This window comes from Patella vulgata, chromosome 5 (genome assembly GCF_932274485.2).
Source record: "Patella vulgata chromosome 5, xgPatVulg1.2, whole genome shotgun sequence".
Classification (NCBI taxonomy): domain Eukaryota; kingdom Metazoa; phylum Mollusca; class Gastropoda; family Patellidae; genus Patella; species Patella vulgata.
In genome coordinates, this window is record NC_065883.2 from 18337774 (window position 1) to 18392927 (window position 55154).

Genomic DNA, 55154 nt, shown 5'->3' on the forward strand with positions numbered 1-55154 from the left:
CAATTTAGACAAGAATGACAGGTTGCTCACTGAACGATAGTTCTTTTTTATAAGTTCAAGATTTTGTTTTTTCAACAAAGGATTTATGATAGCTTGTTTCCAATCATTGTGGAATTCACCAGTCGATAGTGAAACATTTATTACATTTTTTTTTGTAAACAATATTTTATTTCAAGTTTATAAAAAGGGAACAGGCATAGCCTATATTACCCCTCTCCTCGTACAAAGAATTTAAAACATAATAAACAGATCTGCTATGTACATACTATTAAATAATGGCGAAAAACATATAAATTATATACACACTATTTATAACAAGTGAAAAAAAGAGAAAGTGCTATTTTAAAACTTGAATTAAAATTGTTCTGAGTAAATCAGATATTGAATCGTCTGGTGACATCGAAGTATTCATGAACTGATTTAAAGATGTTATTTGATGTAGCCTGATTTTCTATGCCAAAAAGAAGTGGTTTAATGGTTTGCTGGTGAGATGGTAAAAGATTTATAGTGTTTTTCCGTGCATCTGATTACAGTGGGCACCAGCGGAGAAAATGTTCAGTATCTTCAAAGCGATGACCACAGCTGCATGATGGATCCTCGGAGATATGTCGTAAAAATTTATGCCCGTTTAGGTCGCTACAAGAAAGCCGCAATCTACTATGTATAATCTGGTTCTTTCTTTTGCCCTGTAGAAATGAATTTGGAATAATAGGATCGTTTAATTTTAGATTTTGTTTGAAAGTAGTGAGAGACGGAGAAAATCTTATATTGATATCAAGTTTGTTCCATTCTTTTGGTCGAGTGGACGTTAAACCCCATCTCTCTCTCTCTCTCTCTCTCTCTCTCTTTCTCTCTCTCGATTCTTTTGTTGATGAGGGTCCGAAAGAGTTCGAAAATATTTTTGTTCTACATTGGTATTCTGAAAGATTGTCATTGTTACGAAGATGATAATTATTGGGTCGGTACAGTATTAAGTCTTTTAGGTACGCAGGTGTCAGGTCATTAATGATTTTATAAATAAGTGTCAGTTTGTGTAGTTTGCGCCTTTCTTGTAGCGTAATAAACCCGGTTTCGTTATATAAGAGTTTATGGCTGGTACCCCTTACAGCCCAAGATATAGTTCGAAGTGCATCTAATTGTAAGTTTTCTAGTTTGTTAGTAGATCGAAATGGGGTAAAATAAAGGAAGTGTACAGAGTATGCAGGGATTTTCGATTAAGCCTATATTTGAGTGACCTTAAGGAGTTAATTAAACTGCTTGTTTTATTGATAATTGAGTACACGTGAGCGTGCCATTTGCAGTTTGACTGAAGGAATAAACCGAGATGTTTATGTTCGTTGACTTCTTTTATTGGAATTTGATTAAATCTAAGTGCTGGTAGTAGAGGATTTTTCTTGATAGTTAGTGCCAGTGTTTCGGTTTTGAGGGGGTTCAAGGATACCAGTCATATTTAGCCCATCTATTTAGTTTTTCTAAGTCGGTATTCATTGTATCGGCATTTGCAGCTGGATCATCGATTGTTAGATACAGAGTTGTGTCGTCAGCAAATAAACGGATGTTTGAATTTATATTTTCTATCTAGTATGTCATTTATGTAGATTAGAAATAGAAGTGGACCGAGAACAGAGCCCTGCGGAACACCGGATTCACAAAAACTCTTTGTTTGCGGTTAGTTAAATAATTTTTGAACCAGTGAAGGACGTCCCCTCTGACCCCAGCCGCATCAAGCTTATGACAGAGTCCAGCGTGCCAGACTCGTGTCAAAAGCTTTACTTATGTCGCAGAACACTGCTTTCGTATATTTGTCTTGATCGATGGCTTGACAAAACGCGTGAGTTAGGTCAGTAAGTTGATAGACGTACGATTCACCGTGAAGAAAGCCGCTCTGAAGTTTAGTAATAATAGAATTGTCATGGAAGAACAATTGGTTATAATCAAATCAATAAGAGAGTTATTTCCTTTGTTGTCGTATCTTGTAGGTTTGTTTATTAGTTGCTTTAAGTCGAAAAGATTAATGGCGTTAGGTATAAAAGTATTGTGTTTAAGATTCATATCGATATTAAAATCACCTAAGATAAAATATTTATTTATATCATCATATATTGATCTTGAAATTGATTCAGTAATTTTATTATTAATATCATAGGTCGAGTTAGGGGGTCTGTAAAAATTTCCTATAAGTAATTTGGTATTATTTGAATTGATTTCTAGCCATATGCACTCTGTACTGTCGATTTCTAGATTTAATCTTCGTTTAAAACATAAATTTCTTCGAATATATACTAAAACCCCACCCCCTGTCTGCCTGTCCTGTCTTTTCTAATGGGGTCGTGAAATGACGGGATAGTTAGCATATTAGTATTTATCGTTTCGTCAAGCCATGTCTCACTTAGCGATATTATATCAAAATTATTTGAGAGTTCTGCTGTAATGATATCGACTTTATTTGTAAGGCTTCTTACATTCAGGTGCACGAGAGATAGTGTATCAGATGGACCGGGATTTACTTAGATGTCACCAGAAAAAATTAATGTCAACTGTGAAATATTTGGTTGATTAACAATTTGTTTTTTGTCGATGCTACAATTGTTTTTATTGCATAAAACCGCATCATTTGCTAGTGATCGGTGAAAATGGTCGTTTTCCCATTTCACGGAAGTAGTTAACCAGGATGCAGATAGACCAGTTAAACGGGGTTTATTTTAAGGGATTGACACGTGCCTGGCTTTAGTATCGGTGATTATAAAGGCTATAGCTGGCAAGTCACTCGGGCGTATTATTACATATGTTAACGTTTAAAACCGTACCATGGGTGTTTCCAAAGAAATTAATCTACAACACCAATTATTGACAAATAACGATAAGGATAAAACAGATGATCAAGCTACCACATCAAATATAAAGAATGGCGAAAATACCAAAAGAACGAAATGGAAAAGAGGAATAGAGTTTCTGCTTTCACTCGTTGGATACAGTGTTGGGTTGGGCAATATCTGGAGATTTCCGTACCTGTGTGCTAAAAATGGCGGAGGTAAAGAGTCTTGTTAAAATAGATATAGGATTTGATTATTCTTGTAGCTTTTGTAAACTCGTGAATTAGGAGTTGTTTCTTTTTTTCGAAAACATTCACAAGTTTAACCTTTCCATATTAAATGGAACATGCCAACAGTTAATCCCATTTTCCATACTCGTTTTCGTGGCGTTCCCGCGCCTTTTCACGTCTAATGCCCAGAATAAACAAATGGCACTCATCAAATTTGATGTAGAAGCTCGTTGCGTGATTGTCTCAACTACATCCGATGATGAACATTTTCTGCTAAGGTAAACCAGAGGTAAACAAACTAATTGGCCGAGACTTTAAAATACAAGAACTTTGTGTATAGGTTTCATTACATCAAATAATGACTAATATAAGATCGACGATGGGCATTTTCTGCTATGGCAATAAACAGTTTGGTTACTAGATGCCTTAAACAAAGATAAATTTGCAAGTAATTAACTTGGAGCAGACTTGTCGAGTTCCAAAAAGGCGTTAAATGTATCACTTTAAAGTAGCTAAGTCTCTAACTCAATATCATCCAAAATCTCCAACATTCAAAACGTGAATTATTTGCCAATTTAAATCAACATTGATGTTGTGATCTTACCGGGAAAAGATGGGCTTCTGATATCCAATATTTAGGACAAAATAAACATTTTACCAATGGTACACGAATCGTGTACTATAATGCTTTTCAGCGCCATTTGTAACAAGGGACTCGGAAAACCAGGCTAAGCATATTCAACAGGTCTTGTCAAACGTTGACATCATATTCTTATCTGGAGAACATGCGCAATAAATACTATCGGTGTAGACTGAAAAAAACAGACGCTAGAGATTTCCATTCGATTGAGACTTCTGGCGTATTTCGCCGAACATAACTGATTAGAAATTAGAGTAAAAACAGAAACTATTGAATGTAAATCAGTTTATATACATTCATATTACATTATTATATGCATTGCGACCCATTTGTGTCAATGTATAGATCCCAAATATTAGCGATTTAGCTCCTTTAAGTATTAGACATGGACGCACTATAGATTAATATTCAGTTTTGCGTTCTTAAAGGTGTCCATGTCAGTTTCTACATTCAGACATTTATACAAGTAGGCGACCTATTGAAGTACATGAATGAATCACGACAATGAGCTATAAATTGATTTTTTTTTATGAATTGAGTCATACCTAACAGACATAATTATCTGTTACGGTGTTTTTTAAGAGAGTAAGTGTGATTGAATGTTAATGGTATGAATCGGGTATCATATTTATCGGGCAATAAAGTGGACGAAATCTTAGTCAATAATACTTGCTCTGCACAATTTCTAAAAAAAATTAAAAAAAAATACTTAAATTCAGCATTTACAATTGAAATATTTTTTCACTTTAATCTTTGGAGACCCCCAGCCCCAGCTGGCGAAGGCGCCTGCTGCTAATCCTAACGCCCGTGCGTTAATCCAGCCCTGTCCTACGGCCAGGAGTGCTCTCATTACTGTGTATGAAGGTTATTAATTTTGAACGATATCGATACCGAGGCAGTTATCAACATTTTCACAGGTCAGAAAGCTGGAAGGAGACAGGAAACTTCTTAAGTGGGTGATTGACAGTTACACTATCCAGTTAGAATCAGCCTGCTGTATCGTTAAAACCTATTTTGCACAAAAATACTTATAACTACGTAACCGTGACGAAAGCCAAAAAAATCGCATTGTTTGAAAAGGCTTATGCTGATTATCATGTGAATTTCATATAAGATGTTTTAAGTATAATCAAAATGTCGACCTAGTGTTTAAAGTCCTACTGCATGACGCACGCCCGTCTTCATTAGCCCAGTTGGTGCAAACAGACAGGATATGGTATTAAACCCAATTTCGCAGGATTTGAGCATTGAAATCATCGGTTCCAGTTTATAACCAAACCGACCGGAAAGTTCTCTAAATTTAATCAACTGCGATATAACCTTCAAAATCCCCCACCATAACCCCAACCCCGTCATCGAGGGCTTTCGGAACGAGCAGCCTGCGATGACCGAAATGGAAACATTTCTATCAAAATCTCCCACCATAACCCCAACCCCGTCAATGGGACTTTTCGGAAACAGCAGCCTCCGGTGACCGAAATCGATATGTTGCTATAAATCAGGGTGCACCGATGAAACTTTATGGACTGAAAAAAATGCAGAAACATAGTAAATTGATACACAAGATTAAACTCAGTAATTGTGTATCCATTAAATTGTACCTTCTGTTATTATTTTTTTCTCTCCCTTCCCGTCTGCCCTAAAAGTCAGATTGCCCAAGAATTAGGGGACCCATCTGACCTCTGGCCTGTACGCCAATGTAGTCTGTTATTATAGGCTATATTCTTTCATAACTAGTTTCCAGGTGTTTTTTATTACTATTTCATCATTTCTCAATACCCATATTTAGAGACTACCAAATCCTTTCTGTGTATTTCTATTACCCTAGGTCTGTTCAGGCCATGAGAATAAGATCTGAGAAGCATTGTATTTGTACACAACATTGACTAGAAATTTAACATAATTATGGCTGTAAAAATGAAAAAAAAACAGCAATTGAAATAGTCACTGATAAATGTCAAATGTAACAAAGAAAATGCATGTAATTATAGAGCGTATAGCTCCGCTCTGTATAATCTTAAACAAGTCAGAATGGGTCTTAAAGAACGTATTGATGCAATATGAATGTATATAAATATATAAATTTATTTTATGATCAGTAGTGGAATACCGCGTTTTATCAGTGAAATAAAAGTGTTATTCCACTGGCTAGCAGTAGTCCATGTTGTTTTTACCTCAAATGATTGTAAAATCATAAAATAAATAGAACATTTGTCGTTTTGTCGTGAATAAGATATTTTATTTCATCTCTAAGCAAGAAAACATTTATATTTTCACTCATGCTACGCATTCTTTCTTCTCGATGAAATAAAATATGTTATTCACTCTAAAACGACAAATATCCTCTATATATACATTCAATTTTTAAATGTATACAAATATATACATTCGATTTTTAATGAGATATATCCAATGTCAGTTCAGACTCTGCCTCTGGTGTTTTCTTTACAAGGAATGTATTTTCTTCGTATTTGTCAAGTGAACCATTATGTGAGAAGTTTGTGCTTCATTTTTATGTGAACCGGTATTGTTGTTCTCACCTGCTGTTTTGGATGAGGGGAGATGTTATGCGAGTCTGTGCTTTGTTTTAGCATGATGATCTTTGTAATCGGAATCAACGTTTTGTTACACCCTGAACACATGATCTTTTATTTTCGATACGCTCGTGTTCGTTTCTCCGAATCGGGTCTGTCTGCTATCGTAAGACACGACGGCGATGAAGATCAATATAAGTATGTTTTCTGCAATTTCCAATAATGATATCCGATCGATCAAACCGGAAATCGATAGTAGCTAAATACGCCGTTCACTAAAAGCGCAACTAAAATAACAAGACTTGCAGAAAAGGAATATTCGAGAACCTCCGAATCAATAATCAAGGCAGGTACAAATTATCAAAACCACCGAATCAATAATCAAGGCAGGTACAAATTATCAAAACCAAAACACTAATAGAACGTAAAGTGGAACAAGAAAGCGATATCTGTATTCGGAAATTAACACAAATTAAATCTGGAATAAAGAAACAAGAGCACGCGAATCCTTTAAAAATTCTTGTTCGGATCCAAGTAAAATTTCTAAAGAGTACTCGGGCCCGGTTAATTGGTTTAATTTTTTACTCCGATCCCACAAATCCCACAAAACGCTCATCCGACGAAGACACGTTTTAATTAGGTTCCGAGTAAAATACAGAATAAAATGAGACACCGAGAATATGTATAATGATGATGCAGATTGATATGGCCCACGGGCTATGTAAACATTTTAATTCGAGTCCAAGTGAAATTCATTTAAACATGAGAGATCTCGAGAGTAGACTAGTGCTAGTCCAGGCATTTTAACTCAATTCCGCGTCCTTCCGGGCAGTTTTTGGAATAGAAATGCCGAATTGTAAAATTCAAATTTTCACGCCAAAACTGGCCACCATCTTGAATTATTCCCCAATATTGAAACCGCGGTATAATTAATCACCAAAAATGTGTATGGACATGAATTCAGCTACCCCGAAAACATATATTTTAATACCAAACTCGATCATATTATGATAATTGGTTGACAATTGAAATTTTCAAGTCAAAACCGGCAGCCATTTTGGATTTTAGCCAATTTCACCTATTTGGACACAGATTTCGGACTGGGATTTTTTGGGAGGGTGATAATATAAGTCTAAACCGACCATAAACCGTGGTCCGCATTTCTTATTGCACCAACTGCCCACACTAATATTATCTTGCCTAGACTATATGGGATGTTGGGGATTTTAGTGTTAGGTTGGTTTGATTATATGCGATGAAGCAACCTGAACATAATGGACGTTTCTTTATTTTTCTATATTGTCACATATACCCATGTATCTAGTTCCACCAGTAGGCTATAATGCCCGAATAAAGTTATTCCACGCAGTCAGACTTGCTGTTTGATTTTTTAGTCAATAGAAATTTGTTATATCCCGAGATTTCACTTCCCGAAAATTTGATGAAACAAATAATGATGATGATGCAAGACAATGGAAATTGAAACCAGATTAAATGATCTATAGCAGGTATCTTTCGAAACTCGGGAGATCAGGTATCCGTCAAAATGGTCAAATTGTAATATAGTCTCTGATCCAAAAAAAAAAAGAAAAAAAAAAAGGTAACAACAATGATGTCAATAATTATAGAGGGATAACCTTAAGGTGTGTATTTAGCCAAATTTAATTATTTTGTATTGTTATAAATAATCATCTGCTTTCTTTAGCTATATAGAATTATGTTCTCTCAAATACGCAGTTCGGTTTTCAACCCAAAAAGCACAGTTGGTTGCATTTTTGTTTTACAAATGATAGTAAATAAACATCTGTCATCGCAAGAAGTTATATTGTGCTTTTATTGACTACTCAAAAGCCTTTGACAAAATCGACAGAATATTTTTGTTAGATAAACTCTAACTTACTGGTGTAAGCTCAAAATCAATCAGATGTATAAAATCAGGGTATGATAATGCAAATATAGCCTACGTGTAAAATGTTAAATATTCAGAACATTGTTCATCGTTTTCTGGAGTTAAACAAGGTGATGATCTCTCAGCTCTCTTATTTTTACTATATTTGAATGATTTTAATACTTATATTAATAATAATGCCGTGGATTTAGTTAGTTAATCTGATATTCTGATATTAACCTCTATTATGTATGCTGACGATACTGCTGTAATGATAACGCCAGCAAAGGGGTTGCACCATTTACAAGATAAATTACTTTCTTATTGTAATAAATTGTTATATTTCAACGAGGATATTTAAATTCTTAAAACTATATATAACTTCATGTATAATAATAACAGGGTTGAATGTGTAAAAACCTTTACATACTTAGGAATAGAGCTGTCTTCAAACGGTAGATTTAATAATACGCAGAAAGCTCTATCTGTAAAAAGCTCCAAAACGCCTTTATCAATTATTTAATGTTTTTAAAAATGTATACTTTAATTATAAATAAGAATGGTTTTTTTTATTTGATACCCAATCTAATTAAAATATAGATCTATATTTCGTTTCGTTTTTTATACTTTCGATGGCCTACTCTACATGTAGATCTAACAACCAATTAGCGACCACCATGTATTTTTTATCTCCTTTTGCTTTGTTTTGATTTCTATTGCCGCTAATGTCTACCCACAGTTCCGCGCAAAAAAGGTCAAACGCTCGATTCGACTGACCATTTGATTGGCTGACCCCTCATTTAAGCAGAACACGAGTTAAATAACAACGCTTCCAGATCCAAGTGTAGTAAAGACAAGTAAAATCGAAATTTTGAACTATAAAAACGAAACGAAATTGGACCTGTGTTTTAATAAGATTGTTTGATACCTATGCTGGTTCTATTTTATCTTATGCATGCCCTATATGGGGCTTCCATACCTCACCAGACATCGAACGATTGCATCTAAAATTTTGCAAAAGAACTCTATGTGTAAAAGGTCCGCCCCAACACCAACAGTCTTATCTGTGATCTCGGCAGAGTACCACTTCCAATTACACGACTTCGACATATAGTTATATATTGAATACATATTATTTCATTTAAAACAAGTCTATTACATCAGCTGTACAATGCTATTCTTCACGATGTGTCCATGACGAATAAAAACGAAGGTTTTAATTAGGCGAATAATATTAAATGTATATTGGGATCTCTTGGATTTGCCTCAGTTTTCAATGATCAATATGTTGTTTTACCTGTATATAATGAACTTAAACTTAGATTAAACGATCAAAAATTTGAAGACTGGAATCAAGATCGCTCGAAATATTCAAAGCTAAATTATTACAACCTTTTCACCATTGCCCTATCACAAAAAGAATATTTATCAAAATCTTAAATCATAATTACTGTGTATCTTTGTCCAAATTTAGATGTTTATCACATAATTACTTGTTTAGCGAAACGGGAATACACGATTAAATTACCAGAAACGATAGAATTTGTAATTTATGCAATCTGAATGCAATTTAGAAAACGATGAAGAGGAATATCATGTTTATGTGTTGTCCATAAGGAAATTACCCTTCACTTCAAAAATTTATAGATATGTCTTCCACATTGCTAGTTATTTTAATCTCATTAGCAAAATATACACATTTATCATTTATTTAGCGTCAGTCTATTCTAGAAGCTATTATTTTGATAGGTGAATTCAGTTTACCGTGGCTTCATACGGTATGTAAAATATGCCAGCTTACATAATCGGATATTATTATTATATCAAAGCATATGTAAGCATATCTTACAAATAAAATTGATATTTATAGCATTCTATACGGTACATGAACATTGCAATAGGCCTATTGTACACGCAAAACATAAATGTATAGAAAATTGGCAATGCTTGGATGAGATTTGACGTTTAAGTACTGAAATATATTGTCCAATATGGTGTGCAAATAGACTAAAGTCGCCAAAACTGGGCTAATGTAATATGTAAAGAGTGATTTTTTTAAGATTCTGTCTATTATATACCGGTAATTGATTATAATAGGCCTACCTCAAGAATAAAATGGTTGCATGTTATCTTTTTTATCACACATTTTTGGCAGATCAAATATACCAGTAGGCGGAAAAAAATATGAACATTTTTTTGAAATAAAATATTATCATACATTTTTGGGGGGAAAAAATTGAAAGCCAGTGTGAGCCCTGTATTCTTCCCTAGAAATGAATTATGAAATTGGGTTTAACGCCCTACCGTTCTGCTCCGACTGGGCTAATGAAGACGCGTCTTCACTAGAAAAAGTACATACTTTCCTAACTTGTTTTATTCTATTTGCACTTTTAACACCTTTCCACTTTTATTTATTTATTTATTGTACTTGCTATACGTTATGTTACTTAGAGCAATAATAACAAAAAAATAATTACTAACATTTAAACATGCATTATGCAAGAGCTAAATCTGCCTATTGCAGGTCTTTTTTAGGCCTGAAATGTTTTCTAAAGTATTAGACATTAATTAACTGATCCATGCCTTAATCAACTCTCGATGGCATCAGATTTCTCCGATATTAAATAGATTAGAATGGTTCAGCGATACTTTGATTTAATCAAATGTGGAGGACCGAGACTTAGCTTCGATCAACCAGTACGGTAGTTGAAATTATTGCACACGTCTGTCAAACCTTCAAAGGCTAATATCTTCGCTTGCAATAGAGTAATTTGAATGAAATTTTCAAATTATTCATTTTACATCATCTACTTTCATACTATACTATTCAAAAAAAGTAGGGGATATTTGATTTTGGGGGCATAATACTAAAATATGCAAATGACTACGAAAAAAGTCACTATAGAACCTAACAGAAGAAACATTTCCAGTTACATGTGACGCCCAAACGCACCAATAGCTACCGCATGGAATGCAGGTGATGCTTGGGATCATCATGGGGGTCCAACCCAAGATTTGCACGACTCTGACTTTGAATGTTACAGTCATTGTGGCATTGAATTCCAGGGTGGAAACATCAGTTTAATTGTTTTAGTGACCAGAAAACAAATTTTGATATGCGTCGGCTTACCCAAAATGAAAGGTTACGTGCCCTTGGCATGCTACAGATCGGCACAACACAGGCGGTTGTGGCGCGGACGATGAATGTTTCTCAGTCTGTCATAAGCAGGCTATGGTCCAGATACCGTGATACACAATCTGTACAGGACAGACCACGCTCAGGTCGACCAAGGGCGACAACTCAAGCCCAGGATCGATTTATCCGTACCTTGGCCTTGAGAAATCGTGTCATCACAGCAAATCAGATCAGCGCTCGTCTTCAAACAGTCACTGGTGTGAGAGTGAGTGGCCAGACGATTCGGAATCGACTGCATAGGGGTCACCTTCGCGCCCGACGTCCTCGCGTGATCACTTGTTTGAGAGATCATCACATTCAGACAAGACGTCGTTGGTGTAGGGATCGTCAACACTGGGATAATCGACGCTGGAGAAATGTGATGTTTTCAGATGAGTCAAGGTTCACTGTTGATTTTTTGGACAGACGTAGGAGGGTGTGGCGTCGTCGAAACGAGCGCTTCCAAGACGTTAACGTCATCAGACATGATCGATTTGGGGGTGGTTCTGTTATGGTGTGGGGAGGCATCACTGTTGCTGGAAGAACGGCTTTACATGTTGTTGCAGGGCGTGTTACAGGCCAGTACTACCGGGACAACATCTTGGCAGTCCATGTTGTGCCGTTCGCACGACGTCATGGCCGCCGTTTCATCTTCCAGGATGACAACGCAAGATGTCACAGGGCCAGGATCGTTACAGGTTACCTCCAACAACAGAACATCACCACATTACCTTGGCCAGCACTGAGTCCCGACCTCTCCCCCATCGAGCATGTCTGGGACATGCTTGGACAGAGGTAACGTCAACGTCAACAACGTCCTGCCAATGTCTAAGAACTTGCTGCTGCGTTGCAACAGGAATGGGACAATCTGGACCAAAATGACCTTAGACGTCTCATTAGGAGTATGCCACGTCGGATCAATGCTTGTTTGGCAAACAGAGGAGGATTTACCCGTTACTGACTTGGTTGTGATGCTGTGGTAACTTTGCTGTTTGACCCCGAGTATCATTTTACCCTTATAATGGCCAGTCTGTGCCTTACTTAGTCTAACGATCATTTGGAATAAATCGATGAATGTGAACTTCATTTCATTTTGTCATTTGTTTCTTCGTCAGTTTCATTAGGTGACTTTAATAACACTTAAAAATCAAATATCCCCTACTTTTTTTGAATAGTATATTATAGCAAGAATGGCTAGTTCTTTATCTAAATCTAACATAATGTATCTTTAATATCATCGGTATATATGTTTAAATCAGGGATCTTGTAGAGAACGTGTGTTCTTCGGAATATTCAATTACTGTTTTCATTTAACTAACATCTATTTCATTAACTATTGGTCGAGAAAGTAAATGGGTACATCAAAGGGATCTCTGCGGAAAACTCGATTTTGCAGCAGCAGCCAGAAATTTGTGAAACATTTCTGCCTATTTCCTAACCCTCATGTCTTTAAAAGAGCCCCACAGAAGTTGTTGGTAAGAATGCCTGCGATATTTGGAATGAAATAAATATTCCAATTGATCAGTATTTAATTTTATATTTTCAGCCGTTTTCCTAATTCCGTATCTGATTTTTATGATATTGATAGCATTTCCACTGACTTTTATGGAATTGACGCTTGGGCAGTTTTCTGGTAAGAGTGCCTACGATGTTTGGAATATTTGTCCGGCGCTAAGAGGTAATTTCATTCTATTCATAATCTGTTGTTCTATACTACAATTATTGGAACGCAGTTTTAAAAACTCATGTTGTCAATTTTACAAAAATATTAAATCATTATGGATTATACTAAAACGATATCCCCTGTTACGGCGGTCACACGGCTACATTGTTAAAGAAGATCTGACAAGACGCAAACCGTGCTTCCAGTGTACCTCTTGAACTCGACCATCCGTCCATATTCTGCCCATCAACAGCAGACTTTAATCACAAAACGGAGTTGGCTATAGGTATACAAAAATTATTGACAAGAAACAAAGGTCTACTATAGATGAATAAAATTGACATATAAATAGTGCTATGAAATGGGCCCTCAAACGTGAACAGCCAGTTACTTCCCTTTCCTTTTGACTGTATTAAATTTTCAACTATTTGAAATCTGCAAATGAAAGACCATCAAATCATAAACAGTATGATATTTAGTTAGAAATCGAGTGAATTATTAGTAAATCTGTTTTAACTGTCGTCGAGGGGCGGGGGTAATGAATTTCCTGCCAAACTCTAAAAGCAAATGACAATCATCGGCTTATATTAAAATTTCCAGAATAGATGCCATCGAGATGCGGTATACAGTTTTATCTATATGGTTTTATCATTGTCTTATATATTATATTATAGGATTGGGCGTGTCCATGAGCTGTGTGGCTGGGATGTGCAGTCTGTATTATAATACTATTCTTGCATGGATATTATACTACCTGGTCCATTCCTTCATGTCACCTCTACCATGGACAACTTGTGGAAATACTTGGAATAGTGACACCTGCTTTGTACGAAATAAAGAAAATGTATCGGAATCGAACCATACCTATTATACAAATGGAACTGTATCAAATATCCAGAACATGTCAAATAAGTTCCATACTGCCCCAGAAGAATTTTGGAAGTAAGTACTTCTTCACAACCTCGGGATTCACCTTTCTTTGATCTAATCCTCAATAACTAAGTAATGACAGAATCACCCGGCTCTCGATGTAATTATTGAACAATTAATGAGACAACATAATCTTGGTGTATTAGAGATCCATGGGTAAAGGACGGGGGGACTGCACGCTGGTATCATCCTAGCGGCCAGCTGACGTCAAATTACAGAAAACTGCAACAGGAATTTCCCTTCAAACGACTCCTTTAACTTGTGTTAATAAATTTAAGTAGCAATGCTGCACCAAGGGCGCTAATATGTATCTCCAGTTTCCCATTCATATAATCCATTTAGATACCGGATGAAAAAAAACCCTAACTATGGAGTTTCATTGGTCTGAAGGATGGATAGGGACGCTTTTTACGAACCCAGCCCCCAGTAAAATGTCAAATCTCATTTGTTAAAGAATATTAAAGATGTATTTTATAAGAGCGCTAAATCTGCCAATTGCCGTCAAATCTTATATAAATTATTATCTAGCCATTTATTCACTTGACAAACCCGTAATCCTCTCGCTAAATCATTGGATGACTAAGATTTAAACGGATTTGAAAACCCACAAGATTTAACGATAAAATGGATAATCCAGACTTAGTCTCGGTTGTCAAGTACCGTTTCTACGATAATAAACAATCTACGCTACATCTTCAAACAGTCATAATTTCGCCCGAATATAGTAATTTGTCTATTTTTGAATTATTAGAGCAAAAACGGTAACCTCTTTATCTAAATCTTACACAATGCATCTTTAATATGTTCGATTTTAACGAAAATGCAAACGCACACTTACAATTATTTGTTAGCTACAATGAAACATATATTCTTTTATCCAGTAACAACCTACTTGTGATATCGAGTGGATTGGGTGATTTTGGCACCATGCAGTGGCATCTAGTAGTTGCTCTAATTGTAGCTTGGGTTATAATATGGCTCTGTATAATCAAAGGTGTAAAATCAGTTGGGAAGGTAAAATAATACTTGTATCTACACGGTCGTCCCAAAAAATGAAACTACACACCGGGGCGTGTCAAGGAATTTTAGCAGCAGGTGGTCCAAGGTCTGAGACATTATTTCTACTCATTAGTGCACACATGTATAGGATTGGCGTGGCACCAAAACGGCGAAAATGCTTCGAACATTATTTCGAATAATGAAGGGGAAAACCTGCTCTTCATGAACAGGGGAGGATCCGGACTCCCTGCACCCACCTCCGTTGAGACGCACCTGACACGCACGTATAGACTTTCAGTAGATACTCGAAAGTCATGGATAACATTTCTCTTGGACGTCAGTATATGTACTTTGTACGCTAGATGTTTCCTGAGATATAAATAATAAAGCCTTGGGGTATTCCCATATAGCCAAAGAAAATATCGATATTAAATTAACTCCTCCGAATTGACCCCATCGTTTTCCCTGGAACGTCTCTTCTTTCGATATGAATATTATCTGGTAGTACAGAACAGAATCCATCTTGACTTTGTGAGGTTTCATTAATGTAGCAACTGTGTGTATGTCACATTTCATTACCATCATTGCAATAGCCAACAAAACTAAATTGTGCAAGACTACTGTCATCGTTAACTATTGATCAATTATTATTGTTCATATTCCGGCTTAACTACATACTCTGTTAATAATTCTGACTGCCAGTGTTTACATTGTCATACACTCCAAGTCCGGCCAAGTACTGTTTTCTCCAGGCTATTGCGGCCCATGGACCCACGCCTATAAGGACTTAGGATGGAAGCCCCCCCCCCACCCAATCAAGAATTGCTTCCGCTCGCCCTTCACTCAATTGTATCCAAGAGTTTGAATTTTAGAACGTTATAAAAATGTACATTGACCAAAAATTTATTTTTCATTAAAAATATGTTTTGGAATCAAATGAATGACTTAATAAATCCCGAGGCAACATGTGAAATCCGACCGCTTAAAACATTCCAAATATCATGGTTGCACAAATCCATCCAATCATCAGGTTATTTTCATTTATCTGTAGGTTGTGTATGTGACAGCAACCTTCCCATATCTCATCCTACTAATATTATTAGTAAGGGCGCTTACACTACCTGGTGCAATGAAAGGTATACAGTTTTACATGATTCCAGATTTCAGTAAACTTCTATACATTCAGGTATATATAAGATATTCACCGAAAATTTACTGAATGCAAACAACTGGTTATCGACTGGTTAACTTTAAAACTAGTCCATTTGTTGTGGTGTTTTAAGACAGAGATTCGTATACTTTAAAGTATGAGTTGAGCTTGCTTATTTTGAGCATGTCGTGGACAGTAATGTATGCCGCAACGAACGCTTCATATACGTACTTTTTTTTATAAACCTACCTATCCACGATCTTTGAGATCCCTGAAAACTTCATTTCTGCTACATGTTGTAGTCTTAAAATGTGATTATTTATCTCCAAAGATCAGATTTCTTTGCAATAGTTGTTGTTGTTATTCCCTACCCATTAATTACTGCCCTCTTAACACCTTGTTTGTAATTTATTGTTATGAAGAAACTTAAGTCTCGGTGTTTGCATAATGAAGTTTGTGGATAATTGAATTCTTATCTGAATCTGATAACTCTCTGGGATGTATCAAGCATATTAAACGGCCAGCTTCTTCACCTTATTTTAAACACTAAACAGTCTTATTTACTAAATGGAAATTAGAATGCGAATTATTGTTCTCTTACAATCTTTGAGAATTACATTTATGATCATCACTTGTATTAAAAGTCAACGAATTGTTAAATCTATAAATTGCGTCAGTTAATCATCTCAGTAAGTAATTAGTATGTGTTGTACATTGTAGGTATGGACAGAATCCCTACTGCAGATGTTTTTCTCAATGGGAATGGGATGGGGTGTATTCATCACAATGGCCAGTTATAATAAATTTAACCATAATGTCATGAGGTTAGTATATACGTATACTAGATAATTGTTGTTATAGTGATTTCAAAATCTCGAAAATCTATTATTTAGCATAAAAGAATACGACTAAGGAAACTTCAACAGTTATGAAACGCGAAAAGTGAACTGATGCAATGCAAAAAAGGAAGAAAAAAAAACCAAAACAAAGAAGAAATAAAGCGAGGTTCGGGTCCTGCGTTTCTGAAACGATTGGGGTAATGAAGGCCTTTACAGGTGATGCAGCTGAACAAACAAGTTTTGTTGGACTTCTTTAGAATCGCGAGAACCTATAATATAGTAAAATTAATCGAGATAATATTGACTTTATGCTAACTAGACATAGGGGATACACGTCGACATGGATTTAGTTATAGGAAACTACTTTTTCTGAAATATGAAATTGGTAATTTATTTTCCAGGTTATTGCTAAAGATATCCGAATAATTGAACATATAAATCTTTTCATTGAATGATTGTTTTCAGAGATACTATTATATATTGTTTTGCTGGAGAAGGTACAAGTTTCTTGGCTGGATTCGTTGTTTTTTCCGTGCTTGGTTTTATGTCTCATGAAACTGGACTGGACATCGTTGATATTATTAGAACAGGTGATAGTAGTATTTAAATGTAGTATCAATCATTCAAAATGCCGGTATAAATGCGTTCTTTAAGCTTAATCAAAAGTATGTGGTTCTGTTTTTTAAGAGAAATAGGGTTTAACGTCCACTCAACACAAACTAGGTCATTTTGGGACTAACATATGGTTCAATTTTATATCAACAATTCGCTTGTGCGTAGGGGTCTTTAGCAGTGGGAGGAAACCGGAGAACCCGATGAAACCTAAGAGGTTGGACAGGCGACCCTACTCCTTGTCAAGTACAGCCGGGGAATCGAAACCACACCAGTTGACTCAATAACAGACCTTATGATACAGCGCGCACGTGCTAACCATTCAGAGAGTCTTAGAAGTCAAGGATGTCAGAGTATCGGGTACTACATATCTGGTAATAGGTTTTGTAACAACCATGAGACATAAATGTTACTAATCCAATCTGAGCTGTTAGTTATAAATTCAGAAGCGCATTCAAATTCACGAGGACATCATAGAAAATATGCATACAGTGTGACTTGCGCCCTGTCTACTCTGGTTCAGAAATTTGGATTATATATGTATTATAAGATAAACAATTATGTGGGTCGTTTTCTGGGTAATATAAATGTCAATTAATTTCCAATGGTTAACATACAGATTAAAATGTTGATGATGGCGAGATATCTCTTTTGTTTAATGCGTTTTGATTATATCAGGTCCGGGTCTGGTATTTATTGCCTATCCTGAAGCGCTAAGTCAACTTCCAATACCACAGTTATGGGCAGTTCTTTTCTTCTTGATGCTCACACTGGTAGCCTTGGACACAATGGTAAGTTTTAATAATCTCTGCAAGCAAGGTATATATCTTACTCGTCACTATATACCCGGTCGGTCCAATGCATTTTTCTTGTACCTCTAGTGAAATGTTATATTTTTCTGTTGTTCCATTATTGCTGAATATGTTATGTTTTAGGTGTTAATGTATTTATTGTAACCTGTATTATTTCCACGCAGTTTGTTGATGTAGAAGTATGTGTAACAACTATAGTTGATCTGATACCAAAACCCACAGCTAGAATAAGGTTGATAGTGACCAGTTCTACATGCTTCTGTATGTTTCTTGTATGCTTGATATATACCACACAGGTATAGTTAACGAAGTTTAACCTTTTGATCTCTTAATTACTTGAATTACACATATTAAAGACGTTTGTCAACTAAGGGAATTATTTCGTCCATACCGAAATTTTTGCAGTGTATGAATATTAAAATGATTGTGTACAGCCTCTTTCAAATATAAATCCATCAAACAATCATAAAGTATTCTTGAGGTAAGCTTAAGTCATGATGTGAAAGTTTGATAGCTAAAATGTTCGCTTAGTGGGCAAAGGTCTTTAAGTCAGTTTACGTTTATGGAGCGGAATTCACGAGTATTTTCTACACATTAGCCTAGTAGTGTTTCTTCTGATATAATATGTTCTTATTTACATTTATAGTAAATTGGTCATTTACCTGTGTAAAAATTATCCCTCTATAAGTCTTACTTCTCCAATATTGCTGTTAGAATATGCTTTATTCTCTCTCGTATTCTTTATATTAAAACTCATTGTAGACTAGCAAATTAGTTTTGTAAATATTTCGACGTGATGAAAACATCAAATTCTAATAATCCTCGTTAAGGTAACTGATGCTGTTTATTTTACAATACCGATTCTGACTTATATGATAACTAATAGTTGTATAAAATCGCGCCTTATTTCACAACGCAACCTCAACACATTATCAGGGAGTACATAAGACAAAGTAAGCTTGCGATAGAATGGCTAGATTGTTGTAACGTTGTGTTATGGGTTTATTGTTTTGGTCTCGTTTTAGAAAAATACATATTATTGTCAGTACTGTAATAGAAACCCATTTCATCCTGCAATAACTTGATATTTGTATTTATGTAGTTTGCTTTGTCGTATCCTTACTCTAATACTGCCATAATGTGATATTATCATGTTATTGAAATTTCAATATCAGTCACAATATAATTTTAAACATCACCATATATTACCATAAGGAACTTTAGAATTATGTCGCTTTTAGAGTGAAATGTTTACGAAACTAAGCTATAATCTGCTTTAATATCAAACATATGACAATGAATCAAGCGTAATAAGAAATACAATAACAGTTCTATCAGCAACATTTAAGAAATAAGATGGGTTTCTGATATCTATTATTTAAGACAAAATATACATTTTACCATAAGGGACTCGAAGAATCAGGCTAGACATATTCCTCAAGTTATGTCAAACGGTGATCCAATTTCTAGGTCCCAAATATTAGCGATTTAGCTCCTTTAAGAGTTAGGATTATGCCGTGAATTCTGCTCCATACCCGTTTACTTTGTTGTCTTATCTTCTATTTTAAGTGGAGGTATATAGCACCAAGAAAGTTTTGTTTTGTTTTATACTTGAAACATGAGACACCACTTTCATATCATATCATATAAACATAGTCTATATTTAGTGGTGATACCTCCACTTCAATATTTAGACCTTGAAATATAATAAAAAATAAACTGATAAATTCCTTTTATGGTGTAGCCATGGCTATTATTTTGAATATTGTTGTTATATGTATATTGCTTTAATTTTAAGTTTTAAAAAATGAAGCTTCCCTCGGTATTAGTTGAAGACAACCGTGTCTATTCTCCGCACAGGGAATATAGGAACTAATATTTTCAAATTTGTAAACGCCATAGTTAGTTTCTGAAATAGCCCGTGTGTCAAGTTCAGGGCCTATTTTAATTAAGGTTTTATTGGCTAAGCACGGTTTCTGGGGTTTTATGGTTCTGTGAAAAATTCCAGAATCTGACTTCCGTAAATCACGCTTACACTTTTATAACCAAAATACAACAGAATTAACATATTTATATGTATAACCGTGTGTCAGTATCATTAACTGCCCAAAGAAACATCCAAAGGTAAACGAACCTTTACTGTCACCTGCACCTGACCATGTTCTGCTCTGTAATGTTCATGTTTTAAGTAGTGGTAGGAATACGTCAACAAAACAGAAATTGAAAGTGGTCGATGGTCATATTGATAGCTAAGTTTCCCCACACAATCGTGCCAGATTCACAAAGCTACATACAAATTTTTTCAAATCGTGGATTTCAGATTTTCAAAGCACGTTCGGGTCTGTAGGCATTTTATAGGCCCTGTTCAAGTTGATAATGATCGGCTTGGTAGTAGTCCCATAGTAACTGTTTAACGCCGATAACTTATTCTTAAAATGTATAACTGTCTTTGCACAAATGTAAACGGCCATAAAGATGCATTATGTAAGCGCTTCAAATGTTGTTTAAATTATTATTTCGACATTTATTGACATGACAAGCCCATAATTAACTCTCTAGACAACAGGATGGCTTGGATATCTATTTTTGAACGACCAGCTCAATCTTACATAATGCATCTTTAATCGTGTCGCACTCTGGGTATATTCCGTAGTGTTGTAGAGTGCATTATACACACGAATGCATTATTATTTCAAATCAAAAGAATTTTCAAGGCTAACGACCGGATAACTATGGCAACAAGTAGTATGAACAATAGCCATGGATACGCCATATTAGCATGTCTACAAAACAACCTTTACAATATATTGTCACAGACTTGGAGAGGCAGAATTTGATGTATAATTTTTCTTATGAAAGATGCATTTGAATTAAATTGTAAATTTACTAATGGAAAGATGTTCTCTTTTCTTCCTTCTTTGCAGCTATGTCCTTTATTAACTATGCATTTTAATTTTGTTTCTGAAATTGGTGAATAAAAACTTATTCCATCTCAATATTTACACATTTACGGGTACTAAATTTGCAGTTACTGTTGGTGAGTGATAAAAATTACAAAATTGAGGTTATTTCTGTCGATATTTTTAAAAATATAACATTGCATTAAAAGGGTGTGTGTGTTTTGAGGGAATGGGGGGTGTGGGGTGTCGGTGGCGGTGGGGGTGGGGGGTAAGCTGCTGACAATAAACCATGATGTAAGGTATGAATAATAATTTAAAACATTAAACTTTAATTAAATTAGTAAGCACTCGTAACATAAGTATACAAAGGGCAGAACTAGAAAACAAAAACGCCCACATCATGGTTAGAGTTCAATATTTAAATATTTAAAGTGAACATAAACTAAACGCAAAAAAGTGCACATGGTATATGCTTGAATATCTTGTAGTTTAATACTATATAGCCCTGCTCATTCAATGCAGCTTAAATCGAATGAAAATTTAACTGGCAGTTGAAGTAGATTTCACAGGTTAATCAATTAACACATATAACTGTTATGATTGATCAGGGTTTAAGGTTCTTGTTTGGTTAATTAGATTGTTAATGGTTAATAAGACTACATTTTAGTCTTTTTTTCTGCAGGCCAGAAATGAATGTATGATTGAATATCTGACATGCCATTTTGCTCAAATTTCATTTATTACAGGGGAAGACTGAATTCTACACCCTAATAAAGCATTGCAACCTTGCCTCCACACATTATTACACAATTATACAATAACCACGTTGAGCAATGGTATGGATCCGGTATACGATATTACAATGATTGATTGAAAATCATAAGTTAACATTTAACCTATTATCTTTTAGGCAGGTATTTATGTTTTTCAACTAGCAGACTGGTATTTTGCAGCTATCACTCTCCATTTGATTACCATTTTAGAGTGCATTGCTATAGGATGGATATACGGTAAGTTTAGGGCAAAATGTGCATTCCATTATGTTGTATACGTTGTTAAACACTGAAGATGTTTCTGTCTTTTCTTTAGCGGTAAGTCACATACTGTTTGCCGGAAATGTGAAATTTTGAAAGTGAATTGTTCAAATTGACCTTTAATTAGAGTTATACTTTATTTGAAAGGAGGTCCATATGTTTAGTTTATGGAATTGCAGTCAACATACAGCCCACCAGTGAGGCTGTTGACACATATTAATTAATTGCACATTTATATTTTTGTTAAGCATCAAGCAATAACTGAGAAGAAAATGCTGGTGATTGAATTTAGTCAAAATCCCGATGTAGTGAAACTATATTAAGATAGCCACGGACAGCGGCTTATCCGAAAGGGAAACTTGTGTGTTTTTAATATGATAATTCTACATAAATATTCCCTGAATGTGACAGAGATTCTGCTCTATATTTCTCCCAACTGTTTAATGTCAGTAAACAAATGTTTTCTACACTATTTTATATATCAATCTATTATTTAATATCAGGTGCTGATAGATATTTTGGTGACATAGAATTGATGTTAGGAAAACGTCCACCTATACTGTTAAAATATATTTGGTGCTTTATCATACCAATTATTCTGACCGTAAGTTATTTTATATTTGGAACCACGGTCGATCAGTGAGTAAGACGTTAGCCCGCTAATTAGGAGATCTAGGGTTCGCTTCCGGTGTTGGCCGAGAAAGTTTAGCAGGACATTCCGGCATGCCCCCCCCCCTCCTTGAAGTTATTCCAGGCATAGAATATACCCCAAAGATCAAAGAGATTTACCGTTACAGGTTTATAATACAGTAGAACGTTAACTGCTAGTCCATTTCATTTCGAGTCACTCATGTCATCGATTTAACGAAATTAGGAGTCTTTACTTCAAATTGTACAATCTTAAATTGTGTAATATCCTGATTTCTAGCATCCAACTTTCATGTGTTTATAAAAATGAAAACGCCAATTAGAAATGTCTATCTTTGCAGTTTAGCTAAATGGGTTTTTTTATAATTGTGTGTCTATATTGAAAAGGCCTTCGTAATGATATTTTGCAGAATTCCAAGTCATATATTCCCAACACAATTGCATTGAAATATATATATATATATATATATATATATATATATATATATATATATATATATATATATATATTGGTCTTTTCAGGTAATTTTACTGTTCACACTGATCAAATATGAACTACCTACATATAATGACTATCATTACCCAACCTATGCTACAGGTATAGGATGGTTTGTGGCTATTATATCTGCATTACCTATACCAATCTGGATGGTAAAGGAAATACTAGGACAAAAAGGTACTTTGGTTCAGGTATGTCTAGAATTTTAAAGTTAACGGGTTTGTTTGGTTTGTTTTTTTTGTTTTTTTTTTTTAAACACAGATGTTAAAACTTGGAGAAAATGGTCCTCTGATTCAGGTACCTCTACAATCTGAATGTAGTGGGTTGGAGTTTTTTTGGGTTTTTTTTTTTTTCGTTTTGTTTTTTAAGTACAGATATTAAAATTTGTGGATACATGCAAGTAATTGGGTAACGGGGCTTGAATAGACTAAAATTTTGGATTTATGTAATTATCACGGTATGCATGAGGGACAATATTTTCACAAAGCAACTAAATTCTAATTAAAAACAAATAAATAAAGAGAGTGAGAGAAATGGGGTTTCAACGTACTCAACATAAACTAGGTCATTTCGGGACTAATATAAGGTACAATTTTATTTCAATAATATATATAATTTGCTTGCACGTAGGGTATTTGTAGTTGGAGAAAACAGGATGACCCGGAGAGAAATTCCATGAGGTGAGACAGACAAACCTATTCTTTGTCACGTACAAATGTGGGATAGAAACCACGTCACATTATAATTTAAAGCGCACCCCCACCCTACCTCAGGTCATTTATATTGGGGGTATGTATACGCTCCAATCATCTGGCTACTGTCAGGCAAGTGGTATTTTGTTAAGAAATCGACTCCAAAAGGTGGAATATGGTTATTATTTTATTGTCATTTGCTAATTAATTCTTTCCAGAGAATCAAAAATTCATTTAAACCGAATGAAAGATGGGGTCCAGCCAAAGAATACAGGCTAACAAATCAGTATGCAGAGTCTAGTATATGACAATATTATCTTACCCTAGGGATGGCCAACCTTGGGCGCATGCGCCAAACAGGAAGCATCGGATGATCCCTGTAATGATAATAAAGTAGGGCAGTAAGCCTACTCATTTTTTTTAGCAATGTTTTGTTTTTATTATTTCGTGCACATTCTATTTAGCGAATGTTATGTTCTTTCACATTAATATGTTTTCAGTTTAAACAATATGCCCAATGAATCAAACTATCGTCCCATCTATAAAAACATATTTTTTCAAGATGTATGACGGGGTTACATTTGAATTCGTGTATGACACGTGGTATGCAAAAGGTGGGCCACTTAGACTATAATTCGAATTAAGGGAAATATACTGATATTAAGTAATCTTTGATGTTTTATTGTTATCATGATACTCCTTTAATTGATATATTCAAAAAAAGTAGGGGATATTCAGAAACAATACAAAAATGCGGAAATGCAATGCTGTTTTTATAAGAGGTAACCAGTGTATGTTAATAACAGGCCAATTGCCTACACATGAACATAAACAGTTCATATGGGCGGCTTATCTGACGGCCCCATTTCACTCGCAAAGAGATACACTGTCAAAAGTGAAAATGGACGTTTTTGATTTTTGTCTTAATAATGAGTAATTGCTCCTCCAATCCTCAGACATTCAGCAATTCGCCATGGTATGCTCCTAATCAACCGTCCAATCACGATTTGGAGCAATCTGACCCACTCCTCTTGCAGTGCCACTGCCAATTCATGAGTGTTGTCGGTTGACGTTGACGTCGACGAACACGTTTACCGACCAAATTAAACGTACACACTAAAGCAAGATACGCTAAACAGTAAATCTTATGCAAGGACCGATATGAAAGCAAACATGGATAGAATAAACAAGCAAGCGGCGGTTTTCATCAACCCTTCCTTGAAGTGTCAAATTTGACAATGAACCCCTCCCACGTGTGTGGCGCTATTGCGTGTCGCACATGCAGCTCAGTGGTTCTGTTGGGGCGATAAGTTCTTCGTCTGTGAACATACTTTCAAAGCATGTCAAGTGTCCATGACTATTTATCATATCACAACCTGCATAGGTATTCGCATTTCAATATCCCCTACTTTTTTTGAAGAGTATATTTCAAGTTAGACTCAAGAGTTACATTTATTTTAATATTACATGTATAATATTATTATATTTATAGGCACATTTAATTATTGTTTAACATTATTATGTTTATCTAATAATCAAACAAATATGTGCATTTATTTATCAGTTATTTTGATCTAAATGTAAGTTTCAGAAAATTAGATTTATATTACTTAAATAATCAAATAAATGTAAGAGATTTTATTTAGATTAGAGCGAAAGACTTAGTTTTCTATCACACTGGAGTTATCCCCCATCCTTGTTAGCGCTTCGGGTCCATTCTGGGTTTAACGTCCTACACCGATTTGGCAAATGAAGACGAGCATACGTCATCCAGTTTGATATGAGCCTACTCTTATATCGAATTCCGGCTGTCAAAGGTTCTTTTACGTGCACGCCAATGTGTATACGGTACCTCGGTTTTTCGTCAGATCCAAACGAATATACATTGTCCCTTCTCGGGCCCTGCGTCCAACACCACTGACAATGGGGAACTACGCCAGAAAATCCAGATGAACTTTCTCAGCTAACACCGGGATCGAACCAAACCATCGCCCTACTCACTGAGCCACTGTGGCTCCACATTCCTGTCTTTCAAAACGACGAAAAAGAATAGTTCTTCAGAGTTATATGGCGATACATTTTCAGTGTATGAACAATTAAGATATATCTTAAACTGAGAACACCAAGTTGGCGGCCCAACATGAAATGAAATGAAACGGGGTTTAACGTCCTACTGTTGTAACTGTTCTGCTCCTACTGGTCTAATGAAGACGGGCATACGCCATATAGTGTGCTATGAGGAAAGTTTGCACTATGGCCAACTCTTATATCGAATTCCAACGGAAAATCCCGATGAATTTTATCGGCCTTTGCAGGGATCGAACACGCGACCTCCGGGCTAGCGAGCCAGCGCGGCCCAACACAAAAAAGATAAAGTAGAATGCAAATATATAAACAAAATGTCTTACGAAGGTAGGTATAACTAGATATAAACAAATGAACATATTAACATATGCATTTTATAAAACATCAATTAACAATAGATACATTTTACAAACAAAATGTATCTGATTTTACCAATGGTCAATAAACCTTTGAGTCATATAAAAATCACTTGATGAAATTGTATATCCGAATTTTGAGTATAAAGGAACTTTATCCTCGTCAGTCTCCAACGATGCTTCATAACACCCAAGTTCAGCAGCCAGTAAGGTCAAAGTTTCTACCAGTCTGAAATTAAGAATTTTCTGCAAGTTACACTATGTTAATAATACTTCGCTTCGTTTATTTTCGTTTAAATACTTCATTTCGTTTCGTCTTAAGTTCTCACATAACCGATCAAACACCGGTCAAGAAATATGGAATGTCTACCCGAACCTTTGGTCTTCTTACTTCTATGATTGAATCGTGTGCTCTACAAGATTCTATTATAATGGCTACCCACATACCGGTGGGTATATTTAAAATGGTTAGGATGCGTTGATTGATAAAATATTCCAATCTTATTTCTAGTATTATTTTAGTGATAAGGTATGGTTGATTCAAATGAGACCAGGCAAATCTGGATTCGTTTCGAAATTAAGTTTTTTAAAATCTTATTTCCAGATGTTACCTGGAAATAAGAGAGTGCAAAAATGGGAATTATGGATAACCAAGCACGCCATTTTTACTTTTACGCACAGTCTGAGGCTACTTTAAAATTGTGAAGAATCTCGAATTTGCAACAGCCTTTATATTTAAAGGGTACATATTTTTGACTTTTGAACTATATGTGAACCATCCGGCTTGTGTGTGTCTTGAACTTACATTTTGGCAAATTGTCGACCTCTGTAAGGTTTACTAACCACGACATCTTCTATTCTTCCCCTCTGTAAAATAAAATATTTAATCAAAGAGGATTTACCACTTTCGCAAAGCGCAAAGAAAAAAAAAAAACAATTAATATAGAATAATATCATATCTCCCCACTGACAAGGGAAAATCAGGTCGGAAACTTTCTCGACTAATACGGGGAGCGAGCCCGAGACCCCTGGTTAATGAGCCAGCGACTTACTTACTGAGCCACCGCGTTCCCCATGAGCATTCGTTAAACACGGGACGAATTTCTTTTTTAAAATATATTGGGCTTCTTCTTTGGACAATTATCGACTCACTGACTGACGACGATGGTTGCGATGACGTCATGGCCTGTGCCTAACATTCTCAACTTAGAGACACGCTACGTACCGAGAAATACAGCTGGCTATCATTTAGTTTTTCGAGCGGTAGTTTCGTACAGGTTCCTGGTTTAGTTCAAGCTGTACTTATTTTCTATTTATCTTGTTAGCGTGTGCAATCCGAATTTTCATCCGAACCACTACTATTTCGTTTTTCGGCTAATACATATAGTATGTACTTTGACTTACCGAAGTTCCCCCAAAGAGAAACTTGAGCTCGTTAACTAATGTTGCACTGGCAATAGTTTTATTAGTATTTAAATCTTCTATAACTGTAACAAAGTGAATATCACCGGCAGATTTCATCTTTATAAATCTCTCTGAAGTAAATAAATACACAATTTTTATTCATAACAATACGAGATGTCATGCTACGAGGGAAATTATGCCCTGACAGCGGCTCTACGACCTACTCTTATGTTGAAATCCATCCGTCAAGGGTTCTTTTACATGCACGTCAATGTGTACACGGGACCTCGGTTTTTCGTCTCATCCGAATGACTATTAGAACTATTAGACAGCTGTCCTTTTCCGGCCCTCAGTCCTGCATCAAAATCCCGGGGTTACTTTCTCGGTCAACACCGTTTAGCGAGCCAGTGTCTTACTCCCTGAGCCACCATGGCTCCCCTTTTAATTTAAACGGGGCGATGAAATAAAACAAAGCAGGAATTGGTTACATATTCCACACAAATTTCAATTACCTGTAAATTGTTGTTTTGAAATTTTAGGACCAGGAACATGTTCATCCAATAATTCCATGTAACCTGTCAATTGAAATATTTTTAACAAATTTCAGTGGCGTACTTTAAAATATAATTACCCCTATCATATTCTTCAAGATATTATATAATATTTTATAAGTACCCATATAATAATCTTCAAATTATTATATAATTACTGCTGTTTAGTCTTTCGGATGGGACAAAAAAGACGCCCCGCGTACACATTGACATGCACTTAAAAAATCCCTTGGCATTTGGAATTCGATATAACAGTAGGCTCTATTCGGGCAAAATTTCCGTCATAGCACATTGTATGGCGTATGCCCGTCTTCATTAACCCAGTCGGAGCAAACAGTAGGACTCGTTACTTCATTTCATTTTATCTCATGTCATTTATATATTTACCCCTATCATAATCTTCAAGACATAAAGGTCTCATAACCATATCTTTACAAATATTTGATGGTGTGATCGGTGGATTAAACGATGCTTTATGTTTGGTGAAGTCAACCCTATCAAGAATAGATGGATTATATATTGGGTCATCACCTCGCTGACTCTGAAAAACGGTAAACGATAATATTATCTCCACACATATACATGTAGACAGGAACAGTCTCAGACACAATGTAGTAAGTACCATTGGTTAAACATACCATACATTATGCAAGAGCTAAATCTGTCTATTGCAGGTCTTTCTTTAGGCCTGAAAGGTTATCTAAATTATTAATTAGACATTAATTAACTTATCCAGACCATAATCAACTCTAGATGGCATCGCTGGCCTGCGATCTTAAGTGGATTGTGAGCCGATTTACTGCATAACTTTCATTCTCGATTAAACGATTAAATAGATAATCGAGACTATCCTGTTTATTGTACTGACTTTAGTAATGATGACCGAGGCTAGGCAGAAATTTCATTCGCTTAGTTTTCGGTTCATAGTGGATCAATTTGAATGAAATTTTCAGCAAATTGCCTTTACGTTATCTAGTTTCTAACTATTATAGTGAGAACTGCCAACTCGTTATCGAATCTCCCATAATGTATCTTTAAATGAGTGAAAGACTCCCAGAAACCTCTATCATAGGTTCCTCTTCCACATTTTTTTCTCACCCAAAGAATAAAAAACCCAGCAAAAATGAATCGTTAATAGTGATTCTTGACCACGAATTTTATGCTAAAAATATGAGTCTGGTTAATTTAGACTACGAAAATATATTTCGTTCAGTTAATTTCCTGCCCCAAATTTTTATCAGGTATTATTATTAGGAGCTAGCAACTATATGCCTAACTACAAGGTTTTACGAATAAATAAAAGTAAATTTCACAGACATGCTGTATCGGTAAGTTGCCGCGAGCGTGAGTATAAGAAACTACATGAGGTGACACTGAACCGAGAAACGTTACAACTAAATTAAAAATAAAATCGCCGAGTTTTAGCCAAAGTTTTGATCGAGTTCGTGTACCGAATCATTAAAAAAAAATTCACGGCTTCATTGATAAATAAGTGAATGAATATTCGCACGTGAATGTCTATTTTTGCGAATGTTTGCTGCTTGCAGTGCACGAGCGACCGAATAGATTTCATTTGAGTATTTCACTGTCATTAGAGATGCATCGATCGTGCTCACAAGTAGATTTAGTTTTTGTTACTAATGTTATTGTAGGGCCTATGATACTATGAACTTGAGGCTTTGGACCACCCTACTCTATGCCCAGTGCATATAACTCATAGGGTATAACCTATATGAAGCAAGCAATACGAAGGGCTAATGATATTTATCCGGTGAGTTTTAATGATTGTGTGGAGGGTGATTAGTCCCAAAGCGAACCAGACTTGCCATTCAGTTACATCTCCTACTCCTACCCATTTGCCTCGACTAAACCTAGATGATGTCACTTCTGGGTCAACTGTAATGCTGACTTTTAATATAATATTTGTAAAGAAATAAACTTACCACTATATTATGGGACACACTCATCGTAAATTTATTACTTCACGCATATATCTGGGTTATCAATAATCAAGGTTGTTATTTGATAGCTATGCGTTTGTCAACGATATTGCACTTTCCTGCACTTTGCACAGTTCATTATCGTTCTGGTCGCAGAACCGTGAAATGTTCAGGGGGTGTTAATGGGGACTAGCCACGACCTCACACCAAATTTCAGTCGAATCGACCAATAACTTTTCATTTTACCGACCCTTTAGCTTCTGTTAGAGTTACGTTCATGAGATAAACGCCATTTTGTTTGTTGACTATTTAGACTCGAATAACAAGACACTAAGACTGATTGCGGCACACTACGCTTCTTGCCTAACACCCCCATCTTGTTAAGAAATAATCCAAAATCCTATAATTCACTTGTGTCAGTTGAGAAATTAGCAAATATTTCATTTTCTTTTTAAATCTAACGTTGACTTTTAAGGTGTTATTATCACGTGTGCAGGTTTGAAAGGTCTCGCTGAACCAGACATTAATATCCTTATCTATTAACCACGGACCATGACAACCAAAATAACTCTTTCTTCCATTGTGTAGACTTCGTTACCGAGTGAAAAGAAATGATACAATTTCAAAATACCGTCGGCGAGTAGAAATTATTTCCATTTTATATCTGATTGTTTTTTTAAGTACTAGAATGATTCATATGATTTGACAACCTATTAAGTAATAGATATATACATAATTATGCTTTGACTTTCTTAGAAAATATGCTTTAAAGACCCTGATCGGATCAACGGAGTTTGTGTGGTGCGTATACTGTATGGACAAATTGTCCGGGGGCGTACAAAGTGGTAGTGAACGTAAAAGATCCCTTGGTGATGGCTGTGTGGCTACCTACACGAACTTGTCAGCGTTACGCCATGTAGAAATTAGTAGTGCACGTAAGAGATTTAATTGCTGTAGTTTGGTTGGGAACTTTTTGTTTAGTAGCTTTTGGATGGGAAGAAGCACCCAGTGCACGTAGAAATCCTCTGTTGTGTTATGTGATCGGGGTAATAGTAGCTTTGGTGCATTACTCCTGCCAAGGTATGTTGCTCCATACGGTCTGTTGATGTCACCGGTGTCATCAGACAATAATTTTCAGAGATTATTACAAATATGTGAAACCTGCGGTAAGAGGTGGAGATTTTGCTTCTCACCAACCAAATGTATGGTGCCGAATCAATCCTCCGGTTTCCTACCACATTTAAAGATCCCTACGCACAAGCGAATTATTGAAATAAAATGGAATCATAGTTTGTGTCGTTGCCCAACCCCTCTCTCTCTCCCTCTCACTCATATTGAATCATATGTTAGTCCCGAAATGACATACCCTCTCTCTCTCTCTCTCTCTCTCTCTCGCTCCCTCTCTCTCTCTCAATTTAACGATCGAAGTTTGATACTTGTCTATTTGTATTGTTATTCCCCTGGCTGTGAAAGGATTAAACCATATGGTCATTGCTAAGTAGATAAAACATTGCGTGTATGCTGAAAGCCAAATCTTTAACTTGATATCATCAACTGTCTTCGACATTGCACACACGACATATTGGTCAATTTAAATTAACATTATTGATGTTATCTTTCCGAGAAAAGCTGGGTTTCTGATATCCAATATTTAAAGGGCCAATCTCGATTATATTTTGGAGAATAAAACTGGTTAATTTTGTGCTAAAAGCCCTTAAAATCATCTACCTAAGGGCCGAGCAACTAACTCAATATACGCAATACATTTTTGGAAAACATAAACCCGCCAGTCTTCATCTGGAAATGGAGACTGGTGTCCCAAGCTGTATTATATGTTGTGTGGATAGAACAAAACTTTTATTTTATAAAAAAAAACGTGTAGGTGAAATTTTCCTTTCGTTATCATATCCAAACGACTCAATATTTTTAGCTAAAATTTTTAGACAAGGTAAATGCGCCATTCCTCTATATTTTGGCGCTTACATTTCATACGTACAGAGGTCCCTTTAAGACAAAATGAAAAATTTATAATTGGGACAGGAATGCGTGCCAGAATGCTTTTGAGTGCCATTTGTATGAATAGACTTGATGATCGAGGTTCCGCGTATTTCGCTGAACATAACTGATTAGAAATTACAGTATAAACAGAAACGATTGAATGTAAATCAGTTTACATACACATTACTATATGCGTTGCGACCCATTTATGTCGATTTCTAGGTCCAAAAGAATAGCGATTTAGCTCCTTTAAGCGTAAACCATTTGCAATTATATTCTTGGTATATGAACTTGGAACTCCAAAAACGCCTGCAAAATATTCGTCCGACCTTGTACCTCGCTCTGTAAAAATGTTGATGAAGTTACATTATGTAAAACTTGCTGCATATTAATATGTTTAATGTAATAGTAATATGAGAAGGTTCAGTGCTGTTAACAAGAACTACTTTATTATCAGTTAAAAATAAAACCCTTCGATTCATTAATAATACAGATATTTTTGACCTTCAGTGCGCTGTAATAATGTTCATGACGCTGCGATCCATCTGTAAGTCCGTGTCCAACTTCGTTTTCTGCATTGCCGCTTTTTGTATATATTTTATGCGTGCTTTTGTTGGTTGTATTAATCAAAGGGAATACAGAATGTTATTTTTATCACAGGGAATTTCCCTGTACACCATCTGTTTACTTCCTTATCCTGCCGCCTGAAAACCATTACTAGTCCTTCAATTCTAGACCACAAAATTAACAGAAACCGATCTTCAAAAAATAGAGAATGAATTTATCTATATGGTATCACAAAGTACATTCATGAAAGTCAGTAACAATTAGTGGTCAAACACCACTTTTAGTCATTTTTGCCACAGTCTATTTCTTTATGAATATCTTTTCCAAGCCTAAACATGGGGCCTCATATATCACAGAAGCAATAAAACTAACAGCATACGTCACTGCTACCACTCCAATATAACCATTTATCTGAAAAGACAACAAAACAAAATGGATGAATTGATCAGAAGAATATCCTTTAAAATGCCGTAAGAAAACTGTATTTTGTGGTTTCCCCTTTCAGTGGTGTAGGACGGAGGGCCTGGCAAGGACAGTAACTAATTGATCAGATGGGACGACAAACCGAGGCCCCTTGTACACATTGGCGTGCACGTAAAAGTAGGGCGTTAAACCCCCATTTCATTCATTTATTCATTACATTGTAAACTCCTTAATTGGCTCAGTGGGTAGGACTTTGGCTTGCTAACCTGGCGGTCCGGTGTTCGATCGTTGTGTTGGCAGCGAAAGTTCATCGGGCTTTTCCGGCGTGGTTCCCTCTTGTCAGCGGTGTAGGACAGAGGCCTTGACAAGGGACAGCTTATAGTCGTTCGGATGGGTCAAAAAGCCGAGGTCCCGTGTACACAATGGCGTGCACGTAAACGATACATTGACAGTTGAAATCGATATAAGAGAAGGCTGTAGTGCCGCTGTCCGGGCAAAATTTCATTGATAGCCCATTATGTCCGTCTTCATTTCATGTGAAGTGGACTTAGTAGTTCTAGTAAAAATACACACCCGCTGCTCCGTACACGATACTCGCCATCAATTTCATGGAATACATTCACGTAGCAGCATCTCAAATTTGACATACACTCTTAAAAGGGTTTCCTTCTCGAGAAGGGCAACAGGGAATGGAACCCTACAGGTAGCTGTATCAGGGTGGATAAATGATGGGTTTAGATGAGCTGACCCACCAAATAATGCTGTAGCCCCATTGATTTCGATGAGTTATACTTACAATATAATACATATCTGCATACGGTAAAGATCTAATACTTCCTATTTCACTAGTTAATATTATCAGATGAATTAAATAAGCTGCGTATGTTAATCTAGATAATGGTATCCAAGCATTCCACGATAAAATAGTGTTGACGAAACCTGGAAATTAAAATAAATAAATAATTTAATTAAAATATGAAACATATCCATCACGATCAACATGAAAATAAAGGTGACTGAATTTATATATCATATTCAAAATAACGCTAAACACGCAAAATAATCGAAAATACAAACAGTGACCTGTACATCAGTATTCGAGGAACTTCTTGAAAACCACCAAAGACTATGATGTGTACACAAACAATGGATAAAAGACCCAAATTATCGAGTTCCGATTCCATTTAAAAATGATATGTGTCCTTACAACATATAATTACATTGCTATCGTCTGATTAATGACAATTTTATATGTCGTCACAAACAAACTGAACAGGGCCAACGAACGAAGAGTTGTGACGGGCTGGTTCTTACAACGTCAATATAGATATTCTAGGAATGTACGACTGGGTAGGGGGGCTTTAAGATACACGTCAAGTTGTAGTTTTAAAGGGAAAGAGTGTATGACTTGATAAGGGAACCCAAACTATCTGCTCTGTTTCAATCCTTTAGACCATTTGTTATTATTCTGTCAGAGAATTCTAGTAAATTTTGTAAAGATATAGATAGTTAAGATATAAATAGTTGTTATCTAATATTTTAATCAAGCTCCATTACCTCCATATCCGTTCACACATAGAAGGATCATCCATGATAATGCCAGGGCAAACGCTGGTCGATAAAGCGTCTCTTGAGCTATAAATGTGTCTTCAGACCAAGCATGACCATTCTTTCTATAACAATCATATGTGATATATGTTGCTAAAAGACCTAGAACACCCGCAATGACAGAACCACTGAATACAAATACCTGAAACAAAATACCAACATTTTAATTTGATTTTGCATTGCATGCACAAGAAGAGCTCTACGAGAATACGGACAATATGTCGTCATAGAAAACAGGAATTTTAGTTTTAAAAAGTACGAGCGTACTATGGACAAGGAACTGAGTATGACATTATCGCTGCCATCGTGGAATTGGGACCGTGTATCAAAAATGTAATTTTGTCAACCGATTCACAATAGTACAAGGAACAAACATGTCAAGAATCATGTCATCGTACTTGATTTGACGGAGCCTTAGACTTCTTTCGACGAGCCTCGCCCAAAAAATAAGAAAGAGGACAGAAAGACGAGTAGCGCGTGGGACCCAGTTCCTGGACTATAAAAGTCTAACCTACTAAGGATGCAAATACTATTAGAATACCAATAAAAATATGTTAGTGTTTGGGGTATTCGGATGACGATTTGGTTGACTACCCCATTAATGATATGTTTCAATTCCTCTTTGATTTGGAACGTTTTCAACATAGATTGTTATAAATGACAATATTGTTTTATCCTCAGTGTATATTTCACAAATATTTGGAACGTTTTCAACATAGATTGTTATAAATGACAATATTGTTTTATCCTCAGTGTATATTTCACAAATATTTGGGAAACCCAAAAGAATACTTTATCGGGGTGGTATATACAACAAGGGGGTGGTATATACAACAATTAGAGAATTTTTTTTTTAGCGCACGCTCCATATTTTACCTTCGACAGCTTTTTCCCCTTTTTCTTGTGAATGAGGTAGCCAAGGGCTAAACCAATAGCATACACACCGACCCTGGTGTAAGGTTTAACATAAACTATATTAAAGTAATCGGCATTAAAAGACATCCCTGATGCAGTCCGCCTGTGGATAAAGAAAATAAATATGGGAAAATACGTTTGTCACAGAGAACAATGCTTTCAGGATCTGGATCTTAAAAAATTGGGGGGGGGGGGGTATATGTTAATCAAAGGGTATCTTTCCAGATACTAATACGGAAAGCTTCGGACAATCCATTAAGTTTAAAGTCCCCTGCATTATCTAGTACACTTGCAAGATGACAAATATGAGTAATACCCACGCTAACAGATCAATGACAGACTCAATAGTTAACGCTATGTTATAAATAACTATTGTTAAATTATTGTGGGATTATTGGGTAATTTGAGTATATTGCAAATACAGTTTTTTCTGGGGGGTTTCTAAGTCTGTTTTACATTTTGAGTGAAGTCCTGTATCATTACAGCGCTGTGGACGCTTACGGCCATTATCCACCTGGTCCATTTGTTGTTTATTGCTTGCAATTTGTGTGTCTTGTCCGCAAGTTTGTCTTACCGGGTTTTTTTGCTTGTAGTGTGGCCCTCCTGTATTGTTCATTGAGTCATTAAAAATATCATAGTTTCAGATCTAATTATTCCTCCAATCAAGAGTCCAAAATGCAGGAGAATTAATTAATTCTACATACATTTAATTGTAAATAATGTTTTTTCTTACTGAAATATTCCCTTGAAATGTATATCCCACGCTGTATAACCAGTTGTAATATATTGTATTGCTAGCAAAATTGCTAATATTACAAAACCAACCACACGATGGCTGTAAATAAACAGTTTTTGTGGATTAAATGTCGGATTGATAATTAAGACGAAACAAAAAGTTATTATGGCATGTAGAAATTTAATTGAAATCCTCTCAATTATATTCAAATATGCAGTTTATTTTGGATGGATTGAAATATTCTTCATTAAGTTTAAAGAAGACATTAAATCTAACTGTGCATAAAAAGGTAGATAAAAGTATATAAGCAGCTCTCGAAAAAAATATGATCATTACAGTTAAAATTTCATCCGTCAGAGGATTTTGGCTATTGAATTTAATATGTTTGTGTTTCAAAGCAAAATGGTGTTGAAATATACAGTGTCAATATTAAATGTATAAATTTAAAAACTAACCCTAATGCTAACGGTATTAATGCCAGTGGACCGATGATGTAAAACTGCATATCATTTGCTAGGTACCACGACCATCTCATACACTATAAAATAATTCAGTTGTTGTTGTATAGATGCATTACTGTTTGTTATTATGTTATAACCAAAATAGAGAATTTTCGGATTAAGATTAGCTTTGTGTTTTAAATAGGAATTCTTTAAGTTTGGACTAAGAGTTGACGTCTGGTTTATTCCACCACATAACAGATATATACTGGAATGCTAGAAACAATTTGGCGAGAATATCCGTGACTCCTTGTTTTAACGCCAATCCTAATTCTCGGTCAATAAAATAGAATACACAGATATGCTGTGTGAATACCATTTTCCACTTGCAGTAAATTGTTCAATTTAGACGCCAAAGGTAACTTATTGGGAAGCCGGGCGGGTAGTCGTACAATGCTAGTAGCGGTTTGTAGAAAAGTCGCATCGAAAAATAAATATTGCACGTGGTTGTTTAGGGAAGTCGTAATGAAAATTGTATAATGCCAATGGGGGCTTGTAGGGACGTCATATTAAAAGTTGAGTTGTGTAATTCCAGGATTATTTTTGGGAGATTTGGAATGAAAATTGTTTAATACAACTGTAGTAAAATCGAACTGGAAATTGGGGGTGTGGGCGAAATAGAAGTCGGATGGAAATTATAGGATGCTAATGCCAACATGTATAAGGAAATTGAGCGAGAAGTTGTATAAAGCCAATGATAGAACATTGCCATTGTTTGCTCTGGCAGTAAAACATAGTTCACCGATAACGATAAACATCAGTACTCACCATTGCGTTTCGCTCAGATTTATATAAATTATTTATATACAAAAGATTAGTCCACCAATTGTCTTTACAGTTTTGTGCATCTTCATCAGCGGTACCTGGTACCATAGGTCCATCTATTAAATATTTTGCCAGATGTGCATAGAACAGAAGCACAAGGGCGTATAATGGCGTTAACCTAAATATATATGGGAAAAGCAGAGTTCATAAACTTAATGTTAAAGTTTCAGTCAACTACTTCGTGGATTACTCTTGGTAATGATAGAGCTTTTACTGCCATGTTACTAGATAATCCATTCTAAGTACCCTAGTTAGCAATATCTCGTATTATTTCTTGTCCGGGGTAATTATATAGTTTTCACTCTCGTGTTAGTAGATAATCGAGACTAAGCACCATATTAACAGTTGGTTAGCAATCTCTTGTAGTATTCTTTGCCCAGAAAAAAAATCTGCAATCAACTTTGAACTGTTTGATTGTTGAAGTTCATGAGCCAATTCGATTACATGTCTTTTAATTACTTCTCTGGGGCAACCACGATGACGGCGTAGGTAGTTGCTAATAATATAAACAAACATCCATCAATTATTGTATTAATATAGATAAAATGAATCTAAGCTACCTACCTCCAATATCGGTGAAAATAATATAAACCCATCTGTTTTCCTGTCACCTTGCCACCCATTCTACTACAATCTCGAAGGAAAAGGTAAGCCACCAACAACCCGCTATAAGTCAAGAATGAAACAAGTTGACTATGCAACGAATCAGATCAAATTCAGATATCAAGTTCGCTCCGTTCTACTTCTAAAATGTTTTACTACAAAACAGTGCAAAAGTCTCATTTTGATTAGACTGTTATGTAGTAATTAAGGTTACGTATACCAGGGATATTGTTAAAAACCAACAATAGTGTTCGCCCTATCTGGGTAAACTGAGATTGCCAAACTAATCAGCAGTAAATAATCGCTTAACCGCTACTATCACTGATAGGAAAGACATCTGAGCGAGTTAATTAGCTCTCAGTATTAACCTTTTTTTTCCTTCCGCAAATTAAATTTAAATTTTTTTTTTAAATTTTTCAAAAAAAGTTTATGGAAGCATATCTAAATAAAAATATTTCCTAATTAGTGTAAATGGTACATAAAATAGTACGCGAAGACGTAAAATGAGTAAACGTCACCAATTCGTAGACCTATACTGCGCGTGAACTTAAACGTCAGTCATCTTGCACAGAGTAAAAAGAAGACTTCCGCATTAGCGTTGTGAAACAGATTGTGAGGTTGCCAAAGAGGTCAGTGCATAATGTCCCACACCCATATTTCCGGTTTTAAAGATATGTTGATGGTTGATTTTTATATCAAATGAGAGAATCAAATGCTGCATCTATTGTTACAGTCGAACATAGCGAAGGAGTGTCAAGATATGTCACCCTACTATATAGAAACCTAGTTGTTGAAATGACATACATGATGACGTATAATTGTAAAATAAAAATGACAAAGTCTATAGTATACTTATTATAAAATAGAAACAATACATTTGGAAGTTACCTTAGGACAAAGAAAGTATCAACAGAAAGGGTTCCATTTATTATGAATTGAAAGCCAAACGTTTGCATTCTACTCAGATAGTCTTTCTTATTCTCTGAAATAAAAATGAAATTAAAACAGCTTTTATACTTGTTCTCGTTTGTAGCATCGTTTGAAGATTTTGGAAATACAAGACGCAACTAGTCTATAAAGTTAACTTGTTTTTAGTGCAATAGGTGTAATATTAAAATATGACTGGATATCACCATAATATTGGGTAATATAACCGCCATTTTTGTGCAATAGGTGCGTGTATTATGACTGTATATCACCAAAATATTACGTAACATAACCGCCATTTTTGTGCAATAGAGGTATTTAAAGGACAATATTGGTGCCAGTCATTATCACATATGTGATAGAACTGGTTAAACACGTTCCAAATATTATTTTATCACAGAGATCATTGCTGCGATAGATGAATAATCAATGTTTCGAACGTAGGAAGTGACGAACGCAAAAGGAAAACACGAGTTATCTCTCTATATAACTGGCTGAAGTGACGGGTGATAACAGATACATGGGCGAATTTCTGCTCACTAAAAATTCCTTCGAAGAACAAAAGTTGTTATATGAGACTGTAAGAGTATACCTGACAATTCAAAAAAGTAATTGCATGTCATTAGGTAAGAGAACACGAGAAAAATAGAAACAGTCCGTACATTCACGGGTTTTTATTCATGCTATACTTATAAAAACATGGTAATGCACGGACTTTTTCTATTTTTCTTTCATGTTCTCTTATCTATTGAGAGTCAATTTTGTTAATGAATTGTCAGATATCCTTTCACAGTCCCATACAACAACTTTTGGTCTTCGAAGGAATTATTAGTGAGCAGAAATTCGCCCATGTATCTGTTATCACCCGTCACTTCAGCCAGTTATATAAAAGGATAACTCGTGTTTTCCTTTTGCGTTTGTCACTTCCTATTGTTGAAACATTGATTACTCATCTATCGTAGCAATGATCTCTGTGATAAAATAATATTTGGAAAGTGATTAACCAGTTCTATCACATATGTGATAATTACTGGCACCAATATTGTCCTTTAATATGGATGTATATCACCAAAATATTACTTAACATAACTGCCAGTTTTGTGCCATAGGTGCGTGTAATATGGCTGTATATTACCACAATATTACGTAACATAACCGCCATTTTTGTATGCACTATCGTCGTAGTAAGAATTATTAAGTAGATAACTTACCCGCCACACCGCCCAGTAATTCTAGAAAATGGCTTAATATAACCCAACACATACTTAAAACCCTAATACCATGTAAACATGTTAATGTCCCGGACGGTGCCGAACAATCCAGAATTCTCTTGCCATTCCGATAAATTGAAAAAGTTAGTAGCATCTGCACACATAAACCATTTTCTGAAAACAAAAACAACAACATTACTTTCACATACTGATTAAGAAGTAATTTAGACAAATTTAAACATAAATTAGCTCTTGCATGTTGGTTTTGTGTATTTGTTTTTGTGAACTACCAAAAATATTCAACCTGCTGCCTGAAGTGTAGGAATAACTGGGAAATAAAATTTACTATTGTTTTCTGTAGATTTTGGAAGATGCATTATCAAAGATAAAGAGCTACAGAAGTTCAATATATTAAAAGATTGAAAATTTCAGTCAAATTACTTTATTCTGAGCGAAGTTATGAGTGTTTGAAATTTTGACAAGATGTAGCGTAGTCTCGATTGTCGAGTACCATTGCTACGATAATAAACAAACTCTCGATTATCCATTTTAATAAAAGACCTGATATAGACAGAATTAGCTCTTGTATAATGAATGCATCCTTAGCAATTAATGACTTACTCTTAGCACTCGGTTTAGGTTGTGTCGGTGTATCTTTCGATGGTCCAAGTACTTTTGTTTCCTGTACACTATTGTCGCTGCTTATTATATCTGCAGAAATGATGACAGTAGTGTCAGGATTCGCTTTTCCATTGATTTCTACTTCTTTTTTAAGGCCGCCGTCATTGCCACCATTTTCAATAACTGTTGTATTGAAGTTAGTTGCTTTATTATCGCTGGGATTTTTTTCAGCATCTTTGTCCTTTAAGACAATATCCTTTTTACCATTTAATAATATTACTGCCTTGCTGGCAATCGTTTTGTTTTTCAATCGAAGGGCGTACCTCTCTTGACCTAAGTCGATTATTGTCCCGACCAAACATAACAAGCCAAATACACTCAAAATAACACTGAAACAGTCAAATTGAAAATACATTTATACATGTTTGATGTCTTGTATATAAGTTACATGACGTCCAGATCAAAATTAAAACAGATTGTGGATAGGCTTGCCGGAATGGACCATTGGTCCAAGAATCATTAGAGCATTCATTTATTTCCCTAAAAGTAAGAATTTTGAAACAAACCTACATTGAAACAATGGCCCCAGTGTCTGCTTCCATAGATATTGGTTCCACAAATTGTACCGAAGAGATAGCAAGACCAAGTCTCCCCAATTCCGCTGAAGAGAAAATAGCATTCTTACAGAAATTGCAGTATGGAAAACGAAACAAAATATATATATAGAGAGAGAGGAATGGGGTTTAACGTCCACTCGACACAAACCAGGTCACTTCGGGACTAACATAAGATTCAATTTTATTTCAATAATTTGCTTGCGTTTAGCAGTGGGAGGAAATCGGAGAAAACCTACGAGGTTGGACACGGGCTCCTACTCCTTGTCACGTACAACCGAGGAATCGAAACCACGCCACTTGACTCAATGACAGACCTTATGATACCGCGCGCACGTGCTAACCATTCCGCCATCCAACCCCCCGAAACGAAATATAGATGTACATTTAATCAGATGGAATACCATTAAGGGCAATGTTGTTTCTACAATCTATGTTAATATTTTAATTTCTAGATTTGCCAGAAGAAAGGAATAGGAATTAATCATTACTATTTTTTTTTACTAACTTACATGCATTTAAAACAGCAGTTAGATTTTCCTTGGCACAAGATTTGGGAACACACAAATCCCACCTCAGATGAGATAATGCCTAAATACAAGACAAATCATTATTATATTATTATACAAATTCGTGGTGTAAGTATAGATATATGTGTGTGTGTGTGTGTGTGTTGGGGGGGGGGGGTGTTTGTATTGATTAGTGTGTTTGAGATATTACGAGTATATGTTGGTCTAAGGGGAATCTTTAAGAACCCAAATGTCTCCTTCTTAATTGTGTTCTAGTTCTCCTCTTCTCTTCTCTGGGCATTTCGTGTTTCACCAGAATCAACCGTATGTGGCTGGAATCCGATGTTCATAACCACAACTTGACGAAGCTCGCTTGCAACCACGTGGTTGTTTTAGACCTAGTCGAAATTGTTCTACTTTAATGAGCAGCTGTCTGGTGAAAAGATTACTAGAAATTAATAATGCTATTTTTATAGCGCAAAACAAATTAGATTAATTTCGTTTTGTTTTTTTTTTCTGATTCTTACACTACACTGCAATCTAATAACCTACTTTCTATCACAACGTTTTCCGTCAGTGATACGTCAATGTATATCAACCATGAGTCATTCTATAACCATATTAATAGGGATTTACACCCGCTTCCACCCGGTATAATATCGCAGAAATAAAACCCCAACCTATTCATATCCACAGTAACACGCTTGTGTTATATAATTATCTTAATTCACAAACTGACTGATCAATCCACAAATTCACATGATCTGAACACCGCCTTCAAAGTAACGTAAGATGTCAGTGCAGGTTAAAACAAAATTTAAAATACGAAACGTAATTGACATCTGATTTTAAACTGCAATTCAAACTACTTACTTTCATCACACTTAAATTCGGTAGTTTTATGGATATTTTGGCATAGGAACCACTAATCTCGTGGCCATGGTTACCAGGCATCACATGATTGATTTCCATACATTTGTCATAGTTACCAAGAAATATCACCGTTCCTTGTAAAATGTTTTTCTGTAATTTTCCCGATGAGTCGAACACTAAATATATAAATCAATGAACGTATTTCAGATTATATTTAATTGTAAAACACATATTTTCTTTTTATTATGGTTTTCTATTTCAGAGATGTTTCTTATTTGGGAAATATGATCACTGTCAGACATTATAAGGAATAATTGTCCTGTACGTCAAAGATAACAGTTTTTAATATGACTGACTGTGCTATGCAAATAACGTTCAATGCGATTATGTATGTACAATATGGACAAATGGAGGACCTATGTATGCATATGGGTAAATTGAAATTCTGTGTTTACACAAAATGGACAAATTGAGGATCTATGCATCCACAATTTCGCATCATAATATATTTGTAAATATGGACAGAATGTTTGGTCTGATATTTCTGCAAGTGATTCCTATATTGCTCAGATCATGTTCAGGGACATTAGAATATTCAGTGGCGAATACGACATTCAGTACATTTCACTCTAGACAATGTACAAGCATTATTATCATTATTAAAACATTATCAAACTCATACTTACTCTCAAAAGCCCACATTTCAAAATTCTGTAAAGCGGTAAGCACAGATTCCGCGTCTTGAGAACATGTGGAATTTCCTGGAATCTGGTCTTTCATTAATTCGAATACTAGAGAAGGAAGGTGGCTAATAGTCCCCTGTAGTATTGTCAAAAACCTAGTCATATTATGAGCATCGGTTACATTTGAGGGTGCAGCAATTTGCGGCTTTTGCCCTCCGCAGCAAACCAGAAGTCCTAAAACAAAACATGGAATCACTCGAGTGGTAATCATTTTTTCTGGATTCTTGTCCTTAAACAGCGAAAGTAAACAGTCCAAATATGAATATCAAAAAAAGAAGAATCCACGATAAAACAAAAACCTTCAGGGATTAAATGAGTCTATTGTTCTCCCATATCCAATAAATTCATGAACATTAAAACCGATAATAAATTACGATGATTCCAACATCGTTTCTTTACATTTTATATTTCTGTTTTTGGTGGTGGTTTTGGTGATAAATTCCAATTGCAAAATATATAACCCTACTTCAACGCTGTGATATTATTCCTTATGATTTGATATGCTCTACATTGTTAATTATATACTACGACTCTGATTAGGGTTTCACGTCAATTTCGTTTGTTATTTGTATTGGCATACGTAAGTATCTAGGTAATAAAAGAGTCAGTTCATTTACCCTTCCATTATGGAATTGTTGTTTTGATCAGTTAAATATAGGCGAAGATTTAATATCGGTTAGAGTCCAAAGTCCAAAAGAACAATGAACAAAATATCAAAGTATTATAAATATGGACTTCCTATTTATATAATAATATCGATGTAACCAACCCCTAAAACGAAATTCTTATCGAGTTAAAAGAAAATAGTATCATGCCGAGAATCATGTAGATCGCACGTGTCGCGTGCTCTTGGGGACTGAAACAGAAACTGCGTGGCTTGAAAAGCGTTGGTTGCTGGGTAGATAGTATATTGTACTTGTCAGTGGTTGGCGGGGGTAGGGGGGTAAAGGTAAAATGTGTCTTGACGATTGGAACAAAAAGCGCTAATGCACTTAAAAGAACCCTTAACAGTTAGGATTCCAAGAAGAGTAACGCCGCTGTTCCAACAAACACGCCCCCCCCCCCGCCCGTCTCCATCCTAAACACAGATACCCCCTCTTATTGCATGCGTAACCCTTATAGAAGTTCTGTCTCTATCTGGCCAGGTCAGGGGCGTCGTGCAAAAAAACTTTTCGGCAAGTGTGTTCATGGTAAATCAAATTTACTCTCCGCGGAGCTTGTGGGTGGCAGCGCCGCCCCACATCGAATGCCGCAGGCATGAGCATGCAAGGGGGTCCGGGGGGCCCTCCCCCGTAAATTTTTAAAATTAGAAGTCGGGAAACGCCATTTCGATGGATTAGAGACAATAAAGTTATGATTGAAAAATGGTCGGTTTTTTTTCAGTGATAATTGTAATTTATCACTCGAAAGTTGAAGTATATTTCATTCATCTCAACTGCGATTTAATTATTGAATGGACATTTCGAACAACTTCATGCAAAACCCCATTCCTTCCTCCACCCCAACCTCTGCCAGGGTTATGCCATTTATGGTTAAATACGTATTTAGATGTATTTGTATTTTAATAAAAAATACTTTCAGCTTTATTTTTGACACCCGTATATGGATATTTTATCAAATACAACATACAGTCATAAATAGGGATTTTCTAGCTACAGCAAACTCTAACTCCCGGAAAATTAAGATCGAAATGAAATGATAGAGTGTACGAAGCGAGGCCGCTGTTGAGCACTGATAATGACAAATTATACAATTCCTGGAGACCGTGTGATGACTAAAACAGACGGACAGGTCTTCTGTCTTAATAATATCAATAAAAATATTTTTATTTCCACCAGAATTTGGGTGGTGCCCCCCCCCCCCCGGGCCCCAATGAGCACGGCGCTATTGGGCCAGGTTCATGCATATCCAAAAGTTGAATGATCGCCACCGTAAGATATTGTTGTTCGTTATAAAATGCCTGTTGTGTCAGGAATCGCTACAAATATATATTTGGTCAAACCTCGTGTTTAATTTATTTTATAACGGGCTAAATACTTAACAAAATGGCAGTGGTCGGTGTCGCGCATTATTTCTGTTAGATTCGATTGTGAATAGAAAATGAATTTTAAATTGTCTTTAAACTTTAATTTATGGCACTGGACTGCACTGCACACCACTATCTACACATTCTTGTACTTTTATATTATCAATATAATTTAGTACTCTCAGCTGTTTTCAAGGCCGAACAGAAATAATTTTTAATGTAAAGGCCGGCCTGACATTAATGTATAAATATCACATATCGTGGACAACACATGCATGGTTTTTTTTTTTAAATAATGCTTATTACATACTAATAAGATTAACTGGATTTAGATACATTAAAATTTTATTACTCCGAGCAATACCCCTATACAAATTAAAGTCAGGTGTCTTTATCGAATGTTAAATTGGCAAAATGAATAGAGATATTAAAATCTATATTATGTCATATTTTAAACTATTTGACGCAAGAGGTTAAAGGTCGACATTTAATGAACCACGCGCAGCGGCTACCCCAATCATAGATCAAGTAACAAGAACGAAACATTTGAACCACATAAATGGGTTGTGTTTTGGCAATGTGGAAGGTACTCGAATCCCCCGATCCTTTGAGATCTCCATCGTGACACTGTTTGGCAGTGTGGGAGGTACGCGAATTCCCCGATCCTTTGAGAGTTCGGAAGATCCTTCGAAAGTAAATCTGGTCGAAGTTTGACAAAAATTACCATTAGTGACCAGAAGATTTGAGAAGTCTTCTCTTGGGACAAACGACGAAACTATTGATCTTTAATGTTGTATACTAAAAGAAAGAATTAAGCATTCCCTGTATATTTTACAATGACTGGTTATGGAAGCTTTGGCAATGAAACCCTTTTGATATAACCACGGAAAACAGTGGGGTTTGCAAGAAGACAAATATCGTAAAACTTTGATACACCTTTAAAGGCTCAATACCACTCTTGTTGTAACTGAATAATATGTCCTAATCTTTATTCTGGTCAACAAATTGTACTATTTTACAATATTCCAATTAATTGATGATACAAATTTCATCTTAACACGCCTAATTTAAAAAATTGGAAAAATTCAACTAAATGATTTGAAAAGCCTGACGTAAAGCTTTTCAAATGTGACTTGGATTTAAAAATATTTTTGAACCCTCTGGACAAGTAAAATAGGATTTAATGGATAATTTACACAACACAACTAACACATCTAGTACTTAGAATAAGGCTATTTTTTATTTTATTTTTTGGAGCTGTCAAGCCAGCAAGAGTGTTATTGTCCCTTTAACATCTCAATCATGCTTTTTCAATAAATATGGAGGTGTAGAGTCATGCGGGACATAATTTTAGATCATGATTGGTCTAACACGTGCGCACCAGATCGTAAATCGCGCGCTTGAGTCTATTGCTGTGGTTTCGATCCATATTTCGATTCACAATTCAATGTACTCGCAACAACCTTAATCTCTAATGTAGGGTATACGATATACAGATATATCAAAATGGTGGGCTGGTGAGAAGGCAATTTTAGAATATGTGTGGCAAGTGGGATGACACCTGAGTGAGAATTACCTATATTTTCCAGGCCTTGACCATTATTTAGTACATGTTATAAATTCCTAAGTATTTTAATCCATATCGATAACCCTTACATACTCAATCGTTTTTAAAAGGCTCTACTTTATATTTTTGTTGGTTTGCCACTGACGATAAATCTGTGTTTGGGTTCACTCGGTAGTTTTCTTCTTGGTATAAGAATGACATTGTAGAAATAAGGTTCACTCCAAAACCCAAAATAAGGGAAGTCATCGATAGGGTTAAAAACTATACGGACTAGAAAAAAGCTAAGTCGTTATATCAATTCCTTCTTTTACCCTTGACCATGTCAATAGCCGTTGCCGTTGTGAAGGTAAACAGATATCAATTAGAGAAATCCCCCATGAAAATGACGTCATGTCACAAAGATCCCGAGTGGGGCACAGAGGCAGTTATAGTACAGGCATTTTCATGATTGAAGACAAGAGAAGAGGGATATAACCAGTAGATTTCATATATATATATATTTGTTGAAAGTTATGTGATCATTGGTGTTATACCATCAAAACACCAGGAGTTTATAATATAAGCTTTAAAGATACCTTCTCGCGTACAAACTGTGTGATGTGATGATATATTTGGACTAAAAACTAAATAATCTATCACAAATTTGTTTCAAATCTCACTCAAAACTTAGTATTCACGAGGAGATAATCCACGCTATAAAGAAATATATTTTTAGAAGCCATGTTTTTCACCTAATTTGATTGAGGGAGGGTACATTTTTCAGAATGCATTTGTCATTACTTACTGCCCATTTACCATACATATGGAGGTCTAAGTAAACCCTTGAATTATTTTCTGCCAACTTCTTTTTCCGCCATTTAATTGCAGAGTCTGTTATACGTTTACACCCCCAAATGTTCCCAAAACGCCTAATCATTCGATCAACAATAAATAACAACCGCTCCATAAGTCAAGCTGGCAGACAATAAGCCACCAGGTTGCCAGTTAGTGAAACCCTGACATTTTTGCCTAGTGCTTGCCCAATGGGTGTTTTTCGGGTAATCAAGTAGTACGATTTGGCGTCTATACTTTCCATATATTATACCAAATTTGTCATACTTCTATTGGAAATAAACACCCAATAAACACGTTGGTCAGAATGTATCTTTAAGCTACTTTATGATCGGTTTTTGAAGTTCCGAAAGCCTCATTCATATTTATAAAAAATGTGCATTTGTGCCCCCCCCCCTCCCGTGTGCCACTAAATATATAGTGATATCACTGTCATGGTCATGGAACACATGAAAACATAGCGGCACACCTGGCTAAATGCATATGAAAAATATTTGAATTTTGCAAAATAAAAACATGGCAAGTTAGACGGCATACATCCGTAGACAGAGACTGGTCATAGACACATGGAGTGACTCAACTAAATAAAGAAATACACAGATATGAGCTTATCAGTAGACACCAGTGAATACTCAATTAGGATAATGTGGTATTTCGCATTTTCTTAGTGTGCAGTTCAAAATTCAGCGACACTGTTAAGCGGCACACAGGTGTGTGCCGCGGCACACTGGCTGAGAATCACTGCTCTAGCCCAAGGAGGAGAATCGAAGCCCGTGCAACTCTTTTAAAGACGACCATCGATATTGGCAAGGCACTTTTTTTTCCTTGACTTGTTATTCTGCAAAACACAACGTACTGATAATAGTAATATGGATACTGCGTGCCAATATTTTTTCTAAGAATTATCTCGGAGTGGAGGATTTCTTGTGTGACTATTGATGGATACCGAAACTACGGATTACCGGGCACTTAATGTCACTGAACCAGTTGATTTCCAGGACACCTAATTATTCCCAAACCTTATTTACAATTCAGACAGACCTCCAATATTCCTACCCGAAAAGCCGATAGAATTACAATACGGATTAAACTATTAATTTGAACAATTATGCCCAAGATAGAATGTATACAGCGTAAAAGTTGACTGAAAATATGACGAAGGGGGACTATTTGCAGTAGACAGTAAATCTCATTGCAATTGTTTCTAGTTCAAACCACAGATTGCCTGGACTAAACGGGATTCTATCAAACACGGACATGCATGTGCTGAAAACTCACAACAAAATGAATGGTGATTCAAGGGTGGTCCCTTCCGTACGCGCTAAAAGTTAGGTAATTGTAGAGATTATTAAGTGTCTCTGTTCGGAAATCCACTTGAATGGTGACAATGATAATATCCATTTGACTCAATTTAAAGATTTTTAATGGGTGGGCTGTGTAACGCATGCATCTCTAAGCTCATGAATGTTCTCCGGGTCCTCCGGTTCCTTCCACGGCTAACGACCCCTACGCGCAAGTGAATTATTGAAATAAAATTGAACTCTATGTTAGGTTGTGTCGAATGGACGCTACCCCCACCCCCTTCCCCGCTCTGTCTGTCCCGCTTAATGGTTATCATCCAAGTGCTCAAGTGAATTATTAAATAAAGGTTTACCATATGTTATGCCCAATATGAGGTAGTCTATCACTCCATATATTACAGTCTTTCTCTGTAAATATAGATTGTATCAAAAGTAAGACATTTCTTTCAAATGTATCACAATTGGTCTATTTACATTATATTAAATATACAATAATATCTCGACTATATCTCAATCAATCTCTGATAACATGTATGTGACTTATAACCCGAATCAAACATGACATGGTTGTTTTATTATGATTAATCTTATGATACTAACAAATCTCCTAGGACCTTTCCACCCAAATATTTATACACACAATAAGTGTTTTTTTACACTTTAATTGTACGTGCAGTACAGAATGTTTGGTATCTGCTAATATGATAAGGTGCGATGTGTCAACCTTACTGCTAATAAATATAGAGGCTATTCCATAAAATTCTGTGTCTACTTTAATTATGGGGGGGGGGGGGCAATCAGGGCAAAACGACGGGGCGGTGCGATGGGTCAACCGACGAAAAGGATAACGTCATATATGTAGATGAATTTATATAAGCTTCGACTTGTTTTCAAATCCATTGCATCCGTATTGTATTATACTCATGTCCGCTGCCCGCCCATCATCCGTCTGTTCATTCATTTTATGTGTAGACAAACTTACCGGAAAATTATGACAACATACCATTAATTCACTTTGACAAAGATCCGGATTCCAAAAGTACAATGTCATTTCAAGTGCAGAATTTCAACAGTGCTTATAGATTATATCGCGATGTTTCGGTGTGGTTCCATCTTGTCAGTGGTGCAGGATAGAGGACCGGACAAAGGACAACGTATAGTACTTCGGAAGATACGAAAAACAGAGGTCCTGTGTACACGTTGGTGTGCACGTAAAAGATCTATTTGCAGTTGGAATTCGATATAATAGGAAGCCGTTGCGCCGCTGTCCGTGCAAAATTTCCGCCATAGCACTCTGAATGACGTATGCCCGTCTTCATTAGCCCAGTCGGAGTAGAACAGTACAAGTTTAAACCCCTTTTCATTTCATTTCAGTATAGATTATCTGGCATATACAAATATCGTATAGAGGCGCGCATTAAACCACTAGACCGCACTGAGCAAAACAAGTTATACATCCTTGAATTGAGTTAAATGAATACTCTGATTGTCACCATTCAAGTAAATTTCCTAACGGTCACTTAATCATCTTTACAATTTCCCTGTTTTGTTTATCTACGTTTTAAATAATAGACAATTGTAATGGCGATTACCATTAACAAACATTCAAATGTATTCACAAAATAACTTATTAATCGAAGGCACCAGTGATTGATGAATGCCCATTCATTTTGGTGTGGGTTTCCTAATGCAGCATATGCTGAACGCAGAAAATATCACCATGAACGCAGAAAATATCAGCAATCTTATCCGAAAAAACATAATGACAACGCTTTTTTTCCGTTGGGCATCAGCTTTTACAGCACACGATTGGCCCTCCAATGGAGAACGATCCAGTTCCATTTATAGTTAATGTTAATGTCTAAGAATACACTGCTCTGCTTAATTTATCAGGGTCATAAGATTTAGAATGTCATAATGTGCCACAGCTTAATATTGTAATACTATACAATATAGATTCTTGTAATTGCTTAAAACAATTGCCTTCACACATGGGGGGGGGGGGCTGTTTGAATTGTAAATAAGATTTGGGAATAATTAGGTGTCCTGGAATTCAACTGGTTCAACAACATTAAGTACCTGGTAATCCATACTTTTTTTTTCACCCATCATGCATTAGTCACGAAAGAAAGTCTCTACTCACAGCTAACTTTTAGAGAAAAAAACTGGCACGCAGTTTCCATATTACTAACATCAGTACGTTGTGTTTTGATCTCAGTTAAGTTTGCAGACTAACCAATCAAGTCTTTAAATGGACTGCATTGTGCCACGATTGGGAGATCTTACCTTTGTTCCATATCAGCCTCCCTGGGCTAGAGCCTGGACAGACTATAGAAGACATTATTCGGTGTTCATTAGAGACATCATAGTGTTTTAGAAGTTAGGTCTGAGTTCAAGGCTAGTGGAACGCTGACTATAGATTACTTTAACAAATAAGCTTTCATGTGTGCGAAAACATGTTTATCACCCAATAATACATTCTTCAGTAGATATCGCTTGTGTGATATATTTCATAATCTACTGCGATAAGGAACTACTTTTTTTTATTTTCAAAGAACAGTTCATTTCTTATTAAAAGTAACTTTTTTTTAATTAAAAATGAACTATTGTTATTCAATTGACCTTGATGGAAACACCGGGTCAATATAAAGGACTTTGCAATGGTTGAATTGCTGTCAAAAAATGATGTATCACTACGCCGTAATGTTCAGTAAAAGTGAAATCTACAGCAAAGAATCATATTTATCTATTTGTGCATGTAAGAAGGGATTGGGTGATAAATAAAATCTCCTACTCGTCTTTTTTGATTCCACCCCTAATTGCCTCAAACATGTGTTTAGAACACTCGTGAATTGACATCTAGTCAGGGGCTTAGTGTCGAAGTGACAGAAAAGGTGACCGTCAAATTTTGGTCTTGATTTCAAAAACTCAAGGACAAAGTGTACCATTTGCTTTTGGAATTTCTATGTTTGTCTCTCGACTAACTTGATCTGTTTTCCTACCCGAAAAAAAAATGCCAGTATATAAACAGCTTGAAATAATTTTCATTTGTATAGATTTTGGAATTTTATCAATAATCTCATCGAACGATGTGTAATGAACTGTATATAAATTAGGATCAAGGAAATCATTTATGCTGTTATTTTCAGGATAAGACAGATGTGTTATCGTTCGCCACCCTCCATCTGATTTTTGTACTACTTCTATTGGGAACATGTGCATGTTAGATATGGGAGGATCTTCGAAAGGACCTACAATTCTGCCTAGATCAAATTCTTTAGTTATCTTTTCCTGTAATTCCTGTTTATATTGCCCAGCCGAAATAAGATTTTTACATAAAGTTTTAGTTCTAGGACCGTTATACTGCCAGTGAAATATTTTAATTCTGCTGCTTGTACTTTATTTGGATATATTAGTAGATATTGTAGAAGCTTTTTTTTTTGTTTTGGTGAAGCGCCAAGGGCCCAAATATTTGTTGTTTTGGAAAGTGTTGGCTTGTGTTGGATTTCTAGCTTGCAATGTTTCTGTTTGAGTTCTGAAAACTGTTGGCTAGTCTTAGTTCTGTTTCGTGTTAAATTGGGGACGGGAAGTCTGATATATTACACTTTGAGGATTATGGGTGTTTTTAAGGGGCAGAAAATCTTTGGGTGTTCATTATTGCATTGAATACATGTATGTGCATATGAAGATTGCGAAATGTAACCAGAACCTTTATTGTTATACTCGAAGCATTTTCCAAAAGTAGAACAACCTTTAGTGGGAAACTGAATCAGCTGGTTGGCCACTGGTATAACACTGGACATGTACAATAACCAAAGCTCATAGACAATGTTACCCCTGAGCCAGATAGATCATTTGCAGGTTTTAGTCTAAATTGTTCGTCATATGTTTTCCACCCCATAGTCCTAATCCTTGAAGCCCCCAATCGGATGGTGCTAATTTATTTTAACAAATTCTGAAATTTAGTAGGATGAACTGAGGAGTATATACTTAAATATATTAAGAAGGCGTCAGTCCATTTTTTCAATATCAAAACTTTTGATTGTTGACTTCTCTTTAGTCATTATTTCCCCATTAGGAAAGTCTTCTTTCAGAGTCCTTTGGTGTGGCCAATAATGAAGCGTGATCGACATAGTCACCATGCCAAATCTTTTGCTTTATGGTTGAAGAAACCTGTGCTCCCAGAGCGCTATGGATACTCTGAACCAGCATTGGGTTGCTTTTGCAGTGTGAGAGTCTAAAAGCTCTCATTTATTGTAGTACTCTGATTAATATTATCTTCAGTGATATTAATTATTTCGTTGCCCCCATCAAGGTTTGCTGAATCAGCAAGGGCCATTGTAAATAATGTCTGGGATCATCTGCTAGCAGTAGGCCTCATTTTCTCCTCTCTGTTTTTTGTCAGTTGCCACCCATCGACCCTGAGCATATGGGCTGGAGCTTGGGCGAGATAATTGTTGTGTAGTTTTGCCTCTACCCATAGTATCTCTCTAGCATATGTAATAAAAGAAAACAATCACGAAAGAAAATCAACAGGCAACGACTCACCTAGGCTATGTCTCGTTATACCTGTATGCCTACTGACTGTGGTGACGTACCTGTAGTGTAGGTCTATTCATTTAATAATACCAGATTAACACCAAGACTCAGTTTCAGGGTTGAAATCTAGGTAGGCCTTATGGTGCTTTTTTTTAGCCTGTTGGACGTCAAAGGAAATCAGAACATAAGTGTAACAATTGTCGTCTTGCCGAAGTGTTGCGATTGAATGAATGCATAGTCAAGTATAGACCGTATGACTTTCTAGAGGGGTAGCTATTGGGAGCATCAATTGTTTACATTCTATGGTTTCTTAATTATATTTTATATCCGAAGTATAGATATGTTTATTAGTAGATTCTATATATTAGAGTAAATATTAAATACGTACATTATTATTCAGTTAATCAAATTATGATTATAAATATTTGGTTCGAATTTGTATGTGTAATTTATTAGTTACTCCTATAAATCGTGGTCTTTCGTCTGGGATCAAGCATGGCAGCCAAATTTGTGCGTTGCGGAAAGGGGTGAAGTCAAAAAGGTATTGTGTTATAAACATATATTTTTGGTTGTAATTATCAGTTAATATGTCCATCACATAACTAAGTATATGTCAGTATTCTTATTTGATATGTATAATTGCGTTTTGGGTTTGAAATCTTGTGTATTGTATTAGCTGTCATGCAGGCACTGTCAAACGCCGTTTCCTAGCTAACAATATTACGTAGTTTGTACGTTGTGCTATAGTTATTATCGTATATCAATTAGTACCGTTTAGTAATTCTGTTAACTTTTGTTATTTCAGTTTTCACATATGTGTATG

The 55154-nt window shown here is 35.7% G+C and overlaps 3 protein-coding genes across 4 annotated transcripts; 1 reads left to right on the forward strand and 2 right to left on the reverse strand.

The window, feature by feature from the left end:
- Positions 1-2759: 2759 nt before the first annotated feature.
- Positions 2760-25703, forward strand: LOC126820961 (sodium- and chloride-dependent glycine transporter 1). Of its 2 annotated transcripts, XM_050549185.2 has the most exons (13): positions 2760-3031; positions 12827-12958; positions 13618-13885; positions 14755-14887; positions 15924-16058; positions 16743-16846; positions 17327-17451; positions 18152-18264; positions 18450-18581; positions 22096-22195; positions 22723-22823; positions 23390-23557; positions 24277-25703. In XM_050549185.2, the coding sequence occupies exons 1-13, from the start codon at positions 2809-2811 to the stop codon at positions 24364-24366; spliced, it is 1824 nt and encodes a 607-aa protein (XP_050405142.2). In that variant the 5' UTR covers positions 2760-2808; the 3' UTR covers positions 24367-25703. The 2 variants fall into 2 exon arrangements, with proteins under 2 accessions (XP_050405142.2, XP_050405144.2); XM_050549187.2 differs by lacking the exons at positions 2760-3031; positions 12827-12958; positions 13618-13885; positions 14755-14887 and having other exon boundaries at positions 15939-16008.
- On the reverse strand, positions 25611-30688 carry LOC126820968 (glucosamine 6-phosphate N-acetyltransferase). The gene is made up of 6 exons (XM_050549197.2): positions 30398-30688; positions 28842-28995; positions 28416-28478; positions 27904-28034; positions 27305-27366; positions 25611-26728 (listed from the first exon to the last, which is right to left on the reverse strand). The coding sequence occupies exons 1-6, from the start codon at positions 30419-30421 to the stop codon at positions 26572-26574; spliced, it is 591 nt and encodes a 196-aa protein (XP_050405154.1). The 5' UTR covers positions 30422-30688; the 3' UTR covers positions 25611-26571.
- Positions 30689-32815: 2127 nt separating this feature from the next.
- Positions 32816-36002, reverse strand: LOC126821570 (nose resistant to fluoxetine protein 6). Its single transcript, XM_056100941.1, has 4 exons — positions 35867-36002; positions 35093-35132; positions 34179-34321; positions 32816-32821 (listed from the first exon to the last, which is right to left on the reverse strand). The coding sequence occupies exons 1-4, from the start codon at positions 35990-35992 to the stop codon at positions 32816-32818; spliced, it is 315 nt and encodes a 104-aa protein (XP_055956916.1). The 5' UTR covers positions 35993-36002.
- Positions 36003-55154: the final 19152 nt, after the last annotated feature.

Bases quoted from the DNA above. Each gene is read 5' to 3' on its own strand.
- LOC126820961 (XM_050549185.2), top strand. From the start codon at position 2,809: ATGGGTGTTTCCAAAGAAATTAATCTACAACACCAATTATTGACAAAT. The intron at 13,886-14,754 runs GTAAGTACTTCT...TCTTTTATCCAG, and splicing joins GCCCCAGAAGAATTTTGGAA to TAACAACCTACTTGTGATAT. The intron at 14,888-15,923 runs GTAAAATAATAC...ATTTATCTGTAG, and splicing joins GTGTAAAATCAGTTGGGAAG to GTTGTGTATGTGACAGCAAC.
- LOC126820968 (XM_050549197.2), bottom strand. From the start codon at position 30,421: ATGAGTGTGTCCCATAATATAGTG. The intron at 28,996-30,397 runs GTAAGTTTATTT...ACCGTTTTTCAG, and splicing joins GTGTGTCCCATAATATAGTG to AGTCAGCGAGGTGATGACCC. The intron at 26,729-27,304 runs GTAAGTTCAAGA...TCTTAATTTCAG, and splicing joins GGTCGACAATTTGCCAAAAT to ACTGGTAGAAACTTTGACCT.
- LOC126821570 (XM_056100941.1), bottom strand. From the start codon at position 35,992: ATGTCTTTTAATGCCGATTACTTTAATATAGTTTATGTTAAACCTTAC. The intron at 35,133-35,866 runs GTAAAATATGGA...ATTTTGTTTCAG, and splicing joins AGGGGAAAAAGCTGTCGAAG to GTATTTGTATTCAGTGGTTC. The intron at 34,322-35,092 runs GTCTTTTAGCAA...TTTAATTTCCAG, and splicing joins TGTCATTGCGGGTGTTCTAG to GTTTCGTCAACACTATTTTA.